Source organism: Eptesicus fuscus, chromosome 14 (genome assembly GCF_027574615.1).
Source record: "Eptesicus fuscus isolate TK198812 chromosome 14, DD_ASM_mEF_20220401, whole genome shotgun sequence".
In the NCBI taxonomy this organism is placed as follows: Eukaryota; Metazoa; Chordata; class Mammalia; order Chiroptera; family Vespertilionidae; genus Eptesicus; species Eptesicus fuscus.
Window position 1 is genome coordinate 61,811,204 of NC_072486.1, and position 68,725 is coordinate 61,879,928.

The 68,725-nt window shown below is 43.4% G+C and overlaps 2 protein-coding genes and 1 pseudogene across 2 annotated transcripts; 1 reads left to right on the forward strand and 2 right to left on the reverse strand.

Annotated features, from left to right (window-relative positions):
* Positions 1-1,991: 1,991 nt before the first annotated feature.
* On the reverse strand, positions 1,992-24,897 carry CPA4 (carboxypeptidase A4). Its single transcript, XM_008154011.3, has 11 exons — positions 24,828-24,897; positions 19,238-19,319; positions 18,690-18,824; positions 17,506-17,604; positions 14,640-14,741; positions 13,277-13,381; positions 12,424-12,534; positions 10,485-10,575; positions 8,742-8,941; positions 7,577-7,661; positions 1,992-3,278 (listed from the first exon to the last, which is right to left on the reverse strand). Exons 1-11 carry the CDS (start codon positions 24,893-24,895, stop codon positions 3,091-3,093), a joined length of 1,266 nt encoding a protein of 421 aa, XP_008152233.2. The 5' UTR covers positions 24,896-24,897; the 3' UTR covers positions 1,992-3,090.
* A 2,398-nt stretch (positions 24,898-27,295) lies between these two features.
* Positions 27,296-52,508, reverse strand: CPA2 (carboxypeptidase A2). Its single transcript, XM_008154013.3, has 11 exons — positions 52,412-52,508; positions 50,134-50,215; positions 49,340-49,474; positions 47,684-47,779; positions 45,874-45,975; positions 43,772-43,870; positions 42,326-42,436; positions 41,094-41,184; positions 39,418-39,617; positions 37,268-37,352; positions 27,296-27,522 (listed from the first exon to the last, which is right to left on the reverse strand). The coding sequence occupies exons 1-11, from the start codon at positions 52,474-52,476 to the stop codon at positions 27,335-27,337; spliced, it is 1,254 nt and encodes a 417-aa protein (XP_008152235.2). The 5' UTR covers positions 52,477-52,508; the 3' UTR covers positions 27,296-27,334.
* On the forward strand, positions 37,560-37,669 carry LOC114227262 (U2 spliceosomal RNA; annotated as a pseudogene).
* Positions 52,509-68,725: the final 16,217 nt, after the last annotated feature.

Here is a 68,725-nt window from a genome sequence, read left to right on the forward strand (position 1 = left end):
CTAATCATAGGGCCCTGATCCCCATCTCATCCCCCTGCCTATCCTCTCTGAGGTAATCATCATTCAGAATCCCCGGTTCTTTGTTTCTTATTTGTCTTAAGTCCATTTCCCTAGAAGCAGAGCCTGTGATGATGGGATTCTTACTCAGGTGACTTATTGAAGGCGTGCTCAGAAGAAGGGGAGTTCGGGAAGCAGGGTGGTGCAGGGGAAAGGCCAGGCAAGGATGTAGAATCAGCTGGAGACTGGATTCAGAGCGTTGGAGCACACGTTGCCCTATAGCATTGACCCACCTTGAGGCAAAAGACTAGCTCTTTGTAGCCCCAAGTCAGTCAGTCATTGACTGACCTTTGGGGCTGTGATATAGGCAGCCCCAGTTGGCTAAGGGCAATTCTCCAGAGGAGGAAAGAGCTTTAAGCTGTTGGCAGCCAACACTCATAGCAACTAGGGACCAGTGCACTTGACTGGATAAAGGGGTTCTGGGCACTTCTCCTACACCTTTCTTCCCTCTTTATGCCATTTATCAAATTTTGTATACCTTCCTTAAAAGTATGCATATACATACATTTTCAGTTATTTGGGACTTTCTAGAAAGAAAATCACACTGAATTTTGACTGTCGTGTAATATTTCAGTATGTGAAAATACCATACTTTATTCGCCCATTCTCCCACTGGTGGACTTTTGAGTCATTTTGGGGTTGTTGCTATTATGAACAGTGTTGCTATGAACATTCCCACATGTATTCCTGTCATATATGTGCAAGAATGGAGGGGGGGTGTCTGGGATAGAATAGCTGGATCATGAGGTATGGACTCTGGAAGGTAATGCCAAACTGTTTTCCATGGTGCTTCTACTAACTCACATGCTCACCAACAATGCGTGTATGAGCACTATCATCCACGCCCGCTCCCACATTTTTTACTTTTGTAAACTGAAGGAGTATAAAATGGCAATCTCATCATGGTCTTGATTTATATGTCCTCTATCACTAATCACCTCTTCGTATGTGTATCAGATATACCTGTTTCCTCTTATGTGACATGCTTGCTCCTATATTTTGTCCATTTTCCTATCGGATTATTTATAATTTTGTTAATCTGTAGGAATTCTTTATCTGTCCTTTATCTGTTGTATTTGGAATATTGTGAATATCTTCTACTTTGTAACTTTTCTCACTTTCTTACGGTGTCTTTTAATAAACAGATGTACTTAATATTATTATAGTTGCAGGTATTCTTTTTATGGCTTTTTACAACTTGTTTAATAAATCTTTCCCTTAAGGGATCTAAAGGACAATCTCCATCTTGGAGTTGGAGGCACAAAGGCAGTCAGGTTCCAAGTGAGTCACAGAGGCAAGTCCTGTCATGCCTAATGAGGCCCTGTCTGGTCGCAGGCAGCCCTGACCAGCCAGCAACCAGCTAGCTGGCTGGCAGGTGTGTTCTGGTTATAGAATTGGATATATCGTGTATTAGAGCTGGATACCATTAAAAATTCTAATCATAGACTGTAATTAACTTTCCTCGCTCTGATGGCCCGCTCACTAAACAACCTTCTGATTATAATTTGGCTTCCCATGTATGTTGCCTACAGGGAGAGAATGTACTGTTCAGGCTGACGTGAGGATCCAATTCACTAAATAGTTATATGCCGTAATGTAAATTAATAAATTCGTATTCTGGTTTTATCACATGCCTCATCTGAGCTCTGTAGGCGTGAGTCAGCATCCCTGAGTCTAATCAACACGGACACTGAGAATATCAAGCTTCTGAGCTGAAAAACGAAGAACTAGACTCACGACCAGAACGAAATCACCAAGGCAACACTGCCCCTCTGGGGCCCCTCGACCTGATGGAGAAGGTCTTCCTACGTGTCATGTGATAAGAACAGAGATTAAAATGAACTTTTGACGTTATAAAGAGCTGCATATTCAAAACCATGGCTTGCTTCCATTCAGGTAAAGGTGAAGAATAGGAGACAATCATAAGACTCATATTGAATATTTATTGGCTTATGAGCACACACCAGATGCTGCACAAATCCTAGGCAGACGGATAAGATTTACAGACATGTTTGAAAAAATAAAAAAAAAGGGGGGGGGGGAGGTGCAGATGGAACATGCTAAGGCAGAATGGAACAAGCGGAGCCTGACTGATGAAGCCTGGCTCCACCGTGGTACTCATGGGCCAGGGTGCAAAATAGAAGACCAAAAAAAAAATGAAACACGAGGTACCAGAGCACAGGCAGGAATGTGCCAAGGCAGTGAGATTATCCAGGCCAGAGGAGTGATTTAGGACTTTAGGGTGAGGGCAAGATCTTTGAAGTAAGTTCAAAGGCGAAGTGGAGGTGAGCCCATAGGACAGATGGGGATAGATCATCACTTTACTCAAAGTTTCTGGGTGAGCAGTACCTATAGTGACACAGATTCCCTTCTGGGATCCCAGTGACACTGAATAACAAAAAGGATGCGATCGGGACTGTAGTATCTGGGAATTTGGGGCCCAGTGATGAGAAGTGACAACCTACTTTATATTCAGACCAAAAACACACAAACAAAAACAAAAAGGGGGGCAAAGATGACCTATACTGATGACCACGCAGGATTTGTTTTTCAAAGAAAAACATGTTCAAGGAGTGAGATAAATGAAAGGAAGTTAATTCTGTATCATCCTTGAGACGGATAGCATTGTTTCCCACGGCACCTGCCTCGGGGGGCCCCCACCAGAGCAAGGTCACCAAGCTTGGCTGGATTGAATGAGGTTAGAGAACCATCTCAGATACCCTTTTGTTCTAAAAATGAGGTAGAGACATGCCACCAGTAAGGGGTGATCCTAAGAGTGGCCCAAGGAAAGGTATACAAAGGGTTCAGAGAAACAACAGGACAGAAATATGGCAAGTGACAGAAGCCCTTCTCTCAGCTGTGCCACCACAACATAGGAACTTCAGGGAGGGGCACTGGAGAGGGGCCGGCCTCTGTCCTCTCCAAAGCTAGAGGGCTCTGACACATGTGAAGGAATAATCTCCCTTTAATATGGCTTCAGCGTGCGCACATACATTGGAGGATATGTAAGTGTAGACAGAGCGGGCTCCTCATCTAGTAGAGGTGGTCTCGCACATGCTCCATGATGGTCTTCAGCCCCAGCCAGGTCTCCTCTGCAGTGGGAATGATCTGGTCGGCTGGCAGGAGGAAGCCATAGTGCCCAGTATCTCTTAACTCAAAAGTGAATGCATACTTGATGCCATTATCATACGCCCAGTCAACGCTGCTCCCACTAGCTGGATCTGCAGATCAGAAGAGAAAACACCTTTGAAGCACAGTTTCTTTCAGGGTTAAATGAGAAGGGGCCGGGAGTTCTGCCTGCCTGTGGTTCTTTAGGGACCCAGGGTTCTTTCTGCAAATCATTAGGCCTATGACACAGACATTGGCCTGGTTCATATGTCTCAGGCTGTCCTACACCATGAGGGTCTTCACTAGTCTCAATTGAAGAGATTTTAAATCCTCATCCCCACCTTGTCACTAATTCCATAGACTCCTACAGGTTATGCAAAACCAAACTTTACAGAGACCGGTACGGTAGACAACCTCCAAGACAGCCCCCATGATCCTTGTCCCCTGATAGTCACATCCTTACATAGTTCCCCCTACACTGATTAGGGCTTACCTGACCTGTGTAACTACCAAAAGACTACAGAAATGAAGGTGTGGAACCATCAAGGCTAGACCATAAAAGCTACTGTGGCTTCCACCTTGCTCTCTCTTGGACCCCTTGCTCTGAGGAAAGCCAGCTGTCATGTTGTCAGGACACACAAGCAGCCCTAAAAAGAGGTTCATGTGGTGAAGAACTGAGGCCTCCCCATAATCAGCACCACTTGCCGGGCACCTGAGGGAGCCACGGAAGAAGCGGACCCTCCAGCCCAGTCCAGCCTTTAGATGACTGTAGCCTTGGAAGACATCTTGACCTCATGAGAGACCCCGAGCCAGACCCACCCAGCTACGCCACTCTTGAGTTCCTGACCCACAGAAACAGTTTTTAAAAAAATAAATGTGTCTTGCTCTAAGCTGCTAAGTTTTAGGATAACTTTTTACATAGCAAGAGATAACTGGTACCCAGGGAGAAAGCACAGCCCTTGGAACATCCCTCTGCCAAAAGGCTGGGGGGAAAGCAAGAGACCCGTTTTTCTGCTTCTTCTCAAACTCTACCAGAGCAAAAACTGGGTAAGAGTGCAAAAGTGTGGATGATGTTAAATAAACTAATTATGCCAATAGCAGCTATCACTTATTGTACATCTACCAGGAGCCAGTCATTACACTGGAAAGTTTACATTTATGATCTCATTTAACCTTTAAAACCCCAATGAGAGTAGGTATTATTGTCCTTGTTTTTCAGATGTGGAAACCCAGGCTCAGAATGGGTACTTTATCTAGGGAAATACAGATGGAAAATGGAAAGGGTAGAATTTAAACCCAAGTCCATCTCAAGATAGAGCCTATGCTTTCTTCAACCTCCTTCTAGTCCATTTGGCATGTTACATGTCAGTTAAATAAATATATGGTTTCCTTTCGTTTTTCCATTGTTCCTGAGGGTTGTTTTTCATGATACCATTTGTGATTTTTTTCTAGAGATGCTGGTTCCACTGAGAGTGCCTGCTCCCTGAGAGGACGGGACATGCTCTCCTACACTCTCTGAAATCCTTGTGTGGTTCCCATAGCCTTTCTCTATCCTGAGAAAATGCTGAATAACAAAAAACAGGCAGTGGCACCAGAGGTGTCTAGAGGTTACATACACAAGCTCAACTATTTCAGAGCATTCAAAATTCAGGAAGGAGACAAGAAGACCTCTGCTGAGCAAAGTGATCGAGTTCATGAACTTCACTTTATTTGGGTCCCTGTTCAAAGTCTATCTACTCTTTTCTTTCTTTAAACACAGATGGGATCATACTATTTACACTGTCCTGTACACTGTATTTCTTAACTAACATTTGAAGGTTATTTCCTATTAGCACACATAGGCCCACCTCATTCACTCCAGGACTGTTTCACTGATGAATGCACCAAATGTGCTTTTTTTCCCAGCCCTCTACTGATGGACAGTTAGATGCTTAGCAGTCTTTTGTGGATTACCAGTCTTCTGTGACTATAAACAATGCTGTAATGGCCATCCTTAATACTCACAATCTAAGGAGCCAAACCAGCCCAGAGAACTTGTTTCCAAGCCCTTAGTAGATCAAAATCAGTAAGAGGTACAGTCTGACCAGAGGAAGGAGACATGGAAACTCTAAAAAGCAGACACAGAATTAAGAGGCAAAACAGGCCAGGCTGTTTAACACAGGGAATAATTAGTCCAATAGGGCACAGTAAGCCTTCAGGATATAACAATTGATATTCAGGAGGCCACTGAGTCATAAAGAAAGGAGCTTAGCCCTGGCTGGTGTGGCTCTGTTGGTTTTAGCGTCATCCTATACACCAAAAGGTTTGATTCCGGGTTAGGGCGCATACCCAGGTTGTGGCTTCAATTTCCGGTTGGCGTGCATGTGGGAGGCAGCCAATCCATGTTACTCTCTCTTTCTCTCCCTTCCTTCCTCTAAGATCAATAAAAAAAATAAAAAGAAAGGAGCTTAAATCTCTTCTACATGATCTGTTTAAAGGGCAAGAAAATGTGAATTCCTTTTTAGAATGATTTTCATTGATTTTAGAATGATTCTCATCTAAAATGGTAAGCCCAAGAAAAAGTCCAGCTCTCAAAGGGCAAACACCAACTATTTGTATAGCATATTCCATAACCCATGGAGTTCAAGTGTTATTACACAAAAATTGATTACATTTTTGGAAAGCAAGGAGGGCAGACAAAGCCTATAAAGAATACAGAAGATGGGCTCTTGAAAGAGGTAGGAAATAAAGTCTCCTGGAAAACACTCAAAAGAGCCTTCCTCCTCTTCTGTTGGAGGCATGTGATGAGTATCTCGTGATTTTGGCACAGCTAAGCTAGGGAGAAGAATGCGTTTGATGTGAGAGGACAAGGCTATTCTTTAACCTGGTATTTGACCCAGAAGTCAGGATCCTGATGACCCACAAAGACCTTTTGAGAGGTCCTCCTCAGAGAGTTCCTACCCAGTCTGTTTAGCTCTCTTTGGTCCAGGACTCAATTCTGACTAATTAAGCAGAGGATGGAGAAACTCCCTGATGTGTTTATTCTCTGAGGAGTTCCCATTTAACAACACTAATAATAATAAAGCATGAATAATTAATGAATTGTTGCTGCAATTAGCAACACAAACACCAACATCATGCTAACTGCCTTATGCAGCATGGTGGCTTATGAAACACAAACGAGGTCTGAGATCAGAGGACCTTGGAGGTGAGATGAAGAATCTTCCCATAGCTCCAGCTGGTTTGGCTCAGTGGATAGAGCGTCAGCCTGCAGACTGAAAGGTCCCGGGTTCAATTCGGTCAAGGGCACATGCCTGGGTTGCGGTAAGGGGCTTGCAGGAGGCAGCCGATCAATGATTCTCTCTCATCATTGATGTTTCTATTTCTCTCCCTCTCCCTTCCTCTCTGAAATCAATAATAAATAAATAAATAAATAAATAAATAAATAAATAAATAAGAATCTTCCCAAAAGAGGAAGACGGAAGGGAATAGCTAATGGAAGATAAAGCAGGTAGAATGGGAGAGTGGGTTACAGTACAGAAGAGAAAACAAATCCAGTATCAGCAAGTCTTGAGGGGCTCTGAGGGTGGATCAACTGTTGGAAACTACAGAGGAGGCACTAGCGGGAAAAAGAAGGACACTAACTTAAAAGGGGTCAGAGCTGAGCTCCCCACATTTGTATGTACATTTCCCATTTATAGCTAGTGTCTTGGAGAATGATCATTTTCTTCAATTTTTTAATTTAGAAATTAGACTCACAAAACATAGGGACTGGAAGGAATTCAGCAGGAATAGAGTGAATTGTTCAGATGAAACACTCCGGTGAGAAACCAAAACAAAGGTTATTTCCTCAAAATGAGGTTGAGGTTGTAGGTGTTGAGCCTCAAGACCATCTTCAGATTTGGGGTCTTGGTGTGGTTTTTTCTCTTTTTTGGCTTGATGCTACCCACTGTTGGGAGGACACCCTAACCCAGTTCCCACCGTGCCATGCTCCAACACGTGTTCATTTCTGATAGCAAGGTGAAGGAGTCTCATCCACCCTACTACTACCACCTGAGTCTGCCGATTCAAATATGGGTTTTCATTGGAAATGGAATGATGGGGAGGAAAAAAAGAAAATGGAATGATGGGCTTGATGAATTTTTGATAAACCATGTCAGGATCTTTAATGGAAGATAAGGAATGTAGACCATACCACCCTGGCAGGCAAGTCATCATGGGCACATGATAAATGGCATGAGATAGCAGTGATGATGTTGATGCAGGTGACTGCCTGCAACAGGTATTACCACACAGGTTTGACATAACTTTAGTCTATTACTAACAACAAAGACAATCAGATTACAGTGGAGGAAGTCTAACTTGCTGCTCTTCTCCTGCTCCATTTCAAGTTTCCTCTCAAAGCCTTTCTAAATAAAGAATAAATACTTACAGACAGTGGTAGAGATAGAACCCACGTGGTACTGAGTGCCAGACAGGGAAGCCAGAGCTTTAGCCGCACGCCTCGCCACCTTGTCCTAGAAAGGGGAGTCAGCAGAATGAGAAAGAGTGGATCCCGCAGCCTGACATTCCTCAGCTGTTCTGCACTGTAATGGTCTGGAAGATTCTCAGCTGCTCCCCCAATTTTCCCTTCTGGTCTCCTCTTCTTTCCCGTCCAACTAAAGATAAGGCTGATTACAAAATGAGGGGAACTCCTCCTCCCATCACACCCCAGTTCTTTACTACTAGTTTGGGGAAGGGGGTAAAGAAGGAGGTGAAAAAAGATGCATATGCATTCTAAAAGCATGTGTACTATACACTCCAGCTCTCCAAAGACCTGGAGGGCTGCTCACCAGCCCATTAGGAATCTAGTACAGGCACCACCATCTTCACCTATCCTAAGGGAAGGGAATGTCATGTTCATGATCATGAGGTGAGGCCAAGTATGTTCAAGAGAAAACCTTCTAAGAGTTGGGTATTCCAGAGTGGAGGTAGAGGTGGGGCTGCCATATATAGATGTGTCCTATGCAGAGTGCCTACTTGAGACCAGAATCTGCCCACACCAAGCCAGGAGCCCTGTATCTGCTGGGAGGTTTATGGGCTAGCTAAGGCCTGGGCTGAGGGGCATGTGGAAGCCGACCAGCACAGCGGGGAGAGGCCCACTCTGCAGATGTCAGCCCAGCTCCCTCAGTCCATCCTCCATGCCTGTTCACATCCTAGGGTGAGTCACTGTATGAGACACAGAGTACCCCTACGCTGTGGCCTACACCCTACTTAACTCTACCTTAACTGGAGTGAGGAGCACCTCCCCCTCGCCCAACACAGTGCCACCCCAGCTCTTGGCAAGCAGTGGGTCTGCAATAAGTTTTGGTCAGAACAAGTGAGAAGGAAAGGCAAGGATCAGGAGTGGTTCTTGGAAGTCACAGCAAACACAGACATAAGGGCACCATCTTCTTCCTGTCCCCTGTGGGTCTGATAAGCAGGGAAAGAAGCCTGGGCCCTTAAAGAAATAAGCCCAGGCTCCCAGACTTTCCCTATAAAGTTGTAGAACAACCACCTTGGCAGCAGCTGAAGGTAAAGCAGGCCTGGGGCTGGGTGGAAGGCAGCCCATTACTCACCAGCTCATTAGCATCTGGGGCCTCTTTTCCCGTGTACCCATACGGATACATCAGCAGCTGTGAGTAGCTGTGCAGATCGATGAAGCATTTGAAATTCCCGTGCTGCTGAATGAAATCTACCACCGACTTCACCTCTACTTCTGAATTGGCATGGGGTCCATGGTACACTTCGGAGCAAGGATTGCCACTGGCTCCCCGTCCTGTTGGGGGGCAGCCCAAGCAGAAACATTGACCCATAGGCCAAAAAACAGAAATGAAGGATCCACAATCCAAAGGATGGACGGAAGGTATTGGCAATGGACAGGTCACTGTTAGATGCCCCTAGTCCATGGTGGGTGTATACTGAGGTGCAGAAGGGGAATGTCGGGGTGTTAGATCTGCCACAGCTGAGAAAGAAAACTGGCAGAACTCCTTTAAAAGGGTAGTTGACCTTGTATTGTATCATTAACAATTGTCATAAATAATTAATATCACACTTGACAATGAGATGTAATTAATAAGTACTCTAGATAATTAATATGAATACCAATTAATAATGAAAATGACTCCATTTATTCTGGTGTCAACTTGTTCTCTTGGTTCAGATCTTAATGGCAAAGCACTGCCAAAATAATCTATTGTTGTGGCTAAAATCTCTTGATTATTTGTCAGGTGTTAGAAATACTGTCTTCAATATTACTTCACAATATAGTTCCCTGAGGTATCTGGTGTGTAAAACCACTCCAGCTGTGGAATATCTGCTCCTTTCTCAGTCACATTATTTTCCCTCCACTGGTTGGTGTGGTATTTCTAGGCAAGTACTGTGCAAGTCGATATTAAGAACAAAACATCTGTGGAACAGTGAAAGAGAACTATTTGAATTTGGAATTGTAAGATGAGTTTAGATCCTAACTCAACCATAAACTCTTAAGATTGTCCATCGTCTCATTGCAGATAATAAAATTCACTCACTAGGTCGGAAGAATTGTAAATAAAATAATGTACGGGAAAGTACGTGACACACAGTTGGCCGATTGTGAGAATGATTTTAAAACAGTAGGAACTTCCAACCCAGGTGTCCTAATTCTTATTCTCCTTCTATCACATATGTATATATCTAAGGATAGACCGCAAGATCTTGTCTGTTACAGTGACACGCTTGCCCTGGTCAGTGTGGCTCAGCTGGTTGGAGCGTCATCCCGTACACCGAAAGGTGGCGGGTTCCATTCAGGTCAGGGCACATCCCAGGTTTCTGGTTCAATCCCTGGTCAGACCCATATGGGAGGCAACCGATCAATGTTTCTCTCTCTGTCTCTCTAAAATCAATAATACTAATTTAAAAAAAACAACATATCCTCAGGTGAGGATTAAAAAACAAAGCAAAACAAAACACACAAAAAAGTGCTAATTGCTCTCTTCTGAGTTGCCTCCAGGAGCCCTTCACCCGCCCAGGACAAGCTGAGGCAGCCAGGCTATGAGGAAGAGGCATGGAAGTGTATATCTAAGACTGCGATGGTTTTTAAATCTTAGTGTGCTCTCGGGAGGACAGGAATTGCTAAGTTGTTCCTTCAAAATCACACACACAAAAAAAATTTTTTTAAACAAAACCAAAAAATGAGACATAGAGGGCGTAAGGGATTCGCCCAAGTCAGTGAATCAGCAATGGAGCTAGCCTGGAACCTGGCTCCCGCTCTGCCAGCTTGGAGTCCTGTGGACCAGGCTACCCAGGGGTAACAGGATTTGAAAACCAGCTCCCCAACCTACCGGCAAAACTAGCGTTCCAATTTCTATTTGGATCAACACCAATGCAGGGGCTTCTAGGATGTAGGGACCGTGTCTTCCTCCAAAGTCGGTTCTGAAAAATCCACCAAGGAAGGAACAAACATCCAGAGATAAGCCAGAGCACACGAAAGGGGAAGGTTTTCTTTGGGGACCAAAGATGGAAATGGGCACCATGGATGGGGCGAGCGGCTTACAGTTCTCTCTGGAGAATCATCAGGGCTCCTGTCCTCTCACCCCAAAAAGAGGAGGCTGAGCCCTTCTGGCTCTGAGAGAAAGACTCCCCCAAAATGCCCTCGTGAGAATTTTATAATGCACAAACCAGGTTGACACCACCTGCACCCATTGAATAATTTTTGGCTGTGGAAAAAGTGGGACAAATGAACACTGTGCACCTGAATGATCACTAATGTGATAGGAAGTGCACAACTATTGCATTCTTGCCTAAAAACTTAATCTGAATACAACCAAGCCTCTAGATCTGACTACCAGAAAATAGGGAATGCGGAAATAAGAAAATAAATTAAATGGCACACAAGAAGCCATCAGGCAAATTCAGAATGTGCAACATTCTACAGGACAATTTACTTGGTTTCTCTAAAAATGAATGATATTTTTTAAAAGATACGTGTGTGTGTGTGTGTGTGTGTGTGTGTTGCAGGGGTGAGGAGGTGGGGTGGGGGGGGGAAGGTAGTGCTAACTGTTATGGAATAAAAAAGTCTGTAGAGCCATAACAACCAACTGCAGGTATAGGCCCTTGGCCAGGGTGGCTCAGTTGGTTGGGCCTCATCCCATGCACCAAAAGGTTGCCAGTTCGATTCCTGATTTCTGCAGGGCTGCAGGCTCAATCCCCAGTAGGGGGCAGGAAGGTGAGGGGCAGGAAGCAGCAGATCGATGTTCTTCTCACTTTGATGTCTCTCTATCTCTCTTCCTCTCCCTTCCTCTCTATCTAAAAATCAATTTTAAAAATCTTTTTTTATAATGGAAGATCAGCCCTAACCTCTTTGGCTCAGTGGATAGAGCATCAGCCTATGGACTGAAGGGTCCCGGGTTCGGTTCCCAGTCAAGGGCACATGCCTGGTTTGTGGGCTCAAGTCCCAGTAGGGAGCATGCAGGAGGCAGCCAATCAATCATTAATGTTTCTATCTCTCTCTCCTCTCCCTTCCTCTTTGAAATCAAAGAATATATAGATGCAGGATCAGATCTCATTTAGATCCTAATTGCAACAAATTGGCTTAAGTAATTTCCATTACTTTTTTTGTTGTTGTTGTTAATCCTCACCCAACGATATTTTTCTTTTGATTTTTAGGGAAAGCAGAAGAGAGAGGGAAAGACAGAGAGAAATATCAAGGTGAAAGGAACACATTGTTGGTTGCCTCCTGCATGAGCCCTGACCAGGGCCTGGGCCGGGGAGGAGTCTGCAACCAAGGTATGTGCCCTTGACCAGAATCGAACCTGGGACCTTTTGGTCCACAGGCCAATGCTCTATCCACTGAGCCAAACCGGCTAGGGCTCCATTACTTTTTTTAAAGGTGATAGTAGCAGGTATGGTTTCTTTGTTTTAACTACATTAGCTGGAGATGTGTACTAAAGAAGTTTTGGGTGAAATAACCTGATGTCTAGGATTTGCTTTAAAATACATCAGGAAAAAAATGTGTGGGAGGGAAAGGAATGGAAAAAAGATTGGTAAGGTGTTGATAATTGTTCAAGATCTATGTAGGAAGTTCATTAGACTGTTCTCTCTAAGAAAACATATTCCCTGGTGATTCTCAGCTCAGAGAATGACTAGAAAATGAGACCCCAAGGGAGCTTATAACATGCACATTGTGGCAGTTTTCTCCAAGGTCAGACAACTATTTAGTGGCAAAGCAAGGAATTCAGCAAACAAGTCTTAACTCCATGCAGCCCATTTGGTATTACTCACTTCAGTGTGCGTGTATACATATCCATCAGGATTGGCCACAGGCAGCAAGAAAATATCCATTTTCTCCAAGATGGAGGTGATGGCTGGGTCCTTCCCGTAATCAGATACAATCTAAGCAGAGATAATAAATGTGTCAGCGATGCCCTCGAAGGCTGGATTGTGAGGTCTAAGCCTGTGTATCTTCCCAGATGCCCAGCTCCTAAAACAGCATCCACCCTCCGCAGCCTCCCTGTCACCAACCAAGACACGGCTCTCAGAGCACTTGAAAACCTGGGGGAGCATGGCTGCATGGTGACATCAGCTGCAGGGTCCTGGGCTGTCTGGTTTATTCTTTCTTTCCAGGGGGTGGGACAGGGGAGCAGAGAGCCACTCATTAGAACAGTTATTAGGAATCTGAATCTGAGCCCCCATGCTAGGCGGGGCAGGGGGGGGGGGGAGATGGATCCCCCCTACCCACATGCCCCCTCCTCTCTCAGTGCTGGCTCAAAGAGGGCTTCCCAGTGGGACATGGAGACAGCGTGAGGTCCCTGAGGGTCTGGGGGGCTGGCAAAGGGCTAAAGGCAAAGCTCATCTGAGTGTTGCTGCTGGCAAGGCCCTGCTCCCTTTCTGCTGAGCTGACTGTGGGTCAGTGTTTCGGGGCCACCTCTGCAGCTCATTAGCTTGCTCTCTGCCATGAATGCACTCTTTAGCCACGGAGTCTTGACCAAGGGGCTCTGACCTTTTGCTGCTCCGAAATGAAAAGGCCCCCGGCCTACTGTGCCTTCCCACCTTATCCCCTGGGCCCAGCTTCATGGGAGGCTGCAGGGGCACCCCGGGCCCACCAGAATTCTCGCCTAATACCAGGTGACATGACCTTCCTCGCAGTCCACATGGCCGTGGCCTGTGAGATCCACTCCCGGGAATGAATGCCTGCGTTCAGCCAAATGGCCGGCCGCTGACTGCCTTTTCCAGTGCTGAACTGTGGAAGGAAAAAGAGACCAGAAAATGACCCTCCTGACCCTGTTTCTCAGCCCACCTCGCCTCTCTCTAGCTCGCTCCTAGTCACTGAATCTATTTAAGACAATTCAGAGACCAAATGTTCCTGAGGTCACCATTTATTTATCAGTTTATCAGTGACTAGGGAACTTAATTGGCTGGCTGGCTGGCTGGTGGGCCCAGCCGCAGCTCCAGGGTTGGAAGCAAATGGGGAAGGGAAACAATTGCTATTGTGAACTAATGCCGGTATGATTAGAGATAATATTGTGTCTCCTGAAAAACCTCAAATGGTATCCCAACAGAGAGAGACAAGAGTGCCTGAACCAGCCCGTACTGGCTGATGCAATAAATGAATTCAGTTTTGAAAAAGAGGAAGAGGGGGTTCACTCTAGCTCTTTGTAAATGGCACTAAATGAATTCTGGGTCTTGCCTTTTCATGCCCCCTCCCCTACCTGACAGAGCTCGGTGCTAATGAATCCAGGGTCTCCATCCGATAGGCAAATATTCTAAATGTGTGAAGATTATTTTAGCAAACAGCTCGGGGGCAGGTCTCCTCCTGCTGGTAATTTACCCATTGCTATAAGCCTGGGTTCTTCGGGGCTGATATGAAGCTAGAGGTCGACAAATTCTTAGCATCCTCAGTCGTTCACATCTCCAAATTCTTTTTTATTCATTCAGCTGGATTATTTATGTAATTTATGTTACTGCCATAAATTATCTACCTCTTCTGCCAAAATAGACCTGAATCTGTTAGAAATACCTAGAAATTGGGCTTTGTGCAGCCAAGGATCAGAGGCTGGGCTTAAAATTACATCAACCCTAAAATTAGCTTCCTAGATTGCTTTTCAAATAAGTACCCCTAGAAGCAGGATGGAATTGGTAGAACTATCCCAATTTGTCTTGCTATTTACAGAATGAAGGAAGAAGACTGTGTATAGCCTGAGAGCTTTCCAGAATACTAACCTCCTCCAGCCCCACGCCCACACCACAACCTCCGCCCGCCCCAAGATGTCCCCTTAATCTTGCCTTTTAGTCAAATCCTGGAATGAGAATGCGCAAGTAGGAGACTGCCTGTCTGACCAAATTTGAACCCTGGTAGATGTCTTCCAACCTCACCCTCCTCCCTAAAGTCAAGGAGGTCCTAAAAAGCTGCCCCTGCCAGAGGCCCGATAGTTGGGTCCTGGGCACAAGGAACCAGGAGCCCGTGTCTAGTTCGGCCCTTCAAAGAACATGGGCCTTACCTTCAGTACATACATTGGCCGGCCTTCAAACGAATGCCCAATCTTCACCCTGCTCGCCAAGTCAGGGAAGTCTCCAGCCATGCTGTCCATCTCCTGGTAAATCTGAAGCGTGAGAAAGTGAACCGAGAGGCGTTTTAAAAATTTGTTCAGCTCTGGGTAGGTATCTGTGAACTTCATGTTGATGATTTTAACGATCTCTTCCAGCCTCCTAAACATGGGGTTGACAATATAATTGGCATGGGATGCTATTCTTAAAGAACTGCCTAAAGAGTCCTTTTCTACAATTTTCTAGAAAATAGTACATTTGTATCCATCCACAAAATCATAGCCCACTAAACTAGTCCACTGCTCCAACAGTGTGGCCCTTTGCACCAAGCTGGACTGGATCAACAGCGTGGCCCAGTTTAGCCCAGGTTCTTGAAATCTCCAAACTTTTTGGACCGCTTTCTCCATTAGTAAAAAAATATATATTAGCATGGCCCTAGCTGGTTTAGCTCAGCGGATAGAGCGTTGGCCTGTGGACTGAAGGGTCCCGGGTTCGATTCTGGTCAAGGGCACATGCTCGGTTTGCGGGCTCGATCCCCAGTAGCGGGCATGCAGGAGGCAGCCAATCAATCTCTCATCATTGATGTTTCTATCTCTCTCCCTCTGCCTTCCTCTCTGAAATCAATAAAGAAATATATTTAAGAAATATATATATTAGCATGCACTATATATATATATAGAGAGAGAAATGTAAGTAGTGGTAATAGTTTCTTCCTGCATTCCAGTGGACGGGCACTCAGTTTGAAGATGATTCCTCTAAAGGCTTTAAGAGAACAAGTGAAGAGCTGTCGATCGTGGCTAGGAATGAGTTAAATAGAGTTCATCCATCTTAGTTGCTCAAACCTTTTGAGGGTCAAAAAAAAAAGGAAATAAAAATTTTCATATTTAGACCTTAAAATTGGAAGGAGGACTTTACAGAGGAGGAAAATGTGCAATCAACACATAGAATAAAATCAAGCTTAAAGGATTTATCAGAGTTGCATTCACTGTGGCAAATTGAAGCAAGAAACCATCCCTCAAATACATAGGCAAGCCAGATAAAATACAATGAAAATTATTCACAGCCAAGTTAAAAAGGCAGAAAAGGGGGGAACTGCAGGTGCCAGAAATGAAGAGGGAACAAGCTGACATAGTGGGGGGCAGAGGATGAAGCCCACACATATGCCTCAGCGGCTGAGGGTTTACAGCAAACCAGGAGTGGGAATAGAGGGCACAGGACTTGTGGGGCAAGGAGCTAGAACTTGAGAGCTGTGAATTGGCAACTGAGCCATGAAAAGGGCCTGGAAACTCTATCCACTGACCCTAGAAAGTGGAGCGAAAGCCGGATGCCTACCCTGAGCCACGAGAGGAAAGAGAGTCACCCAGGAAAAGTCAAAACGCTTCATGAGTCCAGACTGGAGGGGGAAAACTCACCTGAGAAACAAACAAAAATAAAAGCAACCACAACACACACAAATGGTCTGAAACTAGAAACTCTGGCAGAAACAAACATGAAATTCCCACTAGAGAACTAAGACCTAAGTGGTTGTAGGAGATGAGCTCTTAAAAGCTGGTTTTAGGGGAAAAAAGCACAACTGAATCTGATCAAGCCAAGAGGAGATGATGGTACACCAACCCACAGTAAAAGGCCTCTCAGGGAACAAGAGATGTCTGTAAAACAGGTAACAATGGCACCTGACACCAGGGAACAAAAACCAAACGCCAGCGAATAAGGGAGTGAGGCTCCCGCAGCAGGCAAAGCGAGCCATGATGTCTCCAGGGTCTTGAGTGACATTTGCAACCGGTTAGCTCAGCTAGGGAGAGCCTGGTGTTACTGAAGCTAACATCATGGGTTTAATCCCTGTTTGGACCCTGAGCTCTGCTTTCATTTGTGGCCCTGGTCTGAACTCCTAACTTTGTCCAGCTGTTTTGCAGATGTATGTCACTGGTCACAAGAAGGATCAAGGGGCAATGCAGTTGGAAGTGTACACAATAAACAAAGCTACTGATAATCCTGGGAAGGGAGTGCAAACAGTTAGTCAGCCTTGAAATAATCCCTCACTAGAAGAAAAACAACTCAAAGTATTCGCCTCCTGACCAGCATGCCAGGAGCACCATCTCTGGACATAAAGAGCAACATGCATTGAGGTATAGGAAGGCAAAGGCCAATTTAAACTGGCGTGTGATCCTAAGCTAGCAGTTTCCAGATTAACGAAGAAGACACTGAGGGACATAAGACAACGGTATTGTATGTGATGCAATTCCATTCTATTAGTTCCTCTTGATTCCTCAAGTTCCAATTATCGTATTAAATTATTCTGCTCCAAGTTTTGCATGTGAAGGGTTGGCTTACCTTGAAAGTCAGTCATCTATATAAAGTGGTTTCTAACTAAACACAGCACCAAAATGCATTATGGAACAAATATATATTCTAAGTAGTCATGATAAATGAGTGGAAATACTTGGTTAACCTTGAAATAATCACTTTATCTACTTGCCTAGAATAAGTAACAAATAAAATACAAGAATTACGGTGGGGTACAAGAAGGTTAATTTGCAAGCACTGGAAGTGATTGCAATTATTTCATGGCTTTCTTTAAGGGGTTGCTTAAGAAAAGAAGGATGCATGTGGGAGAAAATGTGGTTTGTCTTTTCACTATGCCCTTAGGTGCTGGTGAGCGTTAAACAACCCAAGAATTAGAAAGGAATCCAAGTGTACACATTTTAGCCCCACAGTGAAGGGATGTCATGCTGAGGATGAGTACCTCCTGAAAGTGAGGAAAGGGGTCACAAAATCCAGGAGACGGATAACCTTGATCTTAACTTGCTCTGAAACACTTACAGCTTCCAGGGAATGATAGGCCCCGTAGTTGAAGTTATTACTGCTCCGTTCTTGCTCTTTGTTGTGTTGCATTTCTTCATCTTCTTTATCTAAAAGGGCCTAAAACAGAGATGGCAACACTGTGAAGTGGTCCGTTGGAGATGGAGATTCACGTTGCTTCTGCCATGCCGTGGTCATGAGCCAGCCAAGATGGCGGCACCTTTGGCACACAGATCAAGCACCCCAAAAGCCAAGATGTAAAGGAGGTCAGTTATCTTCCACGTATCTATAAAATCTTACTCCTTGGGGCCCACTGTACATCACCCCATTCAAAACTCACTCACTCCCTGGAAGTAATATATATGCTATTTTGTTATTCTATACTGTGAATTCTCTAGACATCAGCCCGCATCTGGTATCCAGTGCCTCTGAAATACACAGCTTGGGAAACCATTCAGAAACAAAGAAATTCTTATAACCACTCATACTTTGAAGGCTCCTGGCAGATGTCTATGACATGTGAGGATGATTAATAAGCTCACAGCTGCTCACGCCATCAGGAAACTCCCGGGCCAAATCACCAATTAGTCCATAACCTACCTCGGTGAAGGAGAGAACATGAGCCAGACACTGTCCTGCTGTTTAAATACAGGTCGTGAGACTGGTGCCTGGCTAGGGTGGTGGCGTTCCCTCTGCTGGGGGCTGTTGGTGACATTCCCCCTTCCTCAGAGGATGCTTTTTATGACTGGTCTCCAACACCTGCCCTACTCTGTTCTTCCCTCCTGACTTCAAATAAGAAAAGGGAGAGAGACGTAATACTTGTGGACATTTCTGACATACCAGGCACTGTTAGACATTTCACATATACTTAATCACTTTTCTCAATAAATCCTATGAAGTAGTTATCACTATTAACATTTTACCAATGAAGAAATAGGCTCAAGAGGTTAAAAACTTGTCCAAAGTCACACAAATAGTAGTTGGCAAAATCAGGATTTGGATCCAGATCTGTCTGATTCCCCTCCCTATCATGCCCCTCCTACTACAACATGCTCCTCGAACAAGTCAGTGCACTTTGCTTCCATAAACCTCAATGTCTTCCTCTGTAAAATGGAGAAAAATAAGACCAGACCTTGGAAATGTCTCAGGTCCACTCTGGCTGCTTTGTCCTACGCAAGACAAGTCAGGAGACTTGGTTTACCCACCTGCAGGTCTTCGATTGTCACTGAGTAATCTAAGCCTTGGGACTTGAGGAAGAATTTGACTGGTTGCAGACTGACAGCCGGGACCAGGACATCCACAGGATGACCCAAGGAAGAGGAAGATTTCCAGAGGCTGAGCTGAAGACAACAGAGAGAAACCAGGTTAAAGGACAGTTCAGGTAAAAGGCATAATGAGTTAGCTCATTCTTCTAGAACAACTGCCAGAAGGCAGGGTGATCCCTGAGGAGCTGGGTTCTGCCCAAGAAGGCAAACTTTGTCTGTATCTGGTCAGACCTGTCCAGCAGGCAATACCTGGCAAAGCCCAAGAAATAATAATAATAAGTCAATGGCAGATGGGAAGATGGAGCCCACGGCTGAGGCTTCCCACATCCCAGCACCGTTATGATGTACAGCACGTCTCCCCCTTCAACCCTCTCAATCTCGGAAATGCACATTGACCAGGACAGAAACTCCAGAAATGACGCCAGTGGTGCAAGTCTTCTCCCACCAAAATCAGAAGATGCCCAAGAGGACTAGGGAGAACCAGGTACCTTCAAGTTGTCTGATTTCACTAGCTCATTCAGTTTGCTGATCTCGTCTCCATTTCTGACGTTAATCCTAAAAACTTGATCCCTGGAGAGAGAGAGAGAGAGAGAGAGAGAGAGAGAGAGAGAGAGAGAGAGAGAAGCAAAAGATAATGGTGAGCTTTCAGCTGGCAAATAAGCCCCAGCCTACTATCCCAGACATAATTGCGCCGAGTGAGAGGAAATGGTCTAGCCTTTGGTTATAATGTACAGCCATTAAAAACAAGACTACGTGGCTAATATGAAAAAGTGCTTATGGTATAACTTTAAGGGAAATATTAAGTGAAAGAGCAGGACACAGACTTGTATGTATGCCATGATCACAAGTATGGAAAAAGCAGATGCATTGGAAGAAAAACAGACAACGGAAATCTAGCAAATGCTGACAGTGCTTATGTTCGGGTCGTGGAATTATGGATGACTGACTTTTTCCCCCCTTGTATCTGTTTTCTGTAATGTGGTCATATTACTTTATAATGAAAAACATATATATTTTGCAGAAAGGAATGTTCCTGAGTTACACGCAAAGCTAACTCAAGACATAAAGAGGCAGTTCTTCACTGTCAGGGGCTAAGACTGAAACTGGCCCGACGCACGATGCAGCGTGCAGAGGAAGTTTTGTTGGGTATGGTTTTGTGAACCAATGTCTCCCCCATAAATTCAATTTAAAAAATAAAATTTAATTCAATTCCTTTTTTTTTTTTTTTTTTAAGAAAGAAACTCTGGCCCAAGGTCCATGCTGGAAAGAGCCGGAAAAGAGAACAGACCTTCCGTCCCTGAAGGATTAGCTATTTTCCTCTTAGCAAAAGGGGGGAGACTGGGTGCTCTTTTGATCTCATCCAGCTCCAGAATCCTATAAAAATTGGAATTAGATAAAGGCCAAGGTGCTGGGGTTGAACTTGGGATTCAATCCTCCTAAGGGGGCCCTGAGAGGGCCCAGAGGGAGCCGGCCGGTCCCAAGCCCCCCTTGGCCATTCGTCCTGCGCTTGTTTCATATACACTATTTAGCATCCACGGCAGCAGCACGGGTAGAGGCCCCCCGAAGTCCTGTGTGTGGGTGGGAGAAGGACGAGCCTGAAAAGCTGCCTTTGTGCTCTCAGCCGGCTCAAGTAGCCAGGGGAGCCATTAGGCCGTTGCTAGGTGACGGGCCGAATGAATCTGCACTCAACGCTGTCACATGCGTCATCCCTTTGACACGAATGAATGCAGGAAGCGCTGGTGGAGAGAGCTGTGGGCTGAAGGACCTGTTGACAGAGAAAATGGTTCTGTCACAGGGAGCTAAACGTGCAGCCTCACGTGGCAGCTCGGCATGTCCTCCTCAGAAAGCCAGCTCAATCCGGATGGACTCCCAGGGTGTAACTTTGTTCCGTGAGGTTCTCCGGGATCTCTGGGAGGTCTAGCCCAGCCCAAAGAGACATGGTCCATTGCAGGTGGCAGGTCTGGAGGAAATGCCAGCGCCAAAGGCTCATTTTCTCCCAACTCATCCGGACTCCACAGGGTCCTGGGAGGTGGGCAGCTAATGGGGTCCCTGGGTGCTGCCGGGGCCAGAGTGGAGAAGCCACCGGCTGGGCAGCTCTCAGTCGGAACCCAACAGGCTTGCTAGGTGTGGGCCTGCAGCCCCGGGAGGATGAGGCGTGCAAACCACCACTTCCCTGACACACTGGCGGGCAGCCTCGCAAAAAGGGAAGGGTTTACAACAGAAGGGAAATCCTTCCTCCTGGCTGAATCCCAGGGCCCATCTGCCAAACCCAGGCTCTGTCACAACCCACCCCCAACACTCCAGGAAAAGAACGTCTTAGAAGTGGTGTTCTAGAAAGCGCCTGTGCACTGATACTGGCAAATTAGGCATTTGTAAAATACAGCACTGACAAGAGCAATCACAAAGCAGGGGAGAGAAAAAGAACAGGAAGAGAGGAAAAGAGGAACATAAAAATAAGGAGCTCTCAGAACTATCGAAATCATGTTACACATTCACCCAGAGCATTTGTTTTACTTTTTCTAAAGTGGTTACTTCACAACAGAACTTCCATACCCCTGGAAGTCCATGACAACGGATCACAGCGAATCTCACTGGCGCTGATGATTAAATTCGCAGCCCATTTCATCACGCCCTCAGCAGCCCAGCTACAGAGGTTATACAGACACAGCTGTAGTATTCAGAGAGGCAGCAGGGAAGATTCGGACCAAAAAAGGGGCTCTGCAATCTAACCGAAAGTAACCTCAGAGAGTAATCTGATCAATTCCTCACTGGGCAAGTCCTGGTGGGTAGTCACGTCCCAGATCTCTAAAAGGTTTACCTTCACCTTAAGCAAACCTTGTCCATTGTTCTCATGCATCCAGGTTCACACACCTTTGAAAGCCTCTACTTCTGACCCCACAAGGGAGCACATAATCTTGTTAACTTTCCTATAATCCCCACCTTCTTGTAATCTTCCTTACCTTTTCTCCTTCATTCCAGATATACAAAAGAAACTGCAAAAAAACTGTCATTTTCTGGAGCATTTGAGAGCTTGCTTCTTGGCATGTCATCCGTTTGGTTCAAATAAACTCAGAACAACTCACATGAAAATTCTCTACGGGTTTGGACATTTTTTACATCGACAAAGGGCTGGTCAGGTCCTTCCCCATCGATCTCTTCTCCACTTCTCCCTCCTTACCGTCTTGGCTCCAGCCTCAATTAAATCCTAAATTCACCATGTACTCTGCCCTTCTATGCCTTTGCACGTGCTGTTCCCTCTGCCTAGACACCTAGCCCTTTTCCTTAGGTACCCAGCAAGCTCCCACCCAGGCTTTAGGACGACTCCCATCACCCATGAGGTTTTCCCTACCTAGAGTGATTGGGAAAAAGAGCTTGTTTAACATTATTTCCATAAACATCAGTCCATCAAAACCTGGAACGTAAGTGGGCGCTGGTGAAGGGCAGCCTTTTTCTTGTCCTCATCCCTATTTGGAAAATGCCCTTCCCAGTGTGGGTAGCTGAACACAAACTATGTCCACCATCTGGAATCCATTCAAAGACCTTAAGCTCCTTCTGACTGTGGAAGATTGGCCTGGGAGGGAGATATGATGGGATTTGCAGGTTGTCATGTTCACCCCTCTACTCCACACAGGTATTCTTGCAGCTCTTGGTAACTCTGGTCCATTCCGATACCCAGGGCTGTCCCACTGTCGCCTACACAATGGTTGGTGATCCCTTCTCACTCTTTCACACTTGTCCCATGTTCTGGACAGTCAATAGTCCCCTTGGTGCTGAGCTTCTGTCCCTCCCCAAGTGGCCTGGTTTTTGTACCTTTCCTAGCTGCATCCCCAGCCAGGCTAAGCATCTACCACGAATACTGAGAGACGGCCGCCCAGAACTCTTAAATGCCTGCCAGCTACAGTTGATGCTGCAACTAGTTCTGCAACCACTTCCTGTTCTCTGCCTGCCCCACATCTCTAGGCATCTTGGCCACCTTCCCATCCTTAAAATGACTGAAGACCAAGGCAGAAGACACCAGCAGAGACAGACTAGGGAAGTCGGCGAGTTGAGTAGAAAGAACAAAGCCTAGGGTGGAGGCTTTGAGAGGTTGGGGGGAGAACCATCATCTTCATCCCCTCAGCACTGTACCCCCTCCAAGCCAACCTGTGCCCTGGCTTCCCAACTACTCGAATGCTCAGAGGCCAACTTAACCTTGATCTAAATGTTCCCCTTCTGTGACATGTCTATGGACCCCAGGAAGGATTCCACTATCTTGGCTGGGTTCTGTACTATGGGGTGAGACCAGGTTTGGGGGTGAGCTCGGCACTAATGATTAAAACCATTTGCAATTAGCCCAGACACACTTTCTGTGCCCCCTCCTGTGGTGAGGACTCCAGGGCTCAGCCCAGCTGTCTCAACCCAGGTGCCCCCTGTATTGTAAGAGAAGTCTGTATCCTGAGAAATAAAGATTTTTCAGCCACCTGAATAGCTGCAGCAGGAGCCTAACAGCTCCAGGTGTCAGCCCGCTTGACAGCAAGTTAGTTATTACACTGAACTGCCTGAGGAAAATCTCCTTACCTGGCCACCTGCTGGGCCTAAGGCCTCTAAGCTATTTGGTAGTAGAGACCAGGTGTGAGCAGAAGTCATCACCATAAAAATTACTCAATTTCATATAAGTACAGTGGTTCCCCCTTATCCACGGTTTTGCTTTTCCTGGTTTCAGTTACCCAAGAATGCAGTCTGAAATTATTAAATGAAAGTTTTGAGAAATAAACAATTCATAAATTTTCAATTACACGCCGTCCTGAGTACCTCACTTCATCTCATCACATCATCTCACATCATCACAAGATGAAGGGTGAGTACAGGACCATCAAATATTTTGAGAGGGAGAGACCACATGCACGTTAACTTTTATTACAGCATGTTGTTATAATTGTTCTATTTTATTGTTAGTTATTATCATTAATCTCTTACTGTGCCTAATTTATAAATTAAGTTTGTCCTAAGTATGTATGTATAAGAAAAAACATAGTATATATAGGGTTTGGTACTATCCGTGGTTTCAGGCATCCACTGGGGGTCTTGGAACGCATCCCTCACATATAAAGGGGGAGGGGGGGTAATGTAATTACCACAGCAAACAACCCCAAAGTCCCTTTAGCCAGATAGTAGAGTGAGCAGGTAGATATAGATAGATCAGTGAGATACATAGGATTCTATCTGATTACTTTGTGTTACAGCAAAGGGTATGGTTTTTGCATTCAGAGTTCCAGCTCCCCTGCTTACCAGCTAAGTGGCCTTGGGCGGGTTTCTTAATCTTCCTGAAGCTGAGTTTTTTTCATGTTTAAATTAAGGAAAATAACACCCTTGCCTGTCAGAGTTGTTGTGTAATTCAAAAGATAAGGCGCACTAAAGCTTTTTGCAAATGGCAAAGCATTTATGCAGTAATGAGTTATTAGAATCCAATCTTCCAGCAGGGTACCGTGGCATCCTTTCATCTCTCCTACCTCCCAAATGTCCTCTCCTTTGCAGAGCATTATGTGTGGAGCATGTGTGTACACAGTGTACAGGTGTATCCTGGCGTGTCAATCTTCAGAGCTGTGGCTAGGCAAGACCTATCAAATCTCCATGTCCCAGGTGCTAACGAGAAAGCACCAGCTCTACTAAGCCTTCACTGTTAACAAAGAGGTAAAACCAAGACACCTAAGACCTAGGTTTTCCCTTAAGCAGGTCAGAAATTAGAAACAATTTCTGGTAACTCTTGTTAATTCATAATACTATATAGCAGTAAGAAAGTAGAAGATGCCTGGGACTGACAGGACAAATAAGAACTAGGAAGAAAAAATAATTGGCAGGAGACTAGGGAGCTAGGGAGGACTGCAGAGACTACCTAGTCCTGATTTCACAGGTAAAACTGAGCCTGAGAGACAAGTAACTTGTCCAGGATGACACAGGGCAGAGCTGGGACTGGAGCCCAGAGCTTTTTTCTCAATGCCAAACCGCTTGAAGTAGCACCAGTCATTCATTTCCAAATTCATCTGCCTCCCATATCTCTCAACTAACCAAGCAGTAATAATAAGTCCAAAGGGAACTTACCCAAAAAACTTGCCTCGGCCACAGATGCTGGGCCCAATAAGGGCCCCAAAGAACAGTATCCACTTCATGTCCCAAAGGTGTCTATCACACCATGGCTGAGTCAAGCTGTATTTATAAGGTGTCTGAGGCAGACTCAGTTCTCAAAAATGCCAATGTGATTCCCAAGTAGCCTTTCAACTCTGATGATAGACAGGTGGGCCCCTACCCATGACTCCTTCATTCCTTTTGAGTGATAAAGGCTCGCCTCCTGATTCACAGAATCAGGAACCTGCTCCTCGGGCTGGAAAACTCTATGCCAAAGGTACCATATTGCTCAACACTGTATTTAAATAGTGGGGTTTTTTATTAATAAATAGGAAGTCCCAGAGTGCCAAATAGAATTTATAGTCATAGGAGAGGCCAGGTTGTAAACCTAAGACAGGGTTACCTCTAGAGTATTTTTAAAAAGTGAAGAGTATCAAAGAAACCACCAGCCAGCTCCAAGACCACATATTTGACAACCTGTCAGAGAATTCACCAGAGCAGGTCATAACAATGACAGTTTGTGGCCTCTGCTATGAATCTGAAACGTAATTCTTAGGACTCCAGGAAGAAAGTAGAATTATATGAGGTAGAGGGTATAGGAAGAATGTGTTAAGTCTGAACAAATTATCTGTTTTCCTTAGGGTCTGAGCTAAAGTTAAGTCTTAACGGTATTATTAAAAATAAAACTTTCTTACATTTGCCAGACTCTGAGTCTAGTGTCCTTTCCACCACGTCACAGCAGAATAAATGGAAAACACTTGAAGTCTCCAGGACTTCTTCCTGGGCTCTGTGGCCTTCAAGTCTGTTCTGGGAGCCCCAAATCCACAAGCCTCCCCCATCCCACTTGCTAAGGAGAGTGGACACAACAAAGGGTCCTGTTAAAAAAAAACACAACATTATTCTGACATTTGTTAAAAGAGTAAGGAAGACTTTATTCAAAATTATTGCAGTAGGGGTCATGAAATAGAAGAGAGTAATTGTGTTCAACTCTGAATACAGTAAAGACAACAGAGTGAGGAGTCAGTGGATGGACAACTGATAAGAGGAGACATCAAGGGTAGCGGGGGATACTTGCTTAACTGACCTAACAGGATTCTTGCTAAAGGCAGGCCAAGTATTGAGACATCACAAGTGGATGATAAGGAACTTGATCAGATATCAAAGACTGGGAGATGACCTCCTTTGCAGGATTCTTTGCTAAGACTGACTTAGAGCCCAGGATAAGCCTAGTCAAAAAGAGGACTCAGAGCCCTAGCCAGTTTGGCTCAGTGGATAGAGTATTGGCCTGCATACTGAAGGTCCTGGGTTCGATTCAGGTCAAAGGCACGTACCTCGGTTGTAGGCTGCATCCCTGACCCTGGTCAGGGTGTATGCAAGAGGCAACCAATCAATGTGTCTCTCTCATCATTGATGTTTCTCTCTCTCTCTCTCCCTCTCCCAGCTCTCTTACCCTTCCCACACTGAAAGGGAACTCCTATTCCCACCCTGGTCCATCACAAAGACTGGGACTCTCCTTCACCAAGATAAATTTCAGCTTCGAAATGACCAAAAAGAGAACCTGAGACCTGAATCTGTGAGAAATGTGAGCTAAAGAATCAAGTACCCAGAATTCCAGGAAAGCTGGAATTCACTTCCCACCCTTTTCTTCCAGAGAAAACCATCCACATGAAGAAAATGTAAACCCCTGATGGAAGTAAATGTCTAAAGGGAAATTATAGGGCAACCAGAAAGGAGTGTCGTTGGCTTGGGTCCCCACCAGTTTCTATAGTGCAGCATACCAGGAATGGAAAAGCAGAGTAAATAATGGAACCAGATGACACAGTACCTACCATCGTGCTTGGAACAATGTAGTTGCTTAATTAGTACTTATTGAATACATGAACTCTAAAGTCCCTTTCGAGCTCTAAAATGCTACTCTGTTAAGATGAAGGAGTTGGCACATACCACAATATGCATGAACCTTGAAAACATTATGCTAAGTGAACTAAGCCAGTCACAAAAGGACAAATACTTGGTCATTTCATTTGTATGTGGTGCCTAGAATAGGCAAATTCATAGAGACAGAAGTAGACTAGAGGTTACCAGAGGCTGGAGGGAGGAAGAATGGGGAGTTATTGCTCAACCAGTGCAGAGTTTCTGTTTGGGATGATGAAAAAGTTCTGGAGATGGATGGTGGTGATAATTGTACAACACTGTGCATTTACAGTGCCACTGAATTGTACACTTAAAAATGGTAAAAATGGTAAATTTTATGATTTGTATATTTTACCACATTTTTTAATGTTCAAAGGATGTTGGGAGCATTTTGCTAAGAATGGATTTTTTTTAAAAGATGAAGGAGTACAGCTCAGTGGTTTACTATATTTTAGGACAGCATAAATTGAAGAACGATTCTCCAAAATCAGGATTCGACAAAGGAATAATCACTCCCCGACTTTGTTTCAAACTAGAGAGCTTTTAATGGTGTTTATTCCCGCAGAGCCCTAATAGGGATGGTCTCGCACGTGCTCCATGATTGTCTTCAAGCCAAGCCAGGTCTCTTCGGCTGTGGGTAAGATCTGCTTGGCAGGCAGGAGGAAGCCGTATCGACCCGTGTCTCTCAGTTCAAAGGCAAATGAGTATTTGATGCCAGAGTCATAGGCCCAGTCAATGCTTCCTCCACTGGCTTGGTCTGAAGGGCAAATGAGAATAAGTCTGATTATGCTATTCCCAACTGGCCTCTCACAGCTATGTCACTGCTAGGTTAAGTTCTACTATTATTAAAAAGATAAGTTAGGCCCCTATCTGCAAGGACCTTCAGAGCAGGGATAGCTTAGTAGGGGGTCACCCTTATGAAAAATTACAAGATTAATTCAAAAAGCAAAAGGTGTTATGTCAATGGACACTATACTTGGCCTTCCTCTGGTGTTCTGAGGAGCCTCTGGCCTCACCCACCCATTTGGAATCCTGCCTGCTCTCCTAATTCGCCTCTGCTACAACACAGGGAGGCCGCCCCACTTCCTTCTTTAGAAAAGTGCAAGGTGTAGACATTGTTTTCTCTAGAGAGGGAGGAGGGATTACAAATACAAGAAACAATTTGGTCCCTTCCCTCAGGGGATTTTCAGCTAAGGGTGGAACAGGCCTTGTTCTGATATAAAATAACATGCCCACTACCTGTGTGTGATGGTTCACCCAACAGAGTCAAGTGCACCTGTGTGATGTGTGGCCACGGACGAGACAGATGATGAAGGAAGGTGGCATTAGCCAACAAAGACTTGGGCAATCATGACTCAGAAGAGCTGAGTCATGATGGGCTCTGAGGCCTGGCCCACGGAGGGCAAGTAGAGGTCAAATGAAGGAGATGGCTGAGGCAGAGATGGAAAAAGTCACCTAGTCCCTAAGAACAGGGCTGGGCAAAGGGGAAGACCAGGGAGGTTGTACCAAGAACAGGACTCATGGTTAAGATTGTGAATGAACACTGAACTCCTGTGACGAACGTCTTTGTCTTCACTCATAGCAGCTATGGAACCTGGTAAATAACAAATACCAAATGGTTTCTGACTTGAACTGAACCTTCCTGGGTACCAGAATTACTAACTTACGCCTTCGGTGTAGCTACATGACACAATCCCACTAAGAAGCCTGTAGTAAATGCAATGCTAGCCTCAAACTGAATCCTAATTCTGCAAGACATAAGTACATAAAGCATGTACTTATCTCACTGTGTCCAAAATGCTTCATCCGTCAAATGGGGATAACAATATTACTTATTTCACAGAGCAACGAGAATTAAATGGAATAATATAATGTTTATAATTCCAACACTTTTTGAGTACTTACTAAATGTGATAGGCAGTATGCTAAATTGGTTCATTTAATCACCATTTGAGTCACAAAGTAGATTATTAGTATTATTTCCATTTTACAGATGAGAAAACTGAGGTTCAGAGAGACTAAGTGAAGGAGCTGGGATAATGTATACAGAGTAGACATTCCATAAATGTTAGTTATTGTTATAACTATGATTACAAATAAATTATTAGGATCCTATTTTAAAAGTTGGGCCACATTAAGGATAAGAGGTATCCAGAGGAGAGTAGTTCACCAGGAAAGTAACAAAGAACATTTATATAGTGCCTTAGAATTAGTGAACACTTTTAATCTATATTCTATCTTTTGAGCCTCTCAACAATCCATTTTACAGATAAAGAAACCAAGGGAGGTCCTGGCCGGTATGTCACCGTGGTTAGTGTTGGCCCACGCACCCAGGGGTCTCGGGTTCAATTCCCAGTCAAGGGCGCGTACCTGGGTTGCAGGTTCCATCCCCAGCCCCAGTCAGAGCTCAAGTGGGAGGCAGCCAATGGATGTGTCTCTCTCACATTGATTTTCTCTCTTTCTTTCTCTCCCCCCCGCCCGCCCCTCCACTCTCCACCCCTCCCTTCCTTTCTCTCTAAAATTCAATGGAGCCCTAACTGGTTTGGCTCAGTGGATAGAGCATCAGCCTGTGGACTGAAGGGTCCTGTGTTCCATTCCAGTCAAGGGCACATGTCCGGGTTGTGGGCTTAATCCCCAGTGGCGGCTGTCAAGAGGCAGCCAATCAATGATTCTCTCTCATCATTGATGTTTCTCTCTCTCTCTCTCTCTCCTCTCCCTTTCTTTCTGAAATCAATCAATAAATAAAAAATCAATGAAAAAAATATCCTCAGGTGAGGATTAACAAATAAATAAATAAACAAATAAACAAATAAATATGAAAGATGGGAAGATGAGTGACCTACCCAAGGTTACTTGGAGCTATAACTCAAACCCAGGTCCTTGCCCCAAGGTCTGTGCTTTTCCCCGCCACACCTTTCTGAGAAACAACCCCTCCTGGACCAAACACCTACTGTAGAGCAGCTCCTCAGAGCGCTTTCCAAATGAGGAACTGCCTCACCCCCCACAGAAGCCCAGCCACCTCCTGGTGGAGTGAAGCAGGTGCTCACTCAGAGCTGCATACCAGTCTGGAGCAGGAAGCAACAAGAAGTTCCTAGAGGCAATGCTTGTCCAAACTGGAATGAAGCCAGGATCAAAGATAACAGAGGCAGCTCTGGGCACAGATGTAGCCAGAACTTGCTTGACCACTAATGGCCAGGTTCCAAACAAAGAAATCAAAGAGCAAACCCTATACTTTTCTGATATTTGCTTATTAAAAATATCTTCAATATCTGTGATCTTACCGAGAAAAACATACTAAATCTCAGTCTTCCAAGGTCTACCTTACTTGTAAACACCTCACCATCGAAGGGGGGAAACGAGATTCCTGGTATAATCTGGGGGCATATGATGCCATTCTGCTGGCATTCCAAACTCCAGCCTCCACTCAGAAGCTGCCAACCAGAGAAAGCATGCATTCCTCAGCCTTAAGTGGCCATGATGCCTTCCTCCCTATGCCATCACTCAGAAGGCTCTCCTCCCTGCAGGTTCCCCCACCAAAGGAGAGGACAAGCCCACATGGAAGTGGTTTAAAAGGTCTGGGCAGCCTGGCCAGCGAGGCTCTGTGGTTGAACATCGACCTATGAACCAGGAGGTCACAGTTCGATTCCCGGTCAGGGCACATGCCCAGGTTGCAGGCTCCGTCCCCAGTGTGGGGCAGACAGCAGGCAGCCAATCCATGATTCTCTCTCATCATTGATGTTTCTATCTCTCCCTCTCCCTTCCTCTCTGAAATCAATAAGAATATTTAAAAAAAAAAAAAAAGTCTGGGCAACTCTAAACAGATCAATTTTCCAGAGAATAGCCTAAAAAACATGTAACAAACTCCAATGCTGTTCATTCCATTTGATTTGGAAATCCTGCCTTGGGAGTCCATACCAAAGAGCTCTAAAAGAAAAAGGAGTTTGTACCAACATGTTCATAGCAGCGTTGCTTAGCAAAAAGCTGAAACAATCCAAAGACCCAAAAACTGGGATATAGCATCATAATGGAATAACAAATACCTAGTGTGGAAAAACATAAAATTACACAAGAAATAATGTTAACTTAAAAGAAGCTGGACACAAAACAGAACACTGACACGGATTAAAACTTGTGGACCGAAAAGGAGTTCTAAGGAAAGTAATCTCACAGCGTGATCTGATCGTAAATTCCTAACTGGGCAAGTCATGGTGGTCAGTCACGTCCAGGCCTATGGTGGACAGTCACGTCCTCCATGGTGGACAGTCACGTCCAGGCCTATAAAAGGCTTATCTGTGCCTTAAGATTGCCATGTCCATTATATCTGTGCATCTCGGTTAACTTGCTTGTGAAATGCCTCTTTCCAAACCCCTCCTTCTAAAGCGTGACCACCCTCATGAGGGCCATAATCTTAATTATCCTGTCATCTGATTCCACCTTGCTTTCTCTCAGCGTCATGCAATCTTCCTTACTTCCCTCCTTAATGCATAAAAGAAACTGCAAACTGTTATTCGCTGAATCATTTTTCTCAGTCTGTTGAGATCTTTTTTTTTTTTTCTTTATAAGAGAAAGTTTATTTAGAAAATTACAGAGGTAGCAGATGTGCCCTTGTTGCTTAGGAGAGAGGAAAGCAGAGGTAACCTGGGGGGCGGCGGCGGGGGAGGGAAGGAAAGGCGAAGGCGAGCTCCTAAGAGGGAGAGGGCCCTCCGTTTGTTGAGATCTTGTTTGCAGGTATATCCTCTGTTTGGCTCACATAAATGATTGTAAAAATTCTCTACAGGTTTGGTAGTTCTTATATCTACAAACTAGATAAATATATATGTGTTCACTGACAAAATTATTAATGAAATTGAAACAAAATAAAAATGTGGATTATTGGATTATTTTTATGAAGTTTTTAAACGCATCATAATAGAAAGAAGAAAAATCCTAACCTGGGGAAAGAGAACTTTGACGATGTGAGATGTTACCGGAGCAGGAGTTTGTGTGTTTTCAATAAGGATTCTAGGTAAGAGGAGTAAACTAGTCCCCCTCGGCTCTCCAAGACTCCGAGAGAGAGAGAAACCCACAGGCCCAAAATGGCATCACTTGTGCTAAAAGCCCATGATACCAAACCTAGATTTAATACTTGATCTAATTGCAGTTTCAGCCTCTCCCAGGAGTGGCATTTTATACAAATCAGTTTGGAATTTCCTGATCTACACTAGTGAGGGAATCTGCCTGGTAAGACCCCCCCCCAACATCCTCACCCCCCCAAACCGCCTTCCCTTAAAGGAAGGTGTCCTTGCCTGAAATAATCCACACTTAACTTCTTAGTCCCACCCTCTTTCTTCCTATAAAAAACTTCCATCACCCAGCCGATGTGGCTCAATGGTTAAACCCAGACCTATGAACCAACCAGGCAGTCATGGTTCGATTCCCGGTCAGGGCACGTGCCCAGGTTGCGGGCTCGATCCCCAGTTGGGGACGTGCAGGAGACAGCAGATCAATGATTCTCATCATTGATGTTTCTATCTTTTTCTCCCTCTCCCTTCCTCTCTGAAATCAATAAAAATATATTGGGGGGAAAAAACTTCCATCCGTACAACCCCCAGAGTGCCCTTCTAGTTGCTAGATGACATGCTGCCGGATTCATGAATCACTTAATAAAGCCAATTAGAACTTAAAATGTACTGGGTTGAATTTTATTTTTTAATGACTCCCATTAAGAAAACCATGACTCACAAGTGTTCATTCCCTCAGATTTCTGCCACCACCCTCCTACAGATGTAGCTATCTTTGCCCCCAGCATGTCTGCAGACTTCCTCCTCTTGTTCAAGCTGGATCTGCCCACCTCCACTTGTCTCCTCTTTGCCCTTCTTCTCCCCCACTCTGGAACAGTATTACATTGGTCATTTCTGATCTCTCCTGTATCTTTCCCCCCTCTCTCTCTCTTAACCCTTTGCACTCGCTTGCTTTTTTCTCGATTCCTTTATTCTAATGCTAACCATGTCGAGTCACACTCGACATCCAAGTGCAAAAGGTTAATCCTTCCCCACAGTCTCTTATCTCAAAAAGAAAAAAGAAGGGGGGGAAAAAAAGCAAATCCTGGCAGGTTTGCTCAGTGGTTAGAGCATCAATCCTTGGACCGAGGGGTTGTGGGTTCAATTCTTGGTCACGGGCATGTACCTTGGTTACAGGTTCTCCAGCCCCGTAGAGGCTCCTAAGGGAGGCAACCAATCCATGTGTTTCTCTTTCTCCCCCTCCTCCCTCCCTTCCACTCTCTGGAAATCAATGGAAAATAATCCTCTGATGAGGTGTTGTTTTTTAGAAAAGAAGAAATCCTTGATTCCTATCTCTGTTTCCCTTCACATCCAGGTTCCTCTAAAGCAGAGGTGAGGAACATCCGACCCATAGGCCGTATAAGGCCCTTGAAATCATTTGGTCAGGCTCTGCCAAAGCAGTAGGGGTGCGTTAATTAAATGTTTGACCAAATAAAGCAGGCTAATGTTTAAGTTGGTCATTTTTTATGGCCCTCAAAAGATGTTATAAACATCCAAATGGCCCTTGGCAGAAAGAAGGTTCCCCACCCCTGCCCTAAAGAGTTGTCTGCTCACCAGTCTCGCCTCTCCCCCATCCTTGTACTCCTCCAGCTACTCTCCCCACTCTTCTGAAACTACTCTGCTCAAAGTCACCAATAAGCTAGTGTAGGGGTTTAGAACAAGTTACCCCAAGATGTGCCTGTGTGGTATGCAGGTTGTTCTGAGCTAAAGGCAACCAGGACGCTGTAGGCTCAAGAGAAACTTCTGCCCTTTCCAAACTACCTAGAAGAATTTGAATTAGGGGCCTTACCCATAATTAAAGATTATCAGAAATCATCTTTCTTTTCTTTTTTTTTTTTTACCTACCTATAGGACAGGGCAAACTTGCTGAACATCTATTCTTATTATTCTGACCATACACACACACACACACATACACATACACACACACACACACACACACACACACACACACACCTTGTTTTCCCTTTCGGTCATTGAATCTCTCATGTACGTGGAGTTCACATATATATGCATGTAATTAAAAATTTTTCTTGTTAATCTGTCTCATGTTTATTTATTTATTTTTAAGCCTCACCTGAGAATATATTTTTATTGGTTTTTGAGAGAGAGAGAGAGAAAAACATCAAAGTGAGAGAGGAACATCCATCAGTCACTTCCCGTACACGCCCCAACCAGGGATTGAACTGGCATCCTAGGCATGTGCTTTTGGTGCACAGGATGATGCTCCAACCAACTGACTCACCCGGCCAGTACTCACATCTATTAAACCAGCTGAAAGAACCTTGAGGATAGAGGGAAATATTCTTCCTCCCCCACACTCATATTAAAAAGAGAGAACCACAGGCCCAAAATGGCATCACTTGTGCTAAAAGCCCAGGATACCAAACCTAGATTTTAATACCTAACCTAATTGCAATTTCAGCCTCTCCCAGGAGTGGCATTTTAAACAAATCAGTTTGGAATTTCCTGATCCACACTAGTGAGTTAATCTGCCCTTTAAGACCCCCTTCCCCTAAGGGAAGGTGTCCTGGCCTGAAATAATCCACTCTTAACTTCTTGGTCCCACCCTCTTTCTGCCTATAAAAACCTTCCATTTGTACAAGCACCAGAGTGCCCTTCTAGTTGCTAGATGGGATGCTGTCCAACTCATGAATCGCTTTAAAAAGCCAATTACATCTTCAAATTTACTCAGTTGAATTTTGTTTTTTAACACTAGCGATGAAAATCCAATGGTAAATATTCTGTCCTTGTAATATTTGGCCTTTCTGTGGCCTTTGTCATTGTTAAACACTGCCACCTGTCCCACAATTGCTCCTTGCCCGTTTCTGAAACACAAGGTTGTCTGCCTCCTCTCTGCCCAGCTCTGCTGTGTCTCTCTCCCTCACTGCTAACCCCTTCTGCCTATCGCCTTGCTCCCCTCTTCCGCCCAGGGCTCTTCCCACTCCAAACGATCTTGCTCTCCTGTACCAACCATCCTCTCTATGTCAACTAACCCCAAATCCCTGCAAAATCTCAGGGCCACGTAGCCCAATACCTTCAGGACAACCTCAATGTTTCCAGAACTCAATTCCGTATCTTTCCAAGCCCACCCCTGTTTCATCTTCCTGGATGCCTCCCTCAGCTAATGGCACCATTCAATGTCCTTTGGTGAGAAACTCTCAATATCCAATCAGTGGCCAAAGGCTTTGGTTTTGACCTCCTAAATGTCTCTCTTCCATCCTCACTGCTCTGGCTGCGTGGCAGGCAGTTCGAGAGACATGAGCAAAGCAAGGTTGATGGGCCAGGTACAGAAGGTCATCAACGTGGAAAGCCCCAGGTGCTTAACAACAGACAATTCTAGGGTGAGACCTCGCCCCAGGGTGACTTTCCCTCCCCTACCATACCGCTGGTCTGGTCACTGCTGGTCGCTGGTCTTGCTGTTTGGACCCCCTGACCTCTCTAGAGACAACATCTATGCCTAAGTTATATTTCAGCTCCAGGCCCAGATAAGCAACAAAACCAGCCACAGCTGATGTCAGGGCCAGCTGCACTGAATAATGACCCCCTGCCCTGTGCCTGCCAATCCATCAGTGGAGAGCACAACCCTGAAGGGACACACCTGGAAAACTGCTGCGTATGCTATTGAGATCTTCCCCTGGGACCTCCCTTGTCTCCACCCTTAAACCCTTAGGACTGAGGACCCAGAGCGCTCTCCCTTCCTGGAGCACACCCATGCCTCTCCCTTTCCCTGTCCCTGCCCCATCTCTTCTCCTCCCTCTCTCCTCCCCGTCCCTGCCCCAGGCACATTACCGTTAGCTACCTCACTCCCAAGCTCCAAGCCCTTCCTTTACCTCCATAACTTGTTTCCTAAGCCCATTTCTTCTAGGAGTTACTTCTTCTACCTCTGTGATTTACCCAATAAATGTTCTCTTAGAGTCTGAGTCCTGGCTCTGAATTCCTTCCTAGCCAAAACCCCAGTACCTAGGTGACTAAATCCAGATTTGGTCTGATTCCACCGGTCAGACACCTGGTGCTCTTTCAGCCCACAACAGTTGGGCCACCCACCATCTCTCCCCCAAACTCCTCCTACTCTTCCTGTGGGATGTTCCTACTTCCAGTCCGTTATTACTTCATCCTCCACGCTGAAGCTTATGTGTTTTACCTAAATTAAAACACAATGCCTCGACACTCACTGACCTGCTGAAAACTCCCCAGTGGCTTCCAGAATCCTTTAAGTTAAAACCCAAACTCCTTAACATGATACACAAAACCCTGAACTCCCCACTCCCCTTCTTACACTTTCATTCCAGCAGCCCCAAACCTTAGTTCACAGAGCCCGTCATCAAGTTTCATCCTTCTGTGCCTTTGCATGTGCTGTGAAGGAGCCAGAATGCCCCCCTCCTTTTCCCCTTCTCTAGCTCTCTGGCGATCAGCCTTCAAAACCCTGCCTTCTTGCCCAGCTGGCGTGGCTCAGTGGTTGAGCGCGACCTAGGAACCAGGAAGTCACTGTTTGATTCCCAGTCAAGGCACATGCCCAGGTTGCCAGCTCGATCCCCAGTGAGGGGTGTGCAGAAGGCAGCCGATCAATGATTCTCTCTCATCACTGATGTTTCTCTCTCTCCCTCTCCCTTGCTCTCTGTAATCAATAAAAATATATATTTTTTTAAAAACCTGCCTTCTTCCTGTATGAAGCTTTTCCTTACTCTTCCACTGTCAAATCCCTCCAACTTGCTAATACTTTTGTAGCATTTACAGCCTTCTATTTCACATATCATACTAAAGTTTACTGACTTCCTCTTTATCTTCCATATTAAACAGTGAGTTCTCTATGGGTTCATTATGTCTCCAGTACTTGGCATACTGATTAGCACTTAGTAGGTGCTTAATAAAAGGGTGAGCAGAGTGGGTACTTATAAGAGGCATTTGTTTCCAAAGGATCATGGACATGGGAGCACTAGGGAACTCCTGGCCATTCAACCGTAAGGTCCTGGGTTTCTGGCTGTGTCCATAAGAAACTGGAGAGATGCCTTTGGGGGACCCAGAACCTGCATGAGAGTACATTGGGATTTCCTATAGCAATGCAGTTGTTTCTTGTTTTTATCCCAATGCACTTTGGGAGAGGGAGTTTAGGAAGTCTGGCCAAGAAAGGTGCAATTAATAAAAGTGATGACTTAGGACCAGGTCTCAATAAAGGCCCATTTTCAGGCACAGATTCCAAAGGATGAGAGTGAGGTGTAAGGATCAGTACAAGCAGAACAGAGAGCACACAACTCCAGTATTTAGAAAGTTCTTTGTTCTAAGCATCACATAGTAAATATCTCATGGAGGAGAGCTAGCCTTGCTGAGGGAAACTGGATAAGGCTGGGTTTCATGCATGAAGGCGCATGAATTTCACATCAGGGCATTTAAAGGCTTTGGCCCAAAATCACATGGTGCCTGCTATCTTAGTGGATCATTTGTAAAAACACATTAGATACTTACAGATGACTGAGCAGATAGGTCCCACTTTGTACTTGGTGCCGTGCAGTGTTTGCAGAGATTGGGTAGCCTTTTGAGCCACTTCCTTCTACAGTGAGAGAAGCAAGGAAAGATGAATGGCTAACACTTGTCTCTTGGAAGAACAGATGCCCAATAGCAGAATGTAGAATGGGACAGTCTGGTTAACTGGACTCTCTGGTTAATTGAGGATTAAATACAACACCCTTTTTGTTTCAACCATTTTCGATAAGAAGCAAGCACAGCACATTTTCATTGGCTTTTAAAATACAACATGATCGCTTCTCGGCCTTTTGGCTAAGATCAAGTGTAGTTTCTGTTCCTATCAGTTTAATAGCTGATACATCCTCTATTTAAAAAAATACAAAATGAAGATCCCCATCCCCTGTTTATTTGGTCATCCAGACGCTTACATTAATAATGACCAGGGTCATAACTTTGCCACAAACTCTTCTTGTTCAGGGCTGTGCATGGAGATAGGGTGGGAGTAAGAGGCTCAACAGAATGTGTGCTGACCCCAGGATGTACCCAGAAAGTTGATTTTTCCCCCCCTAGATCCTTACATTGGCTTATTTCCCCATGACTACCTCTTCCAAGAAGTAGAGCTCAGCAAAATATTTTCCATTATTTGAGGGTTCCAATTTTGACTGATTGAGGCTTTGCTATCCTTGCTAGGGATAAACGTAAGGTCTTAAACTTGGGTCCAGGAAAACAACCGTACAATTACCAGATGGGGGAAACCTGGCTCGGCAGAATCCTCAGAGAGCTTGGGGGTTTCAGTTGTCAATAAGCCCAACATGAGTCAACCGTACGGTGCTACTGCCAATTAACTGACCCTCGGCTGCATAAGCAGGAGCACACAGTCTGGATGAGGGCAGTTATGGTCACGCTCTGCTGTGCTACTTAACCAACAGCATTCACTTCTGGGAGCTACTCGTGAAGAACACAGAAAAAAAAACAAAGCATGTTTGGAAAATAGCAACCTGAATGGTATGGAAACTTGGGATCCTATTATGAGTGCTTAAAAGAACTGGGGGTACTTAGCAGATATAAGGAAAAACAGGTTACTGGTCTTCAAGTAATTAATGGATTTGCCTCTCAAAGAGAAATAAACTTGTTCCATGGAGCCAGACGATAAATCAGGGCTGGCAGGTGAAAACCATAAGGAGGTGGTTTGGCTCTCTATTAGGAAGAATGCAAACAATCAAATATGCCCCAAAATGGAACAGGCTCCTTGCAGCCAGGAACCCATCCAATCACAGGATGAATAACTATCTGGCAGAGATGTGAGCACCAGGTTTAGGTAATTTAAGGTGATCTAGATCTACTAAATACCTTTTAGGTTCTTTTCAATCCTGACATTCTTTTTCCCCCAGTTCAACCCTGAAACCTGCCCTCCGGTGCTAAAATCCAACAGAGATGAAAGCTACACCTGAATTTGAATAATCTAGTTCATTTCTGCCAGGAGCTATTGACAAGAATCTATTTGGACATAAATCCACCAAAAGGTCACATCTCAAGGCTTATCTCTAGCATATGGGTTTCAAAATTCAAGCCTAAAAGGCACATTGGAAATATGTGCACATTCTCTTCAGCTGAGGCTAGTTCTTGCTCATTTGTAAGCAGTCCTCTGAGATGTCACCGTCTGATTTCAGGCTGCTACCAGTTTACCTATTCCTCAAACAGGAAAGATGGTGGAGGATGTCAAGTTAGGGAAGTGAGTGTTTAATGCCCACGCATTAGCGGGCACCACAATGGCAGATCATGGAGCTGAAGGCACCAAGAAGGTATCAGGCAAGGAGCTGCAAGAGAGCATAGAGCATCTCTGATTCTAGGTCCAAGTGGTTATTACCTAAGCAACAGAAAGCACATCCTGGGAGCTTATGTTCAAATCAGGGTCCTGCTCATCAAGATTAAGGCAATAATAATCTCGTGAATTCTATTTCCAAAGGAAACTTAATTTAGGAAAGTCCACATCACCATCTTCCCATTGGTTGGACATATTATGTTTCATTGATCTTTATAACCTATCAGTAGTGCACTCCCATCTCAGTACCTAACTTTATGACTGACACTCAACTTGTCCACACAATGGATATTTGTGGTTGGGCTAAAATGAAGTTTCAGAAACTCACCAGCTCATCAAAGTCGTCTAACTTGGTACATTTATACCCATAGGGGAACATCAGCAGCTGGGAATAGCTGTGGAGGGTAATGAAGGCCTTGACTTTTCCATGACTCTTGATGAAGTCCACTATGGATTTCACCTCAACTTCAGAGTTGGCACTGGGTCCATGGTATGAATCAGAGCAAGGACTGTTGCTGGCTCCGGGTCCTGATGTAAGAAACCCAAGAGAGAACAGTGAGCTTCACGGAGACACTGCACGCAGGCAATTTCCACGCATCACCAAGTTCCTCCTCTGGAAATCAGAGCAAGCATGTTACGGTCAGGAAGCAAGTGATTCTGGACATAGCTCTCTTCTTCAAAATATGGTTCTATATGACAAAGAGAGCTATCAAATTAGATCGTCTCCTCTCTGTGGGAGTTGTTGGAAGAAAAGCTAGATTTAATATTATAGATGGAATTCCTGCATTGGGTAGGAGTTGAGCAATTCTGGGATCCCTTCCAATTCTTCGAGTCCAAGAGTAGAAGATTCTATGCGTCTGTACTTCTAAGTCACAAAGCCACCAATGCAAAGAACCTCTGACATCTTTTCTACAGCGAGGAAATCACAGCTACATCTGACAATACCAACACCTTTGGCTTTGATTTTCTCAGCAACTAGAGTAACTCATGACCACTGAAGTGGGTCCACTGAGGCCCGGCCAGGGCTATGACTGCTAGAGAAACTCGGATGGGATGGGTAGGAGCTGGGACTCCCTAGGTCTCTAAGTGATATGGACAAAGGTAAATATAGCCTGTCACCTTTATTTTAGGATTCTTTTATAAGAACATTATTTTGGATCTGATGTTTTGATTTTTTTCCCCTACACTAAAACACACACACACACACACAATTGTAAAATCGATGAATGAATAAGTTGCCACTCATCCGTGTCCTATCACAATCCCCTAATATGTTTTCTTTTGGTTCAATGAATCTCACTAATTTATTTGTCTTACAAATATTCCATGATTGCCTTCTATGTTCCAGACACTGTGCTAGGTGTTAGGAAAACTGCAGTGAAAGAGACAGTTTCTCGCCTCACTGTTATCATACCTAATAAGGAAAAAACAAACAAATTTCAATTCTGTGGTTAAATATAAGGAGCTTTAACTGATGCCTGAAAGCATAAAGGAGCACCCAACCAGACTGCCACTGAACTCCGAACAATTAGAGCCGCAAGTCGACAAAGCCAGAGCAGCAAGCTGATATTTTTCTCTTTTGAATCTATTTTGAAAATCAGTTTCTTAGTCTTATTTGGACTTGAGTTTTCTTTCTCGAAGCATCCATGGGTGATGTAATGCTGCTCTCCATATAGATCCTAACCCCCTCTAGTGGTTGGTTCGGGGCTTCCGGAGGCCTCCCGCCATTGCGCTGCGTCCTAGTCTGAGAGCTCAGAAGCTGAGCCGGGCTGCAGCGTGTGGGAAAACCAAGATGTGAGGCAAAATACATTAAATGCTGCTCGGAGCGCTGTGACAGCACGGCGAGCCTGCGAAGGGAATTTAGTTGAGTGTTTTTCAAATTGGTTTTTAAATGGCTTGCATCCTGAATGGGCTTAGCGGGCTGACGGTCCTGCGGAGCCATGCAAAACAGCCTCCAGGCCAGACAAAGTCTGACCATTGCTGGAGGCCAGTCCCCGCGCTCACCTCCAAAGCCTGCGTCCCAGTTCCGGTTAGGATCAACACCGACACAGCGGCTTCCAGACACTTTGGACCGGGTCTTCCGCCACATACGATTCTTTAAAATCCAACCAAAAGAGAAAAAGGAAGGGGGTGGGGTACGGTCATTCAGCCTGATGAGACGTCTCTTTAGAATTGTGCTCATCGCCCTCCATCCCTCCAGAAGGCCCTTGTGACACTGCACCAATGTCCCTGGCCACGGAGGTGCGGAGTGGGGCTCCCACGGAGTTCTGCTGGGGCTTCCCGTCAGCTTCACACAGAGAGAAGCAGACAGCCCCCCACTCCTCCAATGAATACCGACCTGCCTGCCAAACCCTGTTCCTTGGATTAAATGTTAACAACAAAAACAAAACAAACAAAAAGTGGGGAGAAAGCAAGGGTTCCATGGCAGAATCGTTTGGGGAAATATAGAACTACATTGGCTGATTTACCTTAGAACTTCTAAGGGCTTTTGAATGCTCTAATTTTTTTTTTTTTATTTTTTATTTTATGAAACTCCAAGAAAGGGATATAGTGGGCGATAGTTCCCAAACTTCACTGTGGAACTTCTATTCACAGGGTATCTCATAAGATGAGTACTAGTATTTGTATGAGTTCCTTTTGAAACCTCGTTGAAAAATGCTATCATAGTCAGATCTCTCCAAAAAATAAATTTGAAGCTCTCACTCATTTTGAACATACATGGGGTCACAGTTGCCACAATGGAGTTTTGTAATGAGATTTTTAAAGGGGGGGAAAGAAAAGAACGACATATAACTCCTTTTAGTAATACTCCAGAGATTTCTTCTACAGATTTTAAGTAAAATGTTAGATGTATTGTACTGCCTACCTAAATCCTACCACAAATCTAATTGTCAGCAGGTAACATCCGCCTCCACTTTTCTATCAATCCTGCCACAAAAACACAGAGATAATTGGAACAAATCTCCTAGGTGACTCACAGTGAACAATGAGCTCTAATAGCCCAGCCTAACAGCTGAAATGAGGCACTGACGGAGGCAATATGTGAAGCCACCGTGTGCTGTAATAAGAAGTGATTATAAATTCCACTGCTTGCCTCAGTTCAGGGCCACTCTGGAGAGATTAGGCATTCTGTTTACAGTGAGTCAAGGACAGGAAGATTACTTTTATTTTGTTTTCAAAGTTCCTACACTTCTCCTTAGATTCTTGTTTTGAGAAGAGAAAAAGTCCAAGCTTACTTTGGTTTGAGAGAACACATATCCATCGGGGTTTGTGACCGGCAGCAGGAAGATATCCATGGTGTCCAAAATGGAGGTGATGGATGGATCATTTCCATAATCAGAGGCAATCTGAGCAGAGGCAACAACATATATGTCAAACTCACCCTTCCCTTTCACCGGGGAATACAGGATAGAACGTTAAGGCAATGTGTTTTTTCCACACATGAACTAGGTATCACTGCTGGTCAATGAGAAGTCTCACAGGACTTCATCCAATCTCCTGCAGTGTTAATGTGTTTCATATGCCAGCGTCTACACTTTTATTTCTGGTCAGAAGTATTTACTTATAGTGAATAAAAATCAGATATTACGTATCCATTTTCTCTACAAAGCAGTAGAATCCTTCCTATGAATTCTGGTGAGGCATTTTGCAATGGCAGGCCATGGTATATGTGGCTTATAGGGATCTATGAATCAAAGAAATATTTGCAAGTTTACCTTAATCACCACACAGGGTAGCTTTCCAAAAGAACCCTCAACCAACATCAGATAACTTAAATATGCGGGGACTTTTCTAAAGATACAGAGAGCCAGTTAAATTCCACTTGGGGAATTAAATTTCTACTTGCAATCAATTGCAGTAGAGTTGAAGTTTCTGCTGGATTAAAATTTACTCATTTCCTGTGCTCAGCCATCCTAAAGCATTATTATTCAACTGTTAAATATCCATTTCATAATACCCTAAAGGTAACCGCATTTTAATTGAAGGGAAAAATGTATCAGTCAGTATGCACGTGGTTGCACATGCTTGAATGATCTGATGTGGATTGATTTCCTTTGCTCATGAATTAACATTCTGATTTATAGCGTGTCACTTTTGAATTACTTAAGAAATACCAGACGAGGTCACACCCAGCCTGGTGTCCTGACTCTAATTCCAATGCACATGTGGAAGAGAGGTATTGCTACACCCTGACTTCAAAATCAGATCTGGAAATTTTTTCAGAAGCACCAACAACCCTTAACGAATTCCACTTTGGATCTGTAGGTCAAAGTAAACTCTTCTAGCACCTGTTTATATTTTCCATCTGAGCCCCCTTGGTGGTTTTATAGATTTCTAGCACATCGTGCCTCAGCCCTGAGAATTCGAGGCAGCAAAGCAATTTTTCTCTTGTCTCTTCTTAAGCTGAAATCTGACTCCCCAGGGTCCTTCTTTTCTACCCTTGCCATCTCTTCCAGCTCGCTCTTCTTTTAGCAGGCACGCAGTGGCCCACCAGAGGAAGAGGGCCAGGGTGCTGGCTGGGGCGATACCAAGAGGTCGAATGGACCTGATTCCTGCCTGTGTGACAAGAGAAGCAGTGGAGCTGAGCGCTTCCGCCGTTAGGACCACAGGGGTTGTTGTGTGCTTCCGTGGGTCCTGATCCCAGAAAAACAAAACAAGGGAAGAATGTGTGGCTAAATCACCTTATTGGCTGTCCACAGAGCAGTAGCTTGTGTTACCCACTCTCGAGCGTGGATCCCGGCGTCCAGCCAGATGGCCGGCTTGTCTCCTCCCGTACTGAACTGCAAGAGAAGCGGGGAAACGTGAGCGCTGCAGCCCCGGGTCCCCTCTCTTCTACCCCGGGCCCTGTCGGTCCCACTTCCTGTACTTGATGTGATTGAGAGAGAAGGAGGAGGTGTAGACAGTGATGCATCAATTAACTCTTCTCACTTAATGTGATTTTCTTTTTGGTCCCCTTCCTTTAATGTAAGCTAAGTGCAGGCTAAGGAGAGCAGAGACTTACTCTTTCTTCGTGTTTGTAAAAAATCATTGCAGATAATGTGATGACATGAAAATATGTTCATTGTATGTTGCAAATTTTAAAAAAAACAACAGGTTACAAAATAGTGTGATGCCATTTTTATTTTCTAAAAAGGCTAGTTTGTGTGTGTGTATGTACACATACAAACATATGAGATAAAGGGAGAAGGAGAGAAAAATAGAAGGATATGCAACAATAGCTATCATTCCATACTTGTGGAATTAGGAATATGGGGATTTTTTCTCCCCCATCCCCCCCCCTTTTTTTTTGTTTTGTTTCTCTTCCAATTTTATGCAATGATTGTGTCATCTCTGTAATAAAAATGTTCATGATAACCTTTTGAGTCCTTCATAAAAACAGGATGGCAGGCTCTGAGGTGCTTCCCAGAGTTTAAATTTTATGGTCTAAGTGGCTTAGTTTTATTTGGAGCAGTGGTTTTGCCAACTGGATCAGTAAATGGGGAGGAAAACATTATTTTTGCACCATCAATTTCTACGTCTGCGCAGCACTCTAAACATAGCCGATAAGGTAAATGAGAAATGCAAATCCTTGCTAAAAATTATATTTAACGGGTTTTGAGAGTTTTCGTTCAAAGTGTTCCCTGCCTTTTCCTCCCAAGAGCTCAAATGTAAAAAGCAGGGTACTTGAAAAAAAACACACATTCTCAACCACGAACCACCCTGGAGAAGGGACGCCAGGAAAAGCCGGCGGTGGGGGTGGGGTGGGGTGGGGAGCGGGGGGCTGCGGTTTCCTGACCCAGCTGCAGGAGAAACAGGCAAGAGGAGATCTCTTAAAAGAAGGTCGTGAATATTAGCAAATGTGCCCTAGTCCAGTGTCAATAAAGTAGGCAAACCACTCCTCTCGGGCCTGCTTTGAGAAAAACATTCTGGTGAAATCCATCTGTCCCGAGTCCGTTGGTTCTCAGCCATAACGTTTCCAAATTTAGCAGGGAGTTGTGACATTCTTTTTTTTTTTTTTTTTCTTACAAACGCTTTCTAGGAAATCTGGGGAAATAATTTTCACTCTTTTTCAGGGCGAGGTGAAAAAACTTGAAATTTCAGCTCTAAGTCTATTAGAGGTTCCAGGTTGGAATACTTTTTAAAAATGCCTGTTTCTGGGCATTTGCCTTTGCGATTTAGTTTCCTGCCATCCTTTCGCACACAGCGGGACCTCCTTTTCTGTTTGTTTGTTTTTTTAATGCGGGAACTCTTCCTTTTTAAATGCGGCTCTGGCTTAGGCGCCTTTTTTTGTTTTTTTTTTGTTGTTGTTTTTTTTTTAATCTCTCGGCTTAAAAGAAAAAAGAGAGAAAGAAAAAAGGGGAGGGAGAGAAACACGGCACAGAACTCCTAGCTTGATTAAATACAGAATATCTCACCTATTCTCCCCCGCCCCCCCCCCGTGTCCTGCACCTCCCCCCTCCTCCCCGGACTCGGGGGCCCGCACCACCGCCCCCTCCGTCGGTTGCTATTGGCGCCTGGGCCTCCGGTTCCCTGCAAGTGAATTTATCCAGATGAGAGCATTAATTCACTCCCGCAGACCTGCGTCAGTTTGCGTAGGACAGAGAAAAAGAAAAAGAAAGGGGGGACAGGCGGGGGCGGTAATGGGGAGGTGGATACTCAAAACCGGCAAGGACCGGTTGCGGGGCAGGCGGGGGCGGAGGAAGGCTCCCCGGCAGCGCGGGAACCACGGCCGCCCGGGAGCAGCGGGTTCGAGCCTGGGGAGGAGACCCCCCCCCACCCCCCCGCCCCTGCTGCATCTGTGTACCTTGAGCACGTTCATGGGCCGTTTTTCGAAAGAATAGCCAATAGTCACTTTGCTCACTAGTCCCGGGTGCTCAGCCACGATGTTATCCATTGCTTGGGAAATCTGAAATGTTTAAGATAAACAAATGGGCATTTGTAAGTGAATAATCTGATGCACCTCTCGGCGACTTTCCTCTCTCCCCATTCCCATCCCCCCAGGACAAAGTGGACAGGGCAGCGGGCAGATGCCGCTGGATGGGGACGTTTGCATCCGAGCTGAGAGGGGAGCGCTGGGCATCTGCAGGGCTCGGGCCGGGCTGAGAGAGGGGCGCTGGGCCTCTGCAGGGCTGGGGCCGGGGAGCCATTTTGCGGCTGCGGCGCCGGCTTTTTTTTTCTGTTTTGTGCTTAAAACAAAATGGCCCTTTCCAGGCTTGCCTCGCCCGGCCCTGGAGTGCACCTTCCCCAGGCGGAAAGCTGCTCCCCCTGACCCGCGGAGGAACACAAATGGTAGTGGCACCAAAAAATAAAAAGATGGATTTAGAGGCGAGGCGAGCATTACAAAACGCAGCAGGGCTCGGTCAGGCCGCAGATGCGCTGGTCGCCAGCTACCTCGCCTCCTATTTGCGGAGTTGATTGAAATTCTGTGCAGCTGGGGCGCCCAAGCTGCGTCCGCCGCCGGGACTGAGACGGGTCTGGGCGCGTCTGGAGCCGGAGCAGCAGGAAAGCGGCTCCCCCAGCTGCGGCCAGCATTTGCGCTCCGTAGGACAGACCCCCGTTTGTGAGGCCCGCGAAGGAGAGTGGCATTCCCCGTCCTCCCGCACTGTATCGATCCAGAAACCCTTATCTGAAATCCTTAGGGCCCACACACATTTGCAAATTAAGGGGGTTTGGTGGTGGCGGGGGAGAGATTTAGGAAGGTAGGAAGCCTGCCTTGTATGTTACACACGCGGCATCGCTCCGTATTCAAATGCATTGATCTTTCTGGCAGTGACACGAATGAGTAGCAAGTCAGTTCAGGTCAGGTTTTGCCCCCAAATGAGTTTAGGTCATGTTTTGCCACTAAATAAATTAGGGGGGAGACTTTGTTTTCAGAGTTCTTTGCAATTTGTAATTCCTGATTTGGGGAGTCAGTACCTACAAGATATCTCCTCTCTGGCTCTTGCCTACTCCCCCACCTCTCCCCTTAAACCCCCCGACCCCCATCTCCTCATCCCCTCCCCTCCATCCCTCACCCCCAAATCAGTCAGTGCAAATTGACCCCTGTGGGCCCGAGAAAAGTTCTGTCGCAGACACTGTCCAGGTGCCCGGGGGTCAGTGTGTGGCTGGGGGAGGGGGGAGGGGGAGGAAGGAAGTGCTCTTCACGCCAGCAAACTCGGGAAAGAAGCAGAGACTGCCACTGTGAGGTAGGGAGCTGTGGGCAGCTTGGGAGACCCCGCCTCGGCTGGAAGTCAGAGGTGTCAAGGTGTCCCCTGATTCTCTCATCAGTGACAGCGTGAAGCACAGCTCTCAAATGGCTCTGTGGGCAGCACGGGCTGGAAATCAGCAAGGGGCCCTGAGCAGAGAGCAGGAGCGTGGCAGGCGGTTTGTCTGCTCACTTAAGACACTCCTGGATCCTTCAAAAATGATGGGATGGCGGCCGAGATGGGCAGGTGGGCTTCAGGTTCTGGCTTAAGGCAGTGACACTTAATACTGGCTGTGACATTCTAGGGAAACTTGGGAAAGTCAGGAAATATGAGAATAATTTCCATTCAATCAACCAAGGGGACGTATTGGTTTTGTCATCTGAGGAAAGACCGGCCGGTTTCTCAGAGGTTCATTTTGAGAACACCTACCTCTTCCAAGGTATGATAAGCTTCGAAGTTGAAGTTACCATTCCGTTCTCTTCTCTGATTAAATAACATTTCTTCATTCTCTTTGTCCAACAGAACCTAAGACAAATCAATTTTAACTATGCTTACTTCATAGCAATGCATTTGCACCTACAATCGTGAAGGAAATGGTAACACTCAAGTCCCCGGTCCCAAGCATTCCTTTCCCTGTCCTATAGGCTACCTTATTCTGGTAGCACCCTGAAAGTGGATGGGGCATGAATGGGGCTTCTGGTCAGCCAGATGCTGCAAATATAGAATGACAGTCAGTCCTATGGTTGTCTTATAGTTCACCCTACCTCTCCGGGAACCCAGGGTGTATAGATGTAGCTAAGAACAAAACCAACTCCATCTCTGTGTCCCGGATTTCATTTCATTTTTTAAGTTTCATGCTGTGACCTTTGGCCAACTTCACAGTCCTTAGCAAGCATATCAAAGCTTTCTAATTTAAAATATAGCCATGATTATTTTTTTTGTTAGAAACATCTGAAAGGCATGACAACCGAAATAAATATCCAACTGGCAACAGTATTGATTATAAACAATTATCTATCACAGCTATTCCAACCTTTTTCACATTCTGGCCCATACAAACTAATTACTACAATTCTGTGACACACCAAAGAATGTATTTTTTGCCAATCTGACTAAAATAGGCATAATTTTGATTCATTGACACTAGACGGCTATTGTGTTGACTGTTGTTCATTGTTTTATTTGACATTCTAAGGGAAAAGAGGTCAGTGTCCCTGACTAAATACACAGGTATGGCATGTTTTAAAAAGTCCTGCTGCACATGGGTTGAAAATCGCTGACCTACCACCAACCATTAGGAGGTATGGCCCCTGGAGCTACCACAGTTTTTGTCCCTTTGTCCCTTTGTCCTGTCAATCATTAGTACCCGAATTATACTATTAAAAAGTACACACACATAAAGTACAGTAACAGGGGCCTGATAGCAAAGAATAATTAGTACAAAACTGCTAGGCCATCCATCTGTCTGCTCTGGCCCATTCTTCCCAAAAGTAAATCACCCTATAAGTTCTGTTATATTCTATGGCGTTGACTGCTTCGTCTTTGGTTCACAGGGCCTAACCTCCAATTAAAAACTAGATAAAAGAAAGGAAAATAAAAATAAAATAAAAACTGGCCCAGCTGGATTGGCTCAGTGGTTGAGCATCGACCTATGAACCAGGAGTGCACAGTTTGGGGCGTGCAGGAGGCAGCCGATCAATGATTCTCTCTCATCATTGATGTTTCTATCTCTTTCTCCCCTCTCCCTTCCTCTCTGAAACCAATAAAAATATATTTTAAAAAACTAGGTGAATAACATCTTACTTTTCCCTACTTCGACCAATATCCATCAGTTTGCCTTTTGTATTTCATGCCAGAGACTCTCTTGCCCTTTCCCTTAAGTTTTTGATTATCATATTGAATTTGTGTCAAATGTAGAAGAGAGAGTGACAATGCCTCCCTGCCCACTCTGCAGGGGTGGCCCAGACTGTAGGAAGGCACCCATAGGTCCCTTCGCTGGCAGAGGGTACCCAAGGATAAAGGAGATGGTCCTTCAGTTCAAGTGGATCAGCAAGCCTCTGGAAGGATGGTCTCTGGGATAATTACCTGAACATCGTCAATCATGATGGAATAAGAAATGTCCTGGGACTCCAAGAAAATTTTGACGGCCTGGACACTGACAAAGGGAACCCGGACATGGGCTGTCTCTCCTGGTATGGTGGGTAATTTCCAGAAATCAAGCTGAAAGGGATAAAAGACCAAGGCAGTGAGTGGGTAATTCCAGGGAAAAGGACAGCTCAGCACTGATGGATTTCAAGAAATCAATTCATATCTACTTTATCTCAAGCCCACACGACTGGAAGCATTGTAGAATCACTATGATATTGCAAGAAGAGTTTTTAAATAACCAAGCATCAGCATATGAGTTATTACCCCCCCCCCCCGACACTTCCTTTGGTTAGATATTAAAATGGGCAGAAGGAACAGATTATTTAAAACTATGGCAGTTTTTTTTAACAGTTGACATTTAAGTAATCTAATTCATTTTATAACAGAATGTGAATACTATACATCATTTTAGGAGGTAAATAGTGCGTTAAAGGTTTTCAAAATTTTTCAAAGTAACTGCAATCTCTCTTTTCATTCTTACAATAAACCTGTGAGATAGAAGAATGGTTTACTTATTCTCATTATACTGAATGGGAAAATGAGACACAGGAAACATGGGTGGTTTGCCCAATGTACATAGCTGGGACAAGAGCCCAGGTTTTCTGCATCCCAGCTTCAGGAGTTAGCATTCCACACACTGTCAGAGAAGGTTAGATGCAGTCCAAAGTAAGAGATCTCACCCATCGTGTCTAACTGTGGAGTAGTCTCTAAGAAACAGAAGTCCCAGATACCTGAAGATGTTCTTCAGCCTCCAATTCCACCAGATTTTTTATTTGTTCTTCATTCCTTGGTATGATCTCAAGAACTTGATCTCTAAAGAATATTAACCACAGACATGACCTTAAAAGCAAAACCTGGACACTGTTTCCTGTTGCTTTCTGCTCCTATTGGTCTCCACTTGCCAGGAGGTTAATGCAGCGGTTAATAATCTTTTTGGCAATCAAGAAACTGATAAACAGTATACTGACCCACATCCCCAGAATGAGCAGTTGAGAGAATGACTTTACTTCCCCCAAGGGTATGTTATCTAAATAATAATTAAGAGGTTTACCTACTCGTAGCAGGAAGCTTGACATTAAAGTTACCTTTCTTGTAGCTAATGATTATTCTCAAATAGCACCTGCTGCGCATAAAGAATTGGCTTTTAAAACTTGTCTGTTCCTGTTTTTTCAGATACAAATGAAAAAAAAGTAGAATAATTACTTTGGTGCTTGTAAAAGGAATTGAATTTATATCTGGGTAGACCTAGTATGGTTTGTTTGTTTGTTTGTTTGTTTGTTTGCTATGGTTCATTGAAATGTACCCGAGTTCCATCTCCAAGCACCATTTATGTAGCCCAAACTTGAGATATGGCTAGGGACAACTGGGACTCAGGAAAGTCCTGGTGTGCCTCTCTCTCCACACAAACACATATACACGTAATGGCGAACAAAGGATGTCAAGGACAATTTGGCAGGAAAAAGAAGTTGCAAAACAAGCACACACAAATCTTTAGAAAAAAATTGGTAGTAGAGCTGGATTTTTGTCACCCTTGGTGACAGATGTTTCTCCTCAATCCCTTTCTCCAAGTAGGTCACTTCCTGTGTCACTACCCTGCCCATTTGTACAGTGGGGAAGGGATTGGTACAAAGAGCATACACAGGGATAAGAATTTAAGTCTTCTGAAACCAAGCACCATGCAATTTCCAATGAACTCGAGTGGAATATACTGTGTGTGATAGAATGAGATCTTCAAGGCTCTCCTGCCTTCAAGTATCCACCTGCCACAGATGGTCTGAAAATGCTTTCATTTGAGACTCATTCCTTTTGATTAATGCATAGAGTCCCAGGAGTCCTGCTTTAAAATGGAAAGGCTTTGGGAAAGGTAATACATTAAGCTAATATTTCCTAGTGTGTGTGCTAAGGAACAGTAGCCATTTGAGTTACTCAGCACTTAAAAAAAAAAAAAAAGTGAAGCGGAGTTTCATGATCAAAAATATTGGGTAGGTGCCGCAACCTAGATCCCCTCTCATAGATTTACAGCACATGCTATAGTAGTAAAAGAACCTAGAAATCCTATAGTTTATTTAACCCTCTGATTCCAAAGTTTATTTGACCTCCCACTTTTGAGGGCCAAATTTATTTGACCATTTTGTTAGTTCCCTCGAATACTCCAGGAAATGCTGCCTAGCTCTAGCCGTTTGGGCTCAGCGGTTAGAGCGTTGGCCTGCAGACTGAAGAGTCATGGATTTGATTCCCGTCAAGGGCAATCCCTGCCCCTTATTAGGGCACATGCGGGAGGCAAACAATCAATGTGTCTCTTTCACATCGATGTTTCTCTCTCTCTCTCTCCCCCCTCCCTCCCTTACACTCTCTCTAAAAAAAAAATTCAATGGAAAAATATCCTCTGGTGGAGGATTAACAAAAACAACAATAACAAAACAAAAAAGGAAATGCTGCCTAAAGCCCTTCATAGAATCTTGGAACCAAAGTGTTGGCGCAAAGATGAACCTTACAAAGCCGTGAGAGTTGGATTTGGCTTGGTCTTCCCACTTTATGAGGTTCCACTACCTGGGCACTAGATCTGCAGATGGGAAGACAAGGGTTGACGTGGAGGATGAAACCGAGGAAGGTAGGGAGAAGGAGGTGGGAGAATAACCTGTCACTTACTGAGATGGCACTGAGATAAATGGCCAAACAGCTTTGTTTTCAGTCATGTCTATCACTTCCACATCCTGATCATCAGAGAGGAAAATGAGTAAGGACCGAGAGAAATAGGGTATATATATTCGGTTTTCGGTTTTGTTTTGTTTTTTATTTAAATGTCATTCCTCTCTCTCTCTCTTCTCTCTCTCTCTCTCTCTCTCTCTCTCTCGTTCATTTCTATTAATCCCACTATCTCCTCTCCAAATCTAAGAGAAGGCTCTGAAAATGCTGAATACTTACATCCATGATTCTGCCACAATCCAGTGAGAGCCTCTGTGCATCAAGTAAGCAAAATTCAAACCGGTATCAGAAAGCATAACTTACCCCACAAATGTTTCTCGACAGTAGATATGCCCCAAAAGGGCACCAAAAAACAGGATCAACCTCATCGTCAAGGGTTTTCCCAGAGTCTAGAATTCAGTGTCAGTCCTGGAGTTATTTATAGGGACCGTGCCTGAGGCTGACCTGTCAGCAGTCTAAGAACTCAAGTGAAGTAAGTCCCACATGGTAAAATTCCCACCTGCAGATCAAATTCTCAAGGTTGTAGACACCCACCTGTGTGATATCTGCCATTCGTACATTTTCCATTCCTACGATGAGATAACAAACTTTAATGGAAAGAGCAAACCAAGGGCAAATTACGTATTTATGATTTAGAACATAAAGTGCCACTAACTCTACTCAGTGATAGAAGCCAGATTAATAGACCTAGAGGTTAAAGTCCATGCTGGGTCTCTGACAAAAAAAAGGACACAGCATTTATAGTAATTATTTGGGCATCCTGTCTATCACATTCCATTAGTTTGCTCATTTGTTTATTTTTATAATGTTTACCCTTAAACACTGCAATCACTGAGTCCACATCTGCGGAATCTCCCTGTAGATGTGGCCCTGTCTAGTTCTCACTCTATATTAAAACAAAACAGAAGGCCTTTTAATAGTCAATTCTGAACTGGCTCTAAAGTCATCCATCTGCATTTGTACCAAATTGATGTCTTTGTTTCTGTACCATTTCCCAAAATGAAAATGTCTTTCTGATTATGACAATGAAATTGCTTGTAATAGAAAGTTCATATAAAACGGAAGTGTTTTTGCGTAATCACCAATAATTTCTCCACCCAAAGAAAATCACTTGGTTTACATCTTTCCAAATTTCTATGTTTTAGAGCCTTCCCTTAAACAAAAATTATATCGTATTATAGATTTTGATTTTTAAACAAAGATTTTTTTAAAAAAAAAAGAAAGCAAAGGTGATACTTTCTTGTCTATGACATAGCTACTTTTAGGAGTCATACTTTATTGCATTTTAGTCATTCACTCACATTATATTCAGCCTAGCAAGAATCAAACATAAACAGACACAAGGAAATGTTCGTCTGTCCTCTGTATGTCAAATTTTTCATTTGCATGCACGTTAAATCCCTGGGTTAGAATTCTCAGGTACCTACTTGAAAAGGAAAGGGTGTTTCTGGTTTAAGAAACTCCTGAATAAAACTTGTGGGGTGGAGGGAGTTTAGTATCTTGGGTGTCTGGAGAAAATAGAAATAGAGAGGCTGAGACCATAATTTATCCTCATACCCTCAGCACTTCTCAAGTAAACAGTAGTCATGTGAATTGAAGTGAGTGTGCTTGGAGAACCAGTAAAAGCTTCTTGGAAAAGGCAGGGATTGAACTGAGTCTTAGAGTGGGTAGGATTTGCCGAGGAGAGCCTGGATTTCTGGTGGTAGGGAAACAAGTAGACAACTGGGAAAACACATGGCACACGGTTGGGTTAGGGAGGAAACGTGCCCCTCTCGGGCAGCTTGGACCTTGGACAGGTGGGAAGGTAGGGCTACATGGTGGAGAGCCTCACAGTCCAAGCAGAGGAGTTTACACCAGATGAGAGGGGGAAGTGTAGAGCCCCGGAAGATTTCTGAGCAGGTAACTGATGATGAAGACAGTATTGAAAATGAGGAGACTTGTAAGATGGGTTGCCTGGCAGAGATACTCTAAGCAGGGAGCCAAGGACTTAAAATGATGCATCTGGATTAAGTGGTAGCAGAGGGAATGCATGAGATGGGCTCGAAGAGATATTTCAGTGGAAGAATCACAAGGGCATGTTGAGTGATTGGTGCCTGATGGGTATAGGAGAGGTCGGGGGAAGGTGCTGTCCAGTGGCTAAGAGCCACCTCCATGGAAGCCTCTCAGCAGTTCTTCATCCAATTGTCACCTTGTGGGTTCAAAGAGGAATTTTTACTGGGAATTACCACTCAATGAATTGCATTCCCTGTAAGTGTAAAATACATGATAGCTCTCTTTTCTTCCTGAAAAGGACAGTGGGATGAACCTAGAGTTGCTGTGGGGATCCAAGATAAGTTTGGACCCCTCAATCCTGAGCCTGGAGTTAGTCCCAAAAAGAGAGAGGACTTTCCTCATCATGCCTGAGATGAGGAAAAAGAACATTCCCTGGAATGGATGAAAATAGTAATTTTAAATAAATACATAAATAAATAGAAGTCAGAGGAGGAGAAAGCACAAACTTTAGTAGGGAAAACTCCAGAAAGCACTGTTGTTTCTGTCACTGTTGTTCCTGACAATATACACAGATCCTTGCCAAATAGAGCTTCATCTTTCTACCCCCTCATTCCAGAAGCTGCATAAAATCTGTTTAGATTGCTGTATTGAGGTGTGCCTGACATACAATAAACTGCATACATTTAAAATATGCAATTTGATAAGTTTTAACACATGTAGACTATCACCACAATCATGAACATATGCATCACCCCCATTAAAACCTGGTTTTGAGAATCACTGAGAAAATATCCAGCCGGAAAGATCACTGAAGCCTCCTGCTTTGCAGATGAGGAACCAAGACCCCAAGCAGGGAAGTGTCTTGCACAAAGCCCGGCTGATCCGGGCTTGGGGCCGGCACTGGGAGCTCTGTTCTCAGACCCTGGGTCATTGCTCTGACACTCTGGACCAGGCGTCTTCAAACTACGGCCCGCGGGCCACATGCGGGTGTTTTTGCCGTTTTGTTTTTTTACTTCAAAATAAGGTATGTGCAGTGTGCATAGGAATTTGTTCATAGTTTTTTTTTAAACTATAGTCCGGCCCTCCAACGGTCTGAGGGACAGTGAACTGGCCCCCTGTTTAAAAAGTTTGAGGACCCCTGCTCTGGACTGTCCTGTTACCCAAGGTAATTCTACTGAGCTCTAGGAAAAGACCATTTCAGACCAACCACTTCCTTAGCAGCCTATCCCTGAAGAAGCCATAATTCAGAAAGGGAAAAATGATAGCTGTCTTTAGAAAAGTGCTCTAATGGCATGTTGCTTCCTATTATAGGATGATGTTAGGCACACTTCTCACTTTTGCCCTTTAACTTCAGAAAGTGAGTAGCCTAATAGTAGGGAGAGGAAGATACTAAATGTTAGAATCATAGGAGAACAGACTACAAATTAAATCCTCCAGTAGAGTCACCAGACTCCAAATGTGTTGCCCTAGCTGGTTTGGCTCAGTGGATAGAGCATCGGCCTGCGGACTGAAGGGTCCCAGGTTCGATTCCCGCCAAGGGCACATGCCCGGGTTGTGGGCTCGATTCCCAGTGGGGGATGTGCAGGAGGCAGCCAATCAATGATTCTCTCTCATCATTGATGTTTCTAGCTCTCTTTCCCTTTCACTTCCTCTCTGAAAGCAATAAAGATATATTTTTTAAAAATTTTGAATGTCTTTGCATGTAGAAACAGTATTACTTGTAGTAAAAAGAGTTCTACAGCTCTATTAGTAAACCATTAATGATATTTTTCAGAACATTATGGATTAAGTAGACTTCTGTGCTCTGACTGGAAAGTTCATATTTCTGGAAAAATAAATGTGCTCCAAATTTCAATCAACCGAACTTTAAACCAAAGTTTCCTTCAGAGGAAGATCATTACTTCAGAGTTGCTCCAGTCTCCGCCCCACATGAGCAAGGCAACTCTAAAATGTTATGGGATTGCTTTGTTTTGATAATTATACTATGGTTATACTAGTATAAGATGATAATGTTAGAGAAAGATGAATGAAAGACATACAGAAACTCCCTTGGCAACTTTTCTGTCTTGACAACTTTTCTGCAAATCCAAAGTTATTCCAAAAATTACTCTACAGTTAAAAGTTTATTAAAAAAATAAAACTTTCTGGGAAGCCACATGCAAAAACAATTAAAACGGTGGAAAATATTTGCAAAATAAATGTTATGTATGTATGTATGTATGCATGTATGTGTATGTATGTATGTATTTTGCAGCCAAGAAAGTAAGAGTTTATTAAGGACATGGTATCATGCCTGAAGTCACAGGTAACTAATGCTTAAAGACCTGACTTACAGCAGCATCTATTTTAAAGGGTGAATAGCCTTACTTTGCGGACAGTACTTACAAAACTACAAGAAAATTTCTTGTAGAAAATAGACAATAATAAAAATAGGCAGATCAAAAAATCACACACACACTTAAACACACAAGTATATAACCAAATATTTTTAAATGTTCAATATCTGTAGTAACCAAAGAAATGCTGTTTTTAAAAATGAGATGCCATTTTTTCCCCCCATCAATCAGGTTAGCAAAGTTGTTGGCATGTTGTGTTTTTTTTAATATATTTTTATTAATTTAAGAGGGGAAAGGAGAGGGAGAGAGATAGAAACATCAATGATGAGAAAGAATCATTGATTGGTGCTTCCTGCACGCCCCACACTGGGGATTGAGTCTGCAACCTGGGCATGTTCCCTGACCAGAAATCGAACTGTGACCTCCTGGTTCATAGGTCAATGCTCAACCACTGAGCCAAGCCAGTAGGGCGGGGTACTTTTTATTGTAAAGGATATTTGTTTGCTTGTTATTTTTTTAAATTTATTTTTCAATTACAGTTGGCATACAATATTATATTAGATTCAGGTGTACAACATAATGATTAGACATTTATATGCCTTATGAAGTGAACACCCCAGTAAGTTGAGTACCCACACACCTAACACCATACATAGTTTTTTCAATATTATTGACTATATTCCCTGCACTGTACTTTACATCCCCATGACAATTTTTATAACTAACAGTTTGTACTTCTTAATCCCTTTGATCTTTTTCACCCAAATCTAGAAATTAATTTAATCAATGAGGTAAAAGACCTGTGCTTGGAAACTCTAAGACTTTGAAGAAAGAAAATGAAGACGGTACAAAGAAGTGGAGGGATTTACCATGCTCATGGGTAGAAAGAAATAATATGTTTAAACTAGCCATACTACCCAAGGCAATCTACAGATTCAATATTTGTTTTTAATATTATCCAGAACTGGTGAGGGTTTGGAGAAAATGGGCACTAGTGGAGGAGTGTATACTATTGCAGCCTTCCAAGAGACAGATTTGGCAATTCAAATCCAAAAATTTGCCCTAGTTGGTTTGGTTCAGTGGATAAAGCATCGGCCTGTGGACCAAAGGGTCCCGGGTTCAATTCCGACCAATGGCACGTATCTTGGTTGCAGGCTCCTCCTCAGGCCCGAAGTCTGGTCAAGGCTTATGCAGGAGGCAACCAATCAATGTGTTTCTCTCACGTTGATGTTTCTCTCTCTTCCACGCTCCCTAAAAATCAATGGAAAAAATATCCTTGGGCAAGGATTAAAAAACCCCAATATGGACCTCTGCACCTACCATTCTACTTTTAGGAATTTATGCTAAGGAGATCCTCATAAGTACACATAAAGATTTACCTAGAATTTATATGTTTTAAAATGGTGAAAAATTAGAAAAATCCTAGTGTCTTCTAATTGGCAACTGGTTAAATCAAGCAGAGCAAATTCACACCAACCAAAGATGAGGTGACCATTAAAGATTATGTTGTATAAGAATATTATGACCATGGAAAGATGTTATGGGATATTGCAGGGTATTTTTTTTTTAAGGCAGCTTATGAAAGAAAGAAAGAAAGAAAGAAAGAAAGAAAGAAAGAAAGAAAGAAAGAAAGAAGGAAAGGAAGGAAGGAAGGAAGGAAGGAAGGAAGGAAGGAAGGAAGGAAAGAAGGAAGGAAGGGAGAAAGGAACAAAAAAAGTATTCAAATGATTATATAGAAAGGAAATACACCAAAAAGTTAACCCAGTGATTTGGCTACACAAATTGCCAAAATTTCTTTTTATTTTAAAATATATTTTTATTGATTTTTAGAGAAGAATGGAGAGGTACAGAGAGATAGAAACATCAATGAGAGAGGAACATTGATCGGTTGCCTCCTGCATGCCCCCTACTGGGGATCAAGCCCACAACCCAGGCATGTGCCTTAATCAGAGATCAAACCAGCGACCTCTTGGTTCCTGGATCCACACTCAACCGCTGAGCCACACCAGCCAGTTGCCAAGATTTCTTTGTATTAACATTAACTTTAATTTTCTTCTATTTACTTATAATTTAAATTAAAAGAAAGAAAAGACTAAATCTTCTGAGGTGGGAAGCCACAGTTCTCAGTATATTTTTTTACACCTTGGTCCCAGCCTGGTTTGGAGACCCTCTTGATACTGTGCTTTCTAACCTGGTTTTCCCTTTGGGCTGTGAGTTCCTTCTTTGGGTTCACCTTAATATTGCATTTTCCCACCAACCCATCCTTTGGGACTCTCCAGAGCTCACCACCCTGCCCACTCTCTGCTGCTCCCTCCTCTGGCAGCAGACAACGCTGTGGTAACCTGTGGGACCTAGATTACTTTGGGTCCCAGCCTTCTCCTTCCAAAGACAGCATTTGCACTTGCTTGAGTCTAAAATCTATTATACAAATTCTTTTTTATATTAGTCAGTTGGGAAGAACAAACAGACTCCATAGGTCAACGCTGTTTGCAACACCAGGCTGGGGAGACTTTCAGTACAATAACTATTTGCTCTTCCTCAGCTGGAAGTAAACAGGCCCCCAACACCATGTTGTGAAGATCTGTCTTCTGCTCCTTTTCTTTCTGCATCAGGTTCCCACTTATGAGTGCCCCAGTTCATGGATTGATCATTTCTGGAATCATTTCAGTTACACATAGGGCTCCAAAAATGAATAAGAGCTTATCAGCCAAGAGCTCACTGTCTAGACCAGCACTGTCCAATAGAACTATCTGTGATGATGGGAATGTACTGTCTCTGCCCTGTCCAATAATGCAGCCACAAGAAAGACATGTGGCCAGAAGAAGAGAGAGCAAGATACTAAAAACCTATTTGAAGAAATAATGACAGAAAACTTCCCCCACCTGGTGAAAGAAATAGACTTATAAGTTCAGGAAGTGCACAGAACCCCAAACAAGAGGAATCCAAAGAGGACCACACCAAGACACATCATAATTAAAATGCCAAGGGCAAAAGACAAAGAGAGAATCTTACAAGCAGCAAGAGAAAAACAGTTAGTTACCTACAAGGGAGCACCCATACGACTGTCAGCTGATTTCTCAACAGAAACTATGCAGGCAAGACGGGAATGGCAAGAAATATTCAAAATGATGAATAGCAAGAACCTACAACCAAGACTACTCTACCCAGCAAAGTTATCATTCAGAATTGAAGGTCAGATAAAGAGCTTCACAGATAAGAAAAAGCTAAAGGAGTTCATCACCACCAAACCAGTATTATATGAAATGCTGAAAGGTATACTTTAAAAAGAGGAAAAAGAAGAAAAAAGTAAAGATAAAAATTATGAACAACAAATACATATCTATCAACAAGTGATCCTAAAAATCAAGTGAATTAAAAATCTGAGGAACAGAATAAGCTGGTGAACATAATAGAATCAGAGGCATAGAATGGGAGTGGATTGATAATTCTCAGGGGGAAAGGGGTGTCTGTATGGGGGGTATGCGAAGAGACTGGACAAAAATCATACACCTATGGATAAGGACAACGAGGCGGGGGGGAGGTAAGGGCAGAGGGGGAGTGGGAACCAGGTGGTGGGGATATATGGGGGGGGGGAAGGAGAAACAATTGTAATAATCTGAACAATAAAGATTTATTTTTTTTAAAAAAAGAAAGAAAGACATGTGGCCATTGACCACTTGAAATGTGACTGGTATAACTGGGGAACTGAATTTTTAATTTTATTTTAATTAATTTTTAATTACACTTAAAAACAGAAGCAGTGTAAAATATTTTTCCTTTAAACATACTGTAATGACTTGGCAGGACATTTTAACTGTTGAAATTTTAGCATTCAAATTGAGATATGCCATAAATGTAAAATATACTTCAAAGACTTAATATGAAAATTAGGATGTAAAATATCTCATTTATGATTTTTATATTCATGATGTGTCAAAATGATAATATTTTGGATGTGTTGGGTTAATAAAATACATTATTAAAATTAATTGCACTTGTTTCCTTTTATATTTTTTAATGTAGTTACTAGAATATTTAAAATTTCCTATGTGGTTTGCATTAAACTTCTATTGGGTAGCTCTAGCCTAGAGGGGAAAAAAGTGATGTCTAAATAGTCTTCTACTAACATATATTATAGATTCCTGGACATGTATACGAAAGTCTAATGTAGTCCTTGTTGGTTTGGCTCAGTTGATAGAGTGTCGGCCTGCGGACCAAAGGGTCCTGGATTCGATTTCGGTCAAGGGCATGTACCTCGGTTGCAGGTTCCTCCCAACCCAGGCCCTGGTTGGGGCTCATGCAGGAGGCAACCAATCAATGTGTTTCTCTCGCATTGATACTCCTCTCTATCTTTCCCGCTCTCCTGCTCTCTCTAAAAAAATCAATGGAAAAATATCCTCGGATGAGGATTAAAAAAATAAATAAATGTACTGCATAAAAGTTAAACAACACACTTACCTGGGGTAGTTAATTCTCAAGAACTTAAAAAAAAATCACAAAATCCTTAATTTCAGCCTGCATTACATAATAGGCTTTTTTCCCAATTGCAAAAGTAACTGATGCTAATTATTAAGAATTGAAACATTACAGCTCTGCTGGTGTGGCTCAGTGGTTGAGAGTCGACCTATGAACCAGGAGGTCATGGTTTGATTCCTGGTCAGGACAAATGCCCGGGTTGCAGGCTCGATCCCCAGCAGCTGATCAATGATTCTCTCTCATCATTAATGTTTCTATCTCTCCCCCTCTCCCTTTCTCTCCGAAATTAATAAAAAATATATATTTTTTAAAGAATTGAACAGAAATACCTCAGAAAATTAAGGTATCGCTAGAGATAATTAACACTTCGAGCTATATAAACACATATTGTTATTATTGGCTATTTTTGTTAAGTGTTAGATTATACAGCATTTGGAGAGGGCTGAATTATATGCCACTATATGGATATACTGTAATTTATTTAACCAATCTCTCATGTATGGCATCCAATTTTTACTATTTCAAAGCATGTTACAAGGAACATTTCAGTACTACTTTTGAATACTCTTTACTTTTTCTGCTTCTAAAATAATATTCTCAGTAAAGCCATTCAAACATTACTGAAAATTATAACACAAAAATGTGACAACCTCTCATATTGCCCACCCCCAATTTCTCTGCCCTAATCTGTACCTCTGCTGATTGTTACCAGTTGGTTGAATATTCCACCAGAATTTTTCTTCTGTGACTATTTTTTAAAAATATATTTTATTGATTTTTTACAGAGAAGAAGGGAGAGGGGTAGAGAGTCAGAAACATCGATGCAATCAGCTGCCTCCTGCACGCCCCCTACTGGGGATGTGCCCACAACCAAGGTACATGCCCTTGACTGGAATCAAACCTGGGACCCTTCAGTCCGCAGGCTGACGCTCTATCCACTAAGCTAAACTGGTTAGGGCTTCTGTGTCTATTTTTACCAGCTTACCTTTTTCTTTTACAAAATTTTGGACAGACTCTACATATGGTCCAAATTAATTTTTAACTTAAAAATATAATTTGGATACTTTTCCATGTCAGTGCATATAATTAGGCTATCAATCAATGCTCATCAAGAAGAAACTAGTTCAATAAATTATGATCTATATCTATACAGTGGAACACTATACATCCACTAAAAGGAAATGATATATCTTTATGAATGAACATGGAATGATGTCAAAAATTAAAAAAAAAGGCAAGTGGTTGAATGGCATTTATTACAATTCAATTTTTGTAAGAAAAATTAATATTTGTACATGCCCTGGCTGGTATGACTCAATGGTTAGAGTGTCAGCCCTCAGACAAAAGGGTCTCAGGTTCGATTCCCGGTCAAGGGCACATGCATTGATGTTTCTCTCTCTCTCTCTCACTCTCTCTCTGTTTCCCTCTCTCTCTCCCTTCCACTCTCTCTAAAAATCAATGGAAAAAATATCCTCGGGTGAGGATTAACCAAAATATATGTAATAATAATAATAATAATAATAATAATATCTATACAATTATCCTTGGCTATCCAAATCTATTTACTTCTAAAGGCAGATAGCAAGAGGTAAAGTTTGGCTAGTAAATTCAGATGGTGAAGGATATTCAGTTTTCAAAATGTATTCAGCTCTGAAGTTTCAGATAGGGAATACCAAGGTTTGAGATGAGATGAAATATATCTCAAAATATTTATCTGAATCCATTCAGTTCCTATGTTTGGAAAGCAAGAGTTCAGCTTATTACATTTGTTTATGCACAGAAAAAAATGGTCTGGAAATAATATGCATTGAACTGTTAGCAGTAATCATCTTTGGGATGCAATTTTCTTTCTATTTTAACATACCAGTAGCTAACATTTGAATTTCTTACAATGTGCATAGGTACTTCTAATCAGAAAACCACACAATAAAAATGTCATTTTAAAAAAGCAGATTCTAGGAACATAGCAACCCTTAAGTACTTCAGTGAATAATATCCTTAAGTATGTATCTACATATATTTTTGTATTATCTGAAAGAATATTTTTGTTGGACCAATTCTTTTTTTAAAGAGATGACTTTTATGGTTAATTTTTTTATTGATTGATTTTTTTTTTTTTTTGAGAGAGAGAGAGAGAGAGAGAGAGAAGCATCGATTTGTTATACTTGTTTACGAGTATGCATTCATTTGTTGTTTCTTTTCTTTTTTTCTTTTTTTCCCATTGGTAGAAACCTAGGTGTATGGGGACAACACTCTAACCAGCTGAATTACTCAACCAAGGCAATTGGACCAATTCTTTTTGTTTTGTTTTGTTTTGTTTTGTTTTGTTTTGTTTTGTTTGTTTTGTTTTGTTTTGTTAATCCTCACCCGAGGATATTTCCCCATTGATTTTTACAAGAGTGGAAGGGAGGGGGAGAGACAGAGAGAGAGAGAGAAACATAGGCTGGTTGCCTCCCACACACGTCCTGACCTGGGTCCCAGAAGGAGCCTGCAACCAAGGTATGTGCCCTTGACCAGAACTGAACCGGAGACCCTTCAGTCTTCGGACTGACGCTCTATCCACTGAGCCAAACCAGTGAGGGCTGAACCAATTTTTAATAATGGAATTTCTAGAACACAAAGTACAAGCATTTTTTATATTCTCAGGTTGTTCTCTAAAGAAATGATACCAATTTTCTTTCCCACCAACATTTCTTTGAAGGGCCTGATTGCCACAGCTTCCCAAGACTGGCTCCATCACGTATTGGTCAACCTAAAATAAGAAAAATGTTTGATTGTCTAACATATTATGTATTTTTTTAATTACTTGTAAAGTTAAGCATCTTTTTATGTACTTATTAGTCCTTTGGAATTCCTCTTCTGTGAACTCTCTATTCATATATTCTGACCATTTTTCTACTAACTTGTTTGGCTTAATCTTTTTTTTGTTTTGTTTTTTAAATCTTTATTGTTGAAAATATTATATATGTCCCCTTTCCCCCCATTGACACCCTTCATCCCTCCTCCACCTCCCACCCCAGGCCTTCACCACCCTATTGTCTGTGTCCATGGGTTATACATATATGCATACAAGGTCTTTGGTTGATTACCTCCCACCCACCTCCCCCCTCCCCCACCTTTCCTCTGAGATTCTGAACTCTGTTCCATGCTTCCATGTCTCTGAATCCATTCCGTTCATCAGTTTATTTTGTTAATTAGATTCCATATATGAGTGTGATCATGTGATACTGTCTTTCTCTGACTGACTTATTTCACTTAGCATGACACTCTCCAGGTCCCTCCATACTATCTCAAAGGGTAAGGAATTCTTTATTATTGCTGCATAGCATTCCATGGTATACATGTACCACAGCTTTTTTATCCCCTCAGCTACTGATGGGCACTTGGGCTGTTTCCAGATCTTAGCTATCACACATTGAGCTGCTATGAACATAAGGGTGCGTTCATTATTTCTGATTGGTGTTTTGGGTTTTTTAGGATATATTCCTAGAAATGGAATCACTGGGTCAAATGGCAGTTTCATACTTTTTGTCTGGGAAGCCCTTTATTTCACCATCTATTTTGAATAATAGCCTTGCTAGAGATAGTAATCTTGATTTCAGATCCTTGCTTTCTATTACCTTGAGTACTTCATGCCATTCCCTTCTGGCCTGTAGAGTTTATGATGAGAAATCAGCTGACAACCTTATGGGAGCTCCTTTGTACGTAACAGTTTGCTTTTCTCTTGCTGCCTTTTAAGATTCTCTTTTTGTCTTTAATTTTTGGCATTTTAATTAGGATGTGTCTGGGTGTGGACCTGTTTGGATTCTTCTTGCTTGGGACTCTCTGTGCCTCCTGAATTGTGTGACTTTTTCCTTCACCAGGTTAGGGAAGTTTTCTGCCATTATTTTGTCAAACATGTTCTTTATTTCTTTCTCCCTTACTGTCTCTTCTGGCACACCTGCTATTCAAATATTGTTACGCTTCATGTTGTCCCACAGATCCCTTAAGCTGTCCTCCTGTTTTTTAATTGTTTTTTTCTTTTTGATTCTCTGATGAGTTATTTTTTTCTACCCTGTCTTCTAATTCACTGACCCAGTCCTCAGCTTCCCCTAATCTGCTGTGTATTCCTTCCAATGTGTTCTTTATTTGTGCTATGTCATTCTTTATTTCTGTTTTCATAGTTATTATACCTTTTCTCATGCTGTTGAGCATCTTTATCATCATTATTCTGAACTCTATATCAGATAAATTTCTTATCTCCATTTCATTTATCTCTTTTGGAGAATTCTCTTGTTCTTTCATTTGAGGTTGTTTCTTTGTCTCCTCATTTTAGCTTCCAGTTTGGGTTTGTGACTAAGTATTAGGTAGATCTGCTACACTTCTCAATCTCTAGTGCAGGACAGTGTCAAACGCTGTTTCTGACTAATTAGATAAAGCAAATACTCAAAGCCTTCAGAAACCACCTCTGCCTGCAGACTGATTGGATTCAGTCTTGAATAGCCCTCATGTAATAGTCCACAGGTGTAGCGAGAGTTTTTCCAGCAGAGTAGGGCAATTGCTTCTGCCTGAAGGCTGTTATTCTCAATTTCCGAATGGGCCTCAGAAACTCCATACCATGGGGCAATATGTTCTCCAATAGGGTAGGTCAACTCTCTTCCCCGCCCCCCCCCCCCAGGCAAAACCGCCTGAATAGCAAATGTCTGCATGAGAAAGATGGCCTGTGCAGCGTGAGGGAATGACTCAGCACAGGAAACTGGGGTGTCTGCCTTCTGAACTCTAACCCAATCGTGACTTCTGCTCACACAGCTCCAGTCCACTCTGCTCTCCCTCTGCTGGAGCACAAGGTGAGTGTCTGCACAGGAAATTTTGTGTGTTGGCCCTTTAAGAGAGTGCCTGCATTTCCAGCCATCTCTCCCTGGCAGATAGCAACCCCGCTACTTTTTACAGCCAGATGTTAAAGTATGGGTACCCTTCTCGTTTTGGTGCTCTGCTGGGGGGGTCCAGCTTGCAGATTAGACCCCAGAGTCTTTAGTGGCAATCCCTCACAGCTGAGATATCTCTCTGGAATTTAAGTTGCTGTCTGTGGGAGACCAGCTAGCCCTTTCTCGCCCCCGCCCCTCCTACCAGTCTCTATGTGGTCTCCACTTTCCGTCCTAGGTCATCAGGGTTCTCTCTAGCAAGTCTTCAGTTGATTATTCAGGGAGTTTTTCTGTATTTTAGTTGTAATTCCAGTTTGGTCCTGGCAGCATGACCGTGCAGCATCCACTTACTCTGCCAGCATTTTTAATCTTATTTTAAAACTCTTTATATGTTATGAATATTAAGGGTTGCCCTAATTTTGTGTTCCAAATTTTTTCCTAGTTTGTCTTTGTCTTTTTACTTTATTTACTGAGTCTCTCTCTCTTTCTCTGTCTCCCCTTCTCATCTCTCTCTTTCTCAGTTTCAATATATTTAAGCAGTTCAAGTATCAGTCTTTAAGTCTTCTGGATTTATTTGTATTTTGCTTGAAAAAGTCTTCCCTACTTTAAGATTAGAAAACTGTTTGCTGGCACTTTTTTCTAGCACTTTTATGGTTTCCTTGTTTTCTCTTTCAATCTTGTTTCATCTGGTATTAATATTTATATAAAGAATTTGTTCACATCACCTTTCAGATATATTCTTCAGGAATATATTTCTCAACATTTTATGGGTTTTTTAATTTTGATATTTTTTCCCCCCACAAATGAACAGAGTCAACAGGCTTAAGTCCAAATGTATGATTGATACTAAAATGCACCCCTTCCAGCATGTCTAATGATTTCCAGCTTTGTTTCAACTGTACTAAATTTATTAAAATCTACTCTTCTTATCGCTAACATCAACACATTCATTTTCCATGTATAAATGTCAAAGACTAAATATTCAACTAGATATGCAAACACTGATGCACGAAGATATTGATGCCAATAAAACTAAACAATGCAGTTGTTTGAAAAGTTCATTCAAGAGCTTACGTACAAAAATTCAAGTTCTGGGAATTTAGGAGTATCAGTGCATAGTGTCCAAAAATTCCAGTTATATTTAAACATCAAACACTTGAAAGACTGCGTTTCATTAGAGTAAGCTATGATCAAGTCTACAACAGGGGTCTTAACTGTGGGAACCCAGCTTTCCTGGGAGAGCCACGGAAAATGTTAGAGAGGTGACCTTTGAGATTAGTCTTAAAATTGAGGAGTGGTTCAACACTTAAAGAGTTCAACATTTAAAGATTTGGTGACTGGCCTACAGGCAGAGGAATCAAGTGTGGGAAGGTGGCTAGACTGGAATGGGTTTCTTCAAGTCCCAATACTATCTTTTTCTACCCCTCCCAACTTCCCCTCATCAAAGGAGGGAGGAATCTGATGCAGGACTTACTCTTACTGATTATTTGACCTCATTCACAACAATAATATTACTCCAACCCTGCATATGCATTTAATGCCTTCTCGTCTTATCTTTAATTGTGCAGTCAAAGGCTTTTCTCTCTTTTTTAAAAAAAAAGTATTTTTTAATTGATTTCAGAGAGGAAGGGAGAGGGAGAGAGAGATAGAAACATCAATGATGAGAGAGAATCATTGATAGGCTGCCTCCTGCATACCTCACGCTGGGGATCGAGCCCGCAACCCAGGCATATGCCCTGACCAGGAATTAAACCATAACCTCCTGGTTCATGGGTTGAGGCTCAACCACTGAGCCATGATGGCCAGGTGGCTTTTCTCTCTTTAAAGGAACTTCAGACAAAAGCAAAGCAGATCAGGAGATTTTACAGGATATGGCCAAATGACCACATTTAGCCCTTCGTTGGTATGGTAACCTGGGGAACCAGATAGCCTTGGCTTCTCACCCCTCAGAATGCCCCTCCTGACTAGTACAAGATAATATTCTCCCTTTTGTCAAGGTCTGGACCCTGCCCTCACACAGGTCACCTTCGTCACACCTTCCCAGTTGCACTCCCAGCCTCCTTCCTCAATCCGAGCCCCCTACCTCCCACCTCATCCCAATATACCTGAATCATTATTATACTGAAAAAAGTATTTTTCAATATTATTTAAAAACTTAATCCTACTTTCTCTACTCCCTGAGCCCCAAGACTCTGCACATTTGAAATTAATTAAAATATTTTAATGCCAGAATTCCCAGTTTACCAGCCATCAGTATATAGCCCTGAATCTCCTATATATCGTGTGGGTTTTCTGAAAAGCATGCTTTATGTTGTATTCCTAGGCAGTGTGAGCTGCAGCTGGCTCAGACCAGTTTGCCAGAGCCAATGTGCTCATCTCTTCCCAACTCCACGTTCAGTGATGTCACTTTGGTAGCTTGAAATAAGCAATAGTGGGAGTATTTATGTCACTGATAAATCAGCAAGTGCAACAAAACAAGGGCCTTTAACAATCAGAGACAATTGTTAAACATTTACCAACACACCACTGTTTTAGGGATTCTTTTGGTTTCTAGTAATAGAAACCCACTTGAGCTAGCATAATCTCAAAGGGAAATCCTATCTAATAATAGACAAATATGCAAATTGACCATACCTCCGACACACCCACAAGCCACGCCCACCATCCAATCAGAGTGAGTATGCAAATTAACCCAAACCAAGATGGCTACAGCCACAGAGAGCAAGGTTTCCTAGGTAACAGAGGAAGCCAAGCTTTCTGCCAGCAGTTGCAGGCCTAAGCCTCCACTCAAGCTACAAAGTTTCAATTATAGAAGGTAAACAAATTCAAACAAATGGCGGCAGAATGGAGCTTGAGAGAGCAGGCCAGGGTTGCCGCCGGCAACAGGGGAAGCAAAGCTTTCCACACACCCT

Coding starts and splice junctions, on each gene's coding strand:
- CPA4 (XM_008154011.3), bottom strand. CDS start 24,895: ATGAAGTGGATACTGTTCTTTGGGGCCCTTATTGGGCCCAGCATCTGT. Junction 13,382..14,639: donor GGCCAATGTATGTACTGAAG/GTAAGGCCCATG, acceptor TTCCTTCCACAG/TTCAGCACTGGAAAAGGCAG. Junction 8,942..10,484: donor TTGGAACGCTAGTTTTGCCG/GTAGGTTGGGGA, acceptor GCCCCCCAACAG/GACGGGGAGCCAGTGGCAAT.
- CPA2 (XM_008154013.3), bottom strand. CDS start 52,476: ATGAGGTTGATCCTGTTTTTTGGTGCCCTTTTGGGGCATATCTACTGT. Junction 41,185..42,325: donor ATGTGTTCTCTCAAACCAAA/GTAAGCTTGGAC, acceptor TGGATTTTAAAG/AATCGTATGTGGCGGAAGAC. Junction 37,353..39,417: donor TAGACGACTTTGATGAGCTG/GTGAGTTTCTGA, acceptor CTCTCACTGTAG/AAGGAAGTGGCTCAAAAGGC.